The sequence below is a fragment of the Sinohyriopsis cumingii genome, chromosome 2, assembly GCF_028554795.1.
Source record: "Sinohyriopsis cumingii isolate HCF-2022 chromosome 2, ASM2855479v2, whole genome shotgun sequence".
Classification (NCBI taxonomy): domain Eukaryota; kingdom Metazoa; phylum Mollusca; class Bivalvia; order Unionida; family Unionidae; genus Sinohyriopsis; species Sinohyriopsis cumingii.
Genome location: NC_142962.1, coordinates 29,711,959 through 29,784,047, shown reverse-complemented (window position 1 = coordinate 29,784,047; position 72,089 = coordinate 29,711,959). Strand labels below are relative to the sequence as shown.

General features: G+C 34.8%; 1 protein-coding gene across 2 annotated transcripts; it reads left to right on the top strand.

The window, feature by feature from the left end:
• Positions 1–12,914: 12,914 nt before the first annotated feature.
• On the top strand, positions 12,915–50,822 carry LOC149804544 (uncharacterized). 2 transcript variants are annotated; one of them, XM_089941374.1, is made up of 11 exons: positions 12,921–12,960; positions 16,935–17,069; positions 19,605–19,760; positions 20,997–21,237; positions 23,794–24,108; positions 30,005–30,071; positions 32,308–32,360; positions 36,751–36,894; positions 40,972–41,040; positions 42,254–42,398; positions 48,352–50,822. In XM_089941374.1, the coding sequence occupies exons 3-11, from the start codon at positions 19,722–19,724 to the stop codon at positions 48,371–48,373; spliced, it is 1,095 nt and encodes a 364-aa protein (XP_089797500.1). In that variant the 5' UTR covers positions 12,921–12,960; positions 16,935–17,069; positions 19,605–19,721; the 3' UTR covers positions 48,374–50,822. The 2 variants fall into 2 exon arrangements, with proteins under 2 accessions (XP_089797506.1, XP_089797500.1); XM_089941380.1 differs by lacking the exon at positions 16,935–17,069 and having other exon boundaries at positions 12,915–12,960.
• Positions 50,823–72,089: the final 21,267 nt, after the last annotated feature.

Below are 72,089 nucleotides of genomic sequence, written 5' to 3'. Positions count from 1 at the left end.
AGCCCCAAGATCAAAAGTAATATGGATTTTTACAGAGCTTTTGGAAACCCGGTAGAACTGAACCAAGGACTTAATTTGATCTTTGTGTATTCCGATGTGGTGGAGTACAACGTGGTGGGACACAACTCTGTTCCGTTACTGCGTGTCATTCCTTTCAAAGTGGATAGTACCACAAACAATGACCAGGAAGGTGCAAACACCTATCACGTACACCGTGAATTTGTACATCCTCACTATTTGCCCGTCAGTAAGTCGTATTTAGACACTGTCAACATTGCTATAAAAGGAGATTTGGGACAAAATATTCCATTCTCCAAAGGGAAAGTTACAGTGAAACTCCATTTTCGAAAACGGTTCTCTAACGAATTGTAAGTCTAGACAGCGAGGAGGGACATTTTCACCCTATAAAATCCGGCCAGATGTGTGTGGAATTTCAGTTTGCAGAAAATCTACGCGCAGATAATACGGTGAACGTCATCCTGTATGCTGAATTGGACAATACGATATAAACCAACAGTTTGAGAGAAGTCATTCTAGACTATTAGAAGTCATGGAAGACTTTTATCAATGTTTGTATAGTAGGGATTCTTTGGACATGGAATGTGAAGATCCTGAGGAAGGAGAACCCCAAGACAAAGGCATAGAAGTCATCATGATGAAGTCTAGATGGCCAGAACAAGAATCACATTTAGTTTCCTGTTATGCTATAGTCTTGACAGAAAAAAATGAAGGAATTGATCAAGAAAGATTGCTATGGATGTCATAAAGATCATCCCAGTCAAATTCAACACGATAAATGCCTAATGCTGAGTCAAGAAGAAAAATTGGACGAATATCTGGACGAAGCTTGGAGTCTCATCTCGGAAGAAGACGTGTTACAACAGTGGTATAAAGGCTTGCGTGAACATTATTGTCCTCCATTAACCACTCAAGAGATCCATCGCATCGAAGCTCTGTTGGATCAGAGTTGGGAGAGAAGGCGAAGAAACGGTTACTTGTCAGACATTTTCAAGCAAAAAGTCAGGATCGAATTGATGACTTATCATTACCTGTGAAGAAGAAAAAAACAAAAAAATGGATACCTGAGAACTTTATTACCTTTTGAACCACAGTTCGTACACGGCTTCTTGGAATCCTGTCGTCTGTGCTAAAGATGAACTCCCTCATCGCAAACCTCAAAACCATCAAGCTTATATCATCAACACGGACGACAGTCATCTCCCAGGAACCCACTGGGTAGCCGTCTACTTTCCTCAAGAAGGATGTGTGAAATATTTTGATTCGTACGGATTGCCCCCTTTGGAAGACGATATCATCGACTTTATGAGAAGCAATGCTCAGACCACCCGATTCAATAATGTGAAATTACAAGGCACAGATTCCTTGGTGTGCGGAGAGTACTGTGTGTATTTTCTGCATCATCGTAGCCTGGGCTATTCCTTAAAACATTTAGTAACTCATTTTGATCCTCGTTCATCTTCAAGAAACGATGTGAAAGTAGATCGATGGTTTTGTGACCATTATGCTTATATTTTGTCTCAAGCTAGGAAACGTAGTGTCCATCAATGGCCTAATGACTTCCAACAGTGGAAATCACAATTTCATTCACAACGTTGTCAGCCCTGTTTAAAGTAGAGTGTGAATTGAAAAAATGTTTGGTATTTGAAAAAAAAATGTTTGATGTTATATGGTTGGATTATTGTTAAAAAAATGTTAGAGTTGTTGGTTAGTGTTAAGTGATTTTGAATAAAAAATGTTGTATTTTGAAGAAAAAAATGCCTTTGTGGTTTGTTTGGCTATAGGAATCCTGATTCATGCTCTTTGACTTCTCTCTATCCCTCCCATAACACTATTTGAACGGTTCGACTCGAAAACCGTGTAGTAATGTTTTCCTTCACGTCCGCGCTTTGACAATAAAAAGGGTCAGTCTCCAGTCTGCCCATCCATTGTTAACTTATCTTCCTACGAAGATGTGCTCAAGATTAGCCAAGTTGAACGAAGCCTATGTGAATTTGCATAGGGACATGACAAGTCTGATACCGAGACCTGAAGAGATAGACAATATCATAATGTTGAAAGTCACTGAAGACCTGAAAGAAGAACTGTTCAAGGAGGAATTCAAGAAGGAGAAAGAAGAATGGATGGAGAAGTACAGACTTCATAAACAGCAGAGAGAGCAGCAACAGCAGCAGCATGAACCTGACAAAGGCTTTGTCAACAGTTGTATCGACACCAAAGAGTTCTTCTTCTCTTTTCCGAAGAAGCAGACCTTATCCTGTGAGAAAGCCTGTCGTCAGAGGAGGCCGTCATCTTATAACCTAAGCGATCGCCATAGCTTCAAGTTCCCAAAAAAAATTTCAGGGCTACCCCATACTCTCGAAAAGAAATAACATTCCATTGCCTATGACATGTTAGTCAGTTAGAAGAAAAAATACAGAAGTGAGTGTATCAGCACATGATTTCTTTATCTTGGTTAGAAAGTGTGACTCTAAGCTGTTCGTTTCCGTCGCTTATCAAAATTTTAAAAATAGTAATGTTCTGTAAAAAGTGAGTGAGTGTTTCTTTTAGGTCTGTGCGTTTGTTTTTTTTTTTTTTGTTTTTTTTTGTTGGTGATAATATGGATAATGTAAGTTCGGGTACAACGAAATTTAAAGAATTAGGCCCAGAACTCGGTGTGGAGGGAAGAAATATACGCAACAGCAGCGGGAGCAAGAAATGCAGACCTAGCCAGTTAGCATTGAGGCATTCTGCGTTTGACAATGCCTTTGATGTCGTACACGTCGTCTTTTTTGGTGACACGAACTGATTTGAAATAAGTACGGGCTAGCGTTTTGTTGAGTACTTAACACCCATGGCTGTCTTTTTGAGCACCTTTTTCCTCCTTTACCACGCTCGGACAGAAAAAATGAGTGTGTGGTGAGACTATTCCCACTCATGTTTAAAGCCTTTCAGTCAGGTTGTTAAGGACTAGGTAGTCCTACACCTGAGTGGCTAAATTTAAAAGTAGTCTGTGAGTACATAAAAGCCTGGAAGATGAGGCTCTCTTTCCTTCCCCAGGAGTAATTAAAAATCACGCGGTGCTTTATTAAACCAGTGATATATGCTCCATTAGAGCGAAAATCACTTTAATTCAAGTAAGCAGGCAAGCAAGTTCGGGTACCGTCTCTAGCACTCTTGGTGACACCAAGTGTCTGGGTTATTTTCTTTCTTGCAAGCCCCTATGTTCCACTTCTCTTTGTGATAATAACTTGTGATACTTCACATTTTCTAAAGTGGAAATCTTTACAAGCCGTACAAAATACAAAACTTATATGACTTTGGCTTTTGACACTTGCACATACTCTTCACTTTATAAGTGTCACGAGAAAATTGTATATCCCATTTATACCATTTTCAAAAACACGCACACACTTGCAGCTTGACCAGAAATATGTACATCTTGTTTTGTGGATAAGTCACAGACAAGTCCAAACATATATAGGTGGTTATGAACGTTAGGAATATCCCCTCATTTTTTCAGAAATATCAAAGCTTGTATGTGCATTTTCCCTTTTCCACTCTATATTAGTGCTTAGATTTGTTCCAAAAAAAAAAAAGAAAAAAGAAACGAAACAATTTTGAAGAAAAAGAAACAACTGAATTTTGAATTCAGGTTTCTCTCTGTTTATAATTTTTTTCAAGTTGATGGTGCATGACAGAGTACATTTGCCTACCTTTCCAAAGTGAGAGGCATTTCTTCACATGTCATTGCCTTTGTTAAATTCGGTTTCATTGGTTAGTTATCGTTAATCTTTAATTTTTTTCATGCATTTCTTTTTGATAGAAGATTTAAGGCTTTCTATTGTTGTAACGGTATTTATGTTGTTTAGTCTGTTGATGAAATTATCTATAGCAAAGTGCTTAAGATTTTTCAGTTTTTTTTATTATTTCAAGCCCTACAAAAGGAGACCAAGTTTGTCTTCAAAGACGATTGAAACTCTAAATTACACGGGCGTGAAGGAAAACATCGTTGTGTTTAATCTAATCATGCTTGCCGTATCTCTTTGTGTTTTAGAGGTCATATTTCTTCTTAAGTAAATACACGCATCAATAGACAGACAGATTGGGTCATCATCCTTGAGTTTCACTGTACTTTCGGTTCTTTACTTCATACAAGCCCCACATTTATTAGTTTGAAGAAAGAAAAAAAAAGATAACATGCCCCTCAATACTGTAACACGTCTGTTCTGACTCTACCGATGTGAGTGTGAGTGTTTATGTCGAAATGTTTAAGTGAGATATAAAAAAATGGTCAGCTTGAAAACGCGAACCAATACTGTGACACTCAGTATTTTGATGTGGTAAGAGGAAATGGTACAACACACACAAAGAGGGCTTGTAAGTTCACATTTCAGTCTGTCTGCACTGTAATGGTAACAACGCAAGAACATAGGGATTATTATGCCACACAGTCCTAGAACAAAACAATGCATCACCCGTTGTAAGCCATTTCATTGGCTATACTTATTTTCTTACCGCGTTCGCTTCGAATTGACTTGAGTAGCTATTCAGACAGTTACGAGAATGGCCATGCTTTACTGGGTCTATCCTATAGGCGATTTATATAAAAAAGTATTTTTAAAAATTAAACTAATGCACAAACAATCGTACCATGGGCGATCCCATGGAAATTGTGTCCGTCTTATTGCAAAATACATCAACATTTAATTTAACCGTGCAGATCGCTAGAACAAACCTCTGATAATATACATTTTGAAAAGTGTTGTGTGACACGAATCGCCATTGTCGCTTGGTGTCTGCTTTCTTGTTCGAAAAGAGATCGTTTCGTCTTGACTATAAAAATTTAATTTGACTAAGTTTTACGCACTACTTGAACTCATACATTTACGTTGTAGGTGTAAGCCGTCGTTCTCAGTTTTCTGGATGTTCGTTTTTGCGTTTCTCAGATGTGATACTATTTTTTATGGACCGAACGAAATTTCTTTTGGCGTGAATCAGGACTCGTGGTTTTGTGGCATAATTGGAGAGCATTGATTAAAGCTCAGTTATGTCGTCTTCGAAATTGCTGACACGGATTTGAACTAACACTTCAGGTTTTGTGTGAGGCGATACGGTACATCATTGCTTTTTACTTCCTCAATGAAATCGTTTCATCTTATTGCAAAATTACATTTGACTAGGTTTCATACGCAGCAGGTCCCTGTATATAAGGAGAGTGTCTTAGCGTCAGAGTATTCATTCCGCTCTCAAACGATCAAGAAGATGGAAGAGTCAGCACAGATCGACCTGCTGGTCAAATATTTGCTAAAAGTCATACGAAAGCATAATTCACATGCGAAAGTGGCAACAAAACTTACTATTTTGGTCGTTGATTTGATGAGAGTCATACGAAAGTGTGTAAGTGCTAATGAAGTTTGCTATATCTGCAAAGGTAAATGGGTATTTGTCTCCAGAATACCTGCTTCGTCTAAGAAAGAGAGACAAAAGTCAAGATACCTAATATCGTTGTCAGGAGAAAGGACACTGGAATTCAGAGTGCCCTACGAGAAAAGAGAAGAAACAAAAACAAGACGAAACAGAGAAGAGGGATTCAGAAGAAGAAGAAATTGAAGATGATAAAGAACTTGTGCCAGTAAAGACATGGAAATGGAAAAATTGACAATGTGAGCCGATGCGTTGGCCCTGATGTGAAATTTCATACTACCTTCTAAAAGAGAATAGACCAGAAAGAAAACGTAAGTGTCTCTTGGTCTTGACATTGTATAATAAGGATGGCGTGTTTTGTTTTTACTCACACTTTATGAAATTGTGCTCTTTCACCTCTTTCTATCCCTCTGGATCATGTTTTAGTTAGAATTGAAATGGAAGGATGTTTTCCTTCACGCACGCTCTTTAGGCATGCAAGTCGGTAAACAATAGTCAGTCTATTCATCCATCATTTTGTGTCTTGATGTTTCCTAAATCACACACTGATGCCATAAAATAACGGGTTAAATGGGTTTTGTAGTGTTGGGAGTGGGGGTGGGGTGGGGTGTAGGTGTTTGGCAGAGTTGGTCATTGCAGGTGAGGGCTTCGGTGCTTTCAAAAAACCTTTTCTTCTTCACTCTGTGTTGATAGTATATTTGGGGTTTGTATGCGTTCGCGTACGTTTGTGTGGATAGTTTATTTGGGGTTTGTATGCGTTCGCTTACGTTTGTGTGGATAGTTTATTTGGGGTTTGTATTATCTCCCTTCTGTGTTGATAGTATATTTGGGGTTTGTATGCGTTCGCGTACGTTTGTGTGGATAGTTTATTTGGGGTTTGTATTATCTCCCTTCTTTTTTTGATAGTATATTTGGGGTTTGTATGCGTTCGCGTACGTTTGTGTGGATAGTTTATTTGGGGTTTGTATTATCTCCCTTCTGTTTTGATAGTATATTTGGGGTTTGTATGCGTTCGCGTACGTTTGTGTGGATAGTTTATTTGGGGTTTGTATTATCTCCCTTCTGTGTTGATAGTATATTTGGGGTTTGTTTTTCCTCTTCCCTCTGTGTGTGTGTGTGTGTGTGTGTGTATGTGTGCGTATGTCTGCGCGCGTACGTTGTGTGTGTGTGGGTGTGTGTGCATTGGTCTCTGTTTGTCCCTATAAAAACTCACTTTATCCCTATCAGATACACTCTACCTACCTACCTGCAGTAGCGTGTATTCAGGTCAGCCACTTGCAACACTGTTGACATTTATCCCCTAGTGTTCAGTACAGTGACGTCACTGACGTTGGAAATTTCGAGAGTATAAATATGGACTTGGGGATTTCCATAGGTTGTAGCTATACATATGTACTAGAGTTCATAAACAGGAACGTCACTCAAGCTGACGCTATAAAAAGATAGTGGGATTTTCCAAAGGAATAACCCACAAGTTGTAGTATAAATAGATAGTGGGATTTCATATGAATTTTAGCTGATTATAGCTATAAATAGAAACATGGGTGTTTATCCACGATCGTGACACATGTTGATATTGTAAGTAGTTACTAATTTTATCCATTTTAGTCTAAACCATTGTATCTTAATTTTCGGGGATATGTTTATTTTCCTTTAAATTCTGGGACAATTTCGTCATTTTAGCGTTACTTTTAGTCACATCCATTTTGTCGTCGAACATTTCCTTGATTATAGCTATTTATAGCATCATTACAAATATGCAAATTTTTGAACACCCCAGCAAGATTTCAGGTCTTGGTAATGCTTTATATATAAATCTCACGCTTGTACTAGTGTATGTATGTCTCTGTCTCTGTTGTGTTTGACCCTCTACCATCATTGTCCCTAGACAGTCCCACCATGTTCAATTCCCCTTGACGCTATACAGACTTACCATGTTCAATTTCCATATGTTAAATTCCCTTGAGGCTACATCCCCCAGGGGTTTCCGTAATGTTAAATTTCCATTGTTCGAATGCCTTTGTCCCTAGAATGGATATTTCCTTTCTCCAATGTTAAATTCCCTTGTCCCCAGAGTGGATGTCAATTTTTGCCCATGTTAAATTTCCATTGTCCCTAGAGTGTCCCAGGGTGGTTAATGTTAAATTTCCATTGTCGCTAATCTTACCCAGGGGTGTTTTTAATGCTAATTCCCATTGTCGCTAATCTCACCCCATTCACTACTTTCATTTATTTTTGGATTTATATGTCCATTTGAATAACTTTGTTCTATTTAAGATATTTTAAAATGATTTGGTTCTTCAAATTGGAATTTTGGCGAGCGGAACGTTGTACTACAGTGGAATTTATGAAAATAAGACCTATTGTTTTAAATGAGTGAGTAGTCGTTCCTCGCATTAAATCTAGATACAAAAAGAGGTAGGCTATGCTTGAGGCAGGGTCCAGACTTTCTTTACTTAAAAGCTGTATTTCTCCTGCCTCGAGTTTGGCTTCCTCTTAATTATTTATCATACGTCCTAAGAAAATTCCAAAAGGGTTTTATAACCTTGCTATTATTAGTGGAGAAGAGACTATACAGTGTGGACAGTGACGTCACTCGGGTTGGTGTCACCCAGTGCGGTAGCTCATGGTGTCACCCCCATGGTCCTCCTTCCGTAACAGACCATACTGAATCCTTAGTAATGTCATTTTGGTGTCACCCCCTCTGATGGTGTCACCCGGTGCAGTCCGCACCCCCGCATTCCCCTAGCGACGCTACTGCTGTGCCTGCTAGTCATGTATTTAACTATAATCGGTTATCCGCTTATGAAATCCGACTAGACCGAGCAGCGTGTGCTCTGTAAAATTTGCAATTTTTCATTTTGGTGTCACCCCTCTGAGATGGTGTCACCCGGTGCGGTCCGCAACCCCCGCACCCCCCTAGCGACGCCACTGAGTATGGAAGCTATATAGTTGGATAGAAAAGGCCAGAGAGGGTATCCCTATGTTCATGTGTTGTCTGTTTATGTTCTGTATGGGGTGTACTTTCCAAGACTCTTTCATAGGCCTGTTCAATTCGCGTAGCACCATGTGACATAGCCCCATGACGTCATTGCCTCGTATTTCCCCCAGATAGGGTCCCTGTCCCTTCCCTCTGTTCTTTTTTTTAGTGCTAGTTCAATGATTTTGTTTTGCCGATGGGATTCAAAAGGGGTTCCGAGCTGGGGGATGAGTTGAGGGCTCTGACCCGCGCTCTGGCGGTAACACACCCCTAGTGGGTGGCAACCAAAGCTCCCCCTCCCATCCCCATTCTCATCACCTCTCTTTCCCCCCAATGGGCGACAAAATCATTTAAGAGGAAATTTTTAATTTTATAGTAGTTATAATGTAAATAACAATTTTTTTCAAAGTTCTGTCTTCCAATAGTAATTACCTGACCACAGGCTAGCATGGTGCTTGTTATGAAGTTTGTTATTTTGTATAAAGTATGTTTTTTAAATTTCCGTCCAGGTATAGAATTTCCCCCCCCCCCCCCCGTACCTTTCTCTTTTTTTGGTAATCTCCATTATAATGTTTCCGTTCTTCTTCTTTTTTGTACACCGTATCATTCCTCTCCTGTCAACCATGCATTGTGCATGTATTTGAAACAGAGGCTTTGTATTTTTAAGGAGCCTAGACGGTACCAGTGCCCTCACGCTCTGTGCCAATTTATACTCCAATTCTCTTGTTCAACTTTGCATTTTATTTTATTTGTAGTCTCTTCCCTTATCCAGTTATAAGTATTTTTCTTGTCTAGTTCCCATAATCCCTTCATGTCTCTGTATTTGAATAGTATATAATTTATATATATAAATCTCCTAGTTTTTTTAAACAGGTTTATTATTTTTGTAGATATCCCCTCTATTTTTCATCGAAAAACCGAACCAGTATATATACAAGCCCCCCCCCCCCGTGATTTTGGTTCTGGTCTAATTAATTGAAATCTATTTAAAATATTTGAGCATTTAATTAGAATGGGATTAGGAAAAGCTATCCCCCTTCTTTCGCTCTATATATATAGTGTTTCTTTATTTATGCAGGAGTTTTACAACTCCATATATAGTTTATAATTTCGTTATTTTATATAATATGTTGTTTGTTACATCAGTACATTTCAAAATGTAATTTATATTTCAGTACATATAGATTTTGGCCGCCTGGGCCCGCTCCATTAAACATAACGGCGTAAGTGCCCAGATGTTTACGTTATTTTCTATTTGCTTCCTCGTAGCTTTACAATTTTCTTGTTCCTCCCCTTTCCCAAAAAAAGATTCCTAAAGCTTTAACCCGATCTTTACATAGGTGTGGGGGTAGTCCTGGGTGGTTACCCCTCCTATTTTAGTATTTCTGTTTTATCATGATTAATTTTGGACCCTGATGCTTTCCCAAATCTTTCAATTTCCTTTTCTAAGTGTTCGAATGAAATTGGTTCGTTTATGAAGTTTGTGCAATCATCGGCATGTCGGAGCATTTTTATTTCATCCCTTATATTTGGGATTTTTCTACCTATTATGTCTTTGTTGAGTCCTATTTTAATGCTTATAATTTCAATTGCTATTACGTATAATAACACTGATAGTGGACAGCCTTGCCTCAATGATCTTTGAATATCAAATGTTTCAGTGTTAGACCCATTTACCTGCACTTTTGCAGTTATTTTATTATACAGGATTTTGGTCCAATTTGGAAATTAGTTCCAAAACCAAATTTTTAAAATACTTTTTGTATATAGTTATGTTCTAATCTGTCGAAAGCTTTTTTCTTGATCAAAAAGTCTTAACTGGAATGTTCAGTATTGTAAAATGTCTGTATATGATAGACTATCGACGTAAATGGTTATTTTTCACACAGGCACACAATGTCATAATAAAAATGTGTTGAGTTAAAGGTAGCATTGTCTCCTACTCACCTACTTGTGATTGCAACACGTTGATACGTGTTAATGGAATACAGTAGCACTTCACTACCATATGCCGTAAATTTTGTATCAAAATTAAATAATTTCCAGTATTGTAAGTTTAAAAACGTTTCTATCCTTGTACTGAGTTAAATAGATAATAAAAAAAACAATGATCATAGACAAAGCAAACATTTTCTAATTCTGTTATATTTATTGATATAAATTTTGCATCAACACTACTCCCTTTCGAATATTGTAAGTAATTGTTATGTATTTGTCCGTCCTGATCCTGTCATTATTTTCTTCCAACACTTAACGTAATTAAATATTTTTTACAAATTGACACGAGGAGGTTTCACTGTAAAACAAAAGGAGAAAGAGTAGAATAAACAGATAATTAAACCTCCATTTGGGAATATATTTATATAAACTTACACTAACTGTAATTAAATATTTTTAGAAAGTTACAATGTTGTACAAATAATGATAAGAAGAAAATGTTTGAGAAAATGCATGATTTAATATTTAACGTAATTCACTATAGTGATATATGTCTTTGCGGTGTTTAGTAGGACCGATACGTCTTGGGGACGAACCTTATTGGGGGCGACACTGTCCGTAGTCAAAGAAACAACGCGATAATAATTAGAGCTGGTAACCGCGAAAACTTTTGTAAAGGGGTATACCAAAACAAAATATTATATCCTTGCTATTATTTGGGAAAAAAATAATTATTTTGAGAATAAGAAAAGACAATATTTCAGCTAAAAAGACGATCACGGTCCCGAGAGAGAATAATAAATTGGGCTGGATACAAAAACATGGAAATTGAAATTGCACCAAAAAACCTAGAAGAATATCGTTCGTCATAACGGTATGTCTACACTTCCCTTGGGACCTATCTAAAGTGTTTATGTAATCACTAATACAAAGTTGCAATTGCCAGTTGACACAGCAGTGTAATTGTCTTTGTTACCGGGCATACGTATGTAATGTATTTAAGGCTTTGATGATGTTGTTCTTGTATATTATACCTACTACAAGGTTCTAAAAATAGATTATTGCTAATTAAATACGAAAATATCCAAAGGCCCCTCTCTCTCTTTCTTTCTGTTGACCATCGTATCAAGATAAGGTTGAAAATCCATGAAAAGACGAGAATAGGGGATTTTCGCTTGTGAAATACCACAATGTCTCTGGACCTATGAAGGATGATGGTAACTGTTAAGTCAAACCGATCAAAGCCAGAGAGAGAGAGAGATATAATTTTATGGTCGGTAGTAATGTTAATTAAAGCAGAATATTGGCTTAGATCAACTTTAAATACAATAAAATATTTTAATTACCTATTGTTGGCTCGTCATTTCACTTATATTCTCAGTGCTAGATATCACTATAAACTGTCAAATTACAGACATCGTAGCGATATGACTGAAAAATTGTTAAAGCTACGTTAAAAATCTAAATCACACAAACACGCACACTTACATTCTATCCCACGCTAATTTCCATTCGCTTGCACGTCAATGCATTGATGAGCATTCATTATTCAAGAATCTATGTGTTTGTAGTGCTCTACTTTCTTCATAAAATCATCTTTCATGTATAAATCATAAGTGTGACATATTGATTTAATCAATGTGAATAAAATAGAAACTCAAAAATGCAAACAATCAACTTATCAATATGCAAAGGTGTTTGCAATGTCCCAATCCATGATGGGTGGCCACATTTTCATTCCATCGTTCTCGCCAGTCCACTCATTTGGTTTTAGTAGCACTGGGTCAGGTAAATTCCCATCTTCTGTCATCAAAAGTGATTTTGTATTCTTTCGTTTTTCTCTGTCAACTTCTTCCTGAGTTGGTACTAAGGGTAGCTTCTGTTCGCTCGCTATAAATACTCGAGCAACTAATTCCTTTTTTGTCCCCACTGTCAAATGCCCCCGTTTCTTCCAAAACACATTCAAGCTATCGACTTTCCATGTTTCTATCGCGTCAAAAGACAAATTCTCACCGTCAAAAGACATCGTTCACTTGTGTTAAATGGCCTGATGAAATATGACGGCACACGGTATATTATCGTGAACTCGTTTATTAATTTTACTATATGTTCTCTACATTTGTTTCTCAGTACTGACCTTTCCACTGTGTGACAATCAATACAAATCATATGTTAATCTAAAATACCTTCAAAGATGACTTCACGGTGAAGTTTTTGTCAAAAGTTGACCTGCTCTTTTTTGAAATGCTAGAATGTCAACAGAGCAGCATGTAAACAGAACACAGATTTCACTTTCGGATCATCACCAAGGCCTTATTACTCACTGTGCACTGTCGCCGAAATACACACGGACAATCACACCCTAAGCTCATATTCTCAACAATAAACAATCACATTTAAATCCATACCAAATATGCATAAATAAAACTCTTCTATCACCACCAAAATGAGAGAGGAAAAATGTTCTAAAAATAGACTAGAACTTTATTCAACTTGAAGAACCCGATTCCATCAACATGGGAAATTCCCGTAACATTCGGAGTAACCTCAGCTATTTCGGCATAGTATTGACCTCAAAGTTGACTGATTTACTTCTCATGACAGACGAAGATATGAAGGTGCGTTTAAAAAAATTCTGATGAACTTCTAATATCCTTTATTAGCTGTACCTTATTGCAGAGTTTAAATAATTATGATCTTCAAAGGTTATATTTAAGATAAGAACTCTTTAGTTGAGACTGCATGGTCCATAAAACCCACTTTCTTATCAGTTTGCCTACCCTGGGTGGTTGCATCATGCATCTATTTTTTTTGTGGTCAACATTAAGCTCGCGTCAGCGTGATATGGTGTTGGAGGGTCTAATTTTCCACCACTTAACAGATTTATCACTTAAATCTCGATTGAAATGTTTACTAAACCATCAAAATAACTTGAATATTACAAAATGTTCGTCACAGTAAAAGTGACAGTAAAAGTGGGATTGGCTGGTAAGGGACACGTGCTCGACGCGAGCTTGATGCTGAGAATAAAAAACAAAAATCTAAAGGAAAAAATCATACAGAGTGACAAAAATACCGTAGATTACCCCCATGACCCGTTCTGACATAGGACCCTCTTTATCATAATATATAAGAGAGAAGGTACTTAGTTCGACCCATGACCCTCGATTTCCTTCTGCTTTTTCCCTTGTTATAGGCACACGACCATACTATATGGATTGTTTTACTCATGATATATTTTTCTATTCATCAAGCCATCATTGACTTTTCTGCGTTGTACCAAACTGAAGTTAAGTTAATGCACCCTAATTTAAATGGAAAGAAATTTAAGAGATGACATTTTTTAAAACAATAATTGGCACATTTTTAAAGGTCAGTCACACTAATCAAAAGCATGATTCATTGATGCCTGCAATTAAAGAAGATGCAGACAGCAATGAGGTCTTTAATCCTAGGTTATTGCGGTTGATACTTGTATTGTGACATTTCGATTGGATATATTTTGGTATAATACTAACTGAGTTGTGTTAATCGTACATTAATGAGGTATGAATGACACTTAAGCCATTAAATACCTTTCTGTTTCTAGTACACTGTACATGTATACAAAAGCTAGTATATCTTTTTAACAGTTATATTTATTTGTTAAAAAGCTTAATAGTCTACATGGTTTTAGAACTGCAATGTAATTTTTTCCTTTAATTTATATAATAAAAATATACTTGTTCTTTAACCATTAACATTGTTGATGTTTAGCTCCAGTTTAAATTCTCCCAATATTCATACAGCAACACATGCTTCTGTTGTGTATAAAATTTGAATGGCTGACCCAGTCATCTTCGGTATATGACTGATCTTGTTTATCCTATTTATAGACCGTTTTGCATTATTATATGACCCACATGTAAACACGGGGCACATTAAATTAAGTTTGGGACGAATTGTCTTGGGGTTGAATTGTACCTGGGGTTGAATTGTCATGGCCAAATTGTCTTTGGGGTTGAAATGTCTTGGAGACAGCTGGTAATAAGTGTGGTTAGTCCTACAGTAAATTTAAGAAATGACACTCGATTTCCATGTCTATCCAGTATCATACAGGTGCAGAAGACAACGCTGATAACAATATAGTGTATTTCATTGGAATAGAAATACATGTAATTATAACTTATTCTAAAGTTTATTCAGTATTATTTGCCTATGAAACCAGCATGACAAAAACCTGTCACTTTAGATAATACATGTTTTTCTTTAAAGTACAAGTCATATGTAAGCATTCAGTACCAACTATTTTAGTAAAGAGTGTCAGTTTTTAGATTTTGATTACATGTACTTTTAAATGGCAATTTATTTCGATCCTCATGCAACCACATGACTTTGAAGTTCAGTATATACATACCCCAAGAATATATGTCAAAATCAGTGTTAAACTACCTGAAGAGTTTTGGCTAAGTCAACTTTAATATGTGATTCAGACCAAAGCCATATTGAATATTGTGTGCTATGTCACAATGGAGGCTGCACAGTTGAAAGGACACATACTACCCTGTTATTTGCTACGATTAAACCAGTCATCCTTTTTTCTTGACCCATTTAGTACCTGATCACCTTATAAAAGTCCACTGTGAAAAATAATTTTTATTGGGAAGTTTATCATCTCAGACTGACATTTTTAGACCACACACATGATATTTTCAGACAGTAGTGGATTTTGTTCTTTTTTTACAATTAGATGATGAGAGTGTCATTGCATATAACAGATGTAAGTTATTTTTTCTGAATGAATTAAAAGTTAAAGCCTAGTTAGTATATTTTGTTGTTGTCCCTAATATGCTGCTTATTTTTCAGGGAATTTACATTTTAATATATATCAGTACATGATTATTCACATAGTAACTTAAAATATATTGTGACCTTTTGACTTGTTAACAAGAAATGTTACTACATCCGGCTATTATTATATAATATGCTAATAGTTGAGTCTTTCTTGCAGGAGAATTGTAGGGATCTTGGGGACTTAAGCTTCCAGATGAAAGAGGTGGGAAATTATCAAATTTCTCCTTGTGATGTCACCCCACCCCCCCACCCCCACTTTTATGTTTGGCTGATAAGCAGAAGAGCTGAAAGTTAACAAGCATAAAGTCAGTGTGACTAATTAAAAGTTACTCCTAGTTGTGACTTCAAAGATTCAGATGTTCTATTGTTATGACTCAGTAGTCTTAAACTAAGTAACAGAAAAAAGCAAACACCAAAAACCAAGTTTTATTTGCCTAGAATACACAGTGAAAATTTAAAAGGAACTTAGTGTTGTGAATCAAATCCCAAATAGTCCTTTAAGTTTTATCAATTGTCTAAAAGTATAGAGTGCTCTGAAAGTGGTATTAGAAGTGAATTCCAATCTTTAATGTGCTGATGTGCCAGTAACCTTGAAAACTGCAAGCAGTCTTGATGTATCACAGTGAAATAATCCAGAATGTCTCAAATGAATTCATATTAATTAAAAATAGTGATTTTGTCAATGAGCACTTTGTAATTCCAATGGATAATTGAAATAAAGCCTCAGATTATAATGGAACACAGTAAAAGACTCATTCCACTAGACAGATGTTAAAGATAGCAATGAATAATCTTCATGTAAACAACCTCATATACCTCCTACACATGATCTATCTTGCAGCGACCATTTTCTGAAAATACTTAATGGACATTTCCTACAAATGTGTAAACAAGGTCTGGTCTGATTACTTAAATTGTAGCAGCCATCCTGTAGACCATAGAATTTCCAAGGGGAAAACCAGTGTCCTGAACTCAAATCCAAGTAAACATGTTTACGAATATAATCTTAAAATTTAGTAGGGGTGGGTATTGAATTAAAAATCATATTTTGATATATTACAATATTAATCAAAATATTGCTATTGTATTGCAATATATTGATTTAAGAATTACAGATTACTGTTAATTACTGAAATAAAATGAATGCAAACTGCGAAAAATTACTTAAAGTTATTTAATTACATAATTAAAATACAGCATAGAAAATGAATAAAATGCAGTAAAGTAGTTGCAATCTAACACAGAACTAAAGAGTTACAATTTAAGTCTTTTGTCTGAACAGTTCACAGTCTATGGTTTATTTTTGGATAAATATAAAATGTATAAAACTGAAAATTGGTCTTTTCATTGTCACTTTACCCAGTGTAGTTAAAACTGAACTGCCTTGAAAATGACATGATGGAACTTACTTCATATTTTTGTAAAAAGATAAGACCACCAACATGATTTGGTTCCAGCGTTGAACATTGTTCATTTACTATATCTCCATCAGTGGAGAACAACCTCTCAGAAGGGACACTTGTTGCATGGATGCACAATAAGGATTTAGCAAGCTTAGCTAATCTATGAAATCTCTGCTCGTGATTTTTCCACCATTGAAGAAGATTTGAATTCAAGGGAATTGACGGAAACACTCTATAGTAGTTCTTAAGCTCTTCTTCTGGTTCTTCCTTTTGTGTTTTTGAAGTCTCAGCACCAGTTATATAATCACCAAGAAGTTCTTGCATGCCATAATAACAGGTACTTTTATCTATCATAGCACTCTGACCAATGCCTGACTTGAGCTTCTTGCAGACTGGTTGAACATCCATAGCAGCAGACAAACATAACTGCTTGGTTAGCTGTGGTAATTGTGACAGTTCTGTCTGTCCACTTTCACCCACAGGACCCACAGGTGAGTGATCAGTGTTATTTTTCAACCTTCACTCTAATAATGATTTCTGATGCATTCTGCAAAATTTTGATAAAGATTTAATTCTTTGTGCATCATTGAGTGATGGTAAGGCTTTAAAACGTAGATCCATGGCAGCAGCAATAGTGAGAGTTTCTTCTTGATTAGTGTATCTATCCTGAAGATCATCAACCACAGCTGAGCTATTACTAGACAGCCATCATCGATATGTTGGAAAATGCTGTCAATAAGTATATGATGAAGCACGATAACAGAAATGGTTGGAACTTACACAGCGCAAAGAGTCGTCACCACTTTAAGAGGTTTGAGACAAACCATTACCTCATTTGCCAGGCAAATGTGATCATCTAACAATGTGTTCAGATTTTTCTCCTTTATTTTAGCAAGATCTTTGGATTCCAAAACAGCAGTTACTACTGTACATTGCATTTCAAGAAACCTTGAAATCATGTCATAAGTACTGTTCCATCTAGTGGGCACATCAGCTATAAGCTAATGATCTGGTAGACCCAGCAGTTCAGCCTGGCTTCTCAGTTCTCAGTTTAGCTGCTGCAGTTGCACTTCATTGGAAGAACCCAACTATTTGATGAATCTTGCTGAGGAGAATTTCAATGCGTCTGATCTTGAGACATGTTTGTGCAGCCAAATTAATTGTATATGCATAACACTCGATGTAAAAGTTGCATCTTACAGAGTCCCTGCCCTGTCCATGTTAGATGCATTATCTGATACAATAGGAATAAGAAAATCCAACAAATAAAACAAATTATATATATGGATTTCAAGGACCACTTCGGTGACAGCAGTTAGAGCATCTGCCTCGGATGCAGGTCATTTGTTCGAACCCTGGTCAAGTCATACCAAAAACATACAAAAATGGTACTTACAGTTGCCTTGCTTGGCGCTCAGTAATAAAAGGTTAGTGTTAGGACTGGCTGGCCTGGTGTCATGATAATGTGACTGGGTGGGACATGATGCTACATGTATGTGGCATGATGCCCCAGTGCTAGACATCACTATAAACTGCCACAATGCAGACATAGCGATATGGCTGGAAAATTGTTAAAGCTATGTTAAAATTCCAAATCACACACACACACACACACACACACACACACACACACATGGATTTCATAAGCAAATAATTAATTCCTGTTGTAGATCATTCTGTAGGAAGGATTCATTTGTTTATGATATAATTCTAATAATTGGTTACAAATGATATACTTCACATTACACTGCCTAAGATATATATTATTGCTATACATATCAGATTTGGTGGTCTTTTCATCTTTAGAAAGTATGTCAATGGTGGGGTGGTAACATTTTATATATGTTGACATACTGGTTTTATTTCTAGTAAGCAGAATACAGACAAAATAAGATACGAAAAAAATCATCTGTTTTTGTCCATGACAGAATATAAAAAGCATTTCCAAACAGACTACCTGTTAAGTGTCATTGATTTTTATTTATTTCAGGTTGCTCCAGTTGATTAGATGCAGAACTCATCTTTTGTGTGCACTGCATGAATGTTTTTAAAAGATCTTGCTACCAATATTACGTCTTCACTTCACTTTGGAAGTCAGTTCAATGTTATCTTAAAAAAACACTGAAATAATGCAGTTTCCTTATGCAAAGGAAATATTATCTACAGAAAGCCTGAGTGTGGGACGGAGATGACCAACAACCAGATCTTTAACACTACAGTACTTTCACATTGTACTTTCTACCTTTGCTACAGGCGGAGACATTCATTTCTGTCATTGAATAAAGAAATGGCTGACAACAAGCACTATGCTTCAACAAATGAACAATGTGACTATAACTCATGCAGTTTGGAATATGTCCTCTTGCCAATTCTGTGTTTTTCAAAATCCCATCAGCTTGTTTGCTTGCTGACTACATTTTTCAGCGTTAAAGGAGACATTACAAATTCCTACATACAATTTAAGTACTTTACAGATCATTTTATACCCATTTTTCTGCAAAGTTTCTATGTTGCTTTGTATCTAAATTTACCTAGTTAGAATGCCAAATACTTCCAGTGTGTCACATGGTGAATATGCCACAGATGGTTCTGATCGGTGGTTATTGTTTTACTTTGGACTTGAACAAAGTATAACCACCAATCAGAATTAGATGTGACAGTCTTCTGCATGACGTACCAAAAGTATAGCGTTCAGATTCAGTGCAAGTAAACAAGATGTGAAGCAACAGAGAAATTTTGCATATTATGGTCATTAAATGATCAGTGAAGTACTTAAACCATGTCTTCTTTATCTATAAGCTAAGCATGTTCATAGAATAAAATAATGAACATGGAATCACAGGTTACACTGCATTATGAATTTATGTTGATGCAACAAATTTGTGATGGATGGGCAGGGAAATTTTGGCAGGTAACTGCCCAGGCTTGGCCAGATATTTCTGGATAGTGCATAACCTGAGCAGCTTTTGGTGGCCAGACCAGGTACCTGACCATCCCTACTAAAATCTAATAATTTTTAATTTCAGACAAATTCAACGTTTGATAGTGACTAAATAATTACTGAAATCATCAGTGATTGTGAAGAATCAGTGAAGAGATCTGATGTATTGAATATAATGTGTACAGTACTTGGATACTGAAGAATGAAAGACCAATGGTGTTTAATTTGTATCATTGTTCTGGTAAGAATTGTGTCATCCTAAATGTAACTAAAATTGTAAAAAAAATAGCTAACTATTCTTTGTTATGTTTATGTAACTCCTGTGTTTTTTTTTTCATACTTCACAAAACAAAAAGATAACAATAAGAGCTTCTGATCTTAGGGTCAGATACCTTTAAATGAATCAGTTATAAAACAATCTATTTTTGAAATTTTGATTACAGCTACAAGATCAAACAATCACTACTGGGCATATTTTGCTTAAATTGTATTCGTTACTTTTTCTGGACTGCAATTAATTACTTTTTTATTACTTTTGTTCACATAAAATTTTTATGAAATCACAAAATATGTTTGTTTTACACGTTTTAGAAGTGGTACATATATGTTTATAATTCAGTTTAAAGAATTCAAAAATTAGATCTGAAGTTATACATTTATAGTCATTAAAATATATTCAGGTAGCAGTCAGAAAGTAATATCAGTTATGGTTATTTTTTTTACTGTAATTGATTAAATTACATTTATGTCTAAAATGTTCATCATTGTAATTGCTGTAAATCAGTAATTTCATACTGACCACTGTTAAACATTGCTTGTCATTGATCCCAATGGACCACTGACCAATTGGACTGTGAGTCATCTGACAGTTGTGCATTGGACTGCTGACCAGTCAGACTGTTGGCCATCAGGCAGTTGCACATTGGACAAGTGACTATTTACACTGTTTGCCATTAGACAGTTGTACATTAGATCACTGACCAGTCACACTGTTGGCCATCAGGCAGTTGTACATTGGACAAGTGACCATTTAGACTGTTTGCCATTAGACTGTTATGCATTGGACCACTGACCAGTTGGACTGTTGGCCATTAGACAGTTATACATTGGACCACTGACCAGTCAGACTGTTGGCCATCAGGCAGTTGTACATTGGACAAGTGACCATTTAGACTGTTGGCCATTAGACAGTTGTACATTGGACCACTGACCAGTCAGACTACTGGCCATTAGTCAGGTGTACATTGGACAAGTGACCAATTATTATGTGAACCATCAGGAGTTATAGATAGAAAAAATGAAAATTAGTACAGTTGTAACTTACAGATTGTGATAATTAAGTTTTCTGAACATCTGTATTGTGACATGTAGCATATCATATCTTTACTTGTTATACACAGGGTTACCTGGGACTTTTATTTCTAATTATTGAAAAGTCACATGAAAGTATATTAATATTGTTTTTTATTTATTACAGCTAAGGATTGAATCCTGTTCAAGTCTTGTGCAAAGTCGATCACTGCTTGACTATGAATATATTTGTAAGCACCATTTCTCTAAGGGATGTCCAATTTATGACGGTGATTCATGGAGGTGTGCTAAAGTTTTGACAAATTGTGCTGGAGATCAATTTAGTCAATATCACTGTGTCCTCAATTCAACAGGACAGCCTTTCCAGGTTATGCACATGTGTGCCCCCATTTCAAAATGTGTTAAAGGTAATTTAGCAGTTTTCTGTACTTCACAGTTTCCATTTTCATTGTAATTAAGGTATTATTATAGAGTCAACAGGTAGCAAATTTTAAGGTTTTGAAAACCCAAAAAATATTTTACTTAGCCAAAATTAGTATTTTGAAAATTTACATACAAAGTTTTTTTTTCGTTCTTCAGATTTAATAAAAAGTTGAACACTTTTGACTTATTGGCCTAATTTACCCATATTACAAACTCTGAACCTAATCAAGTATGGGCCAAATTAGATGTATAGATTTGATCTGGACCAATAAATTGTTTCTGGACTGTCATGTAACCTATTTAAGAGATTATACCAAAAATCAGAACAGGACTAGATTCTATTTTAGACAGCACATGTTAGTTTAGAGCAGTAACCCATTTCACCAATCATTAAAATGGAATTTCCTGGTATGAAGACCTTTCAAAATTACAAATTATGTTGATCTGCCATTTAAATATGGCAGCAGAGACTCTAATTAAAAAAAGGCCAGCAACTTTAAACTTCCATATTTTAGTGCATATGACTTGCACTGACATATGATGAACTTTGATTTTATAATGGTATTGTAAAAGAAACCAGTAAAAAAGCGATGTTATTGAAAGTATATTATTCTGACTTTATCCTTAGCCGCTTTAAGGATCACCTTGTTGATAGACTTCAGTCTGTTACGTCAGAACCCTCAAACTGCTCATTATCATTGGCAGTCTCAGAAAGTTGCAGGCTTAGTGTCCTCATCTGTCATTCTTCTTCTTGCAGAAGACATTCTTAGAATACCTTTCACATTGTATGAGTTTCTTACATGGCCTATGCAGATAGATTCAAGATAAAATATAAGATGTTTTGTTAAAGTTCAGATCCAGTATTCATACTTATTTGGACTATCATGACACCTGAAATATATCTCTTTGTCCAAGCTTGAATTTGCCCAGACAACACAATTATGATTGGCCCATCAGTGTTTAGTCTGTGCTCATTACCTTTATGAACATGACACTGAGTCAATGTTTAATTGATTACTTTATTGTAACAAAGAAGTTTCAGTTATATAGAGTCAGGGATAAGAAAATAAACAGCAAAGAACCAAGTTAATTTTCCAAAAGAAAAGTCTATAAATTACAAAGTTACCCCCAAAACACAAAGTAAATATGTTAAACACATCAAGGCTTTAGCCATCATGATTACCTTGAAAGGAAACGAAAACAATGAGTCATTGCTGTGGTGATAACTGTATAGTCACAAAGAATTATACAGTACTGTGATTTAAGGTAAGAAATAAAACCAGAAAGCAAGTTTATTTCTGAAAGAAAAATTATTTGCCAATTTCATACATTGCAATTATTTTGTTTCATAATACATGTATGTGTCAGTGTTACCATAATGGACAAACCATAGGCATGAAACAGATGTCCTCTAAAGATGCTTGAGATGAGAACATTAACACTGCTTGAATTCTAAATATTAAACTTCAATTCAGCCATGAATAATGAAATTAATAAATAAAGAAAAAACATGCAACAATTATTGAAAATTTACATTTATGGTAGTCATGTTTATTCCACTACAGTATGTTATTTTGCACAGCTTTAAAATAAATACTGTCTAAAAATTATGTTAATTTGCCCTACATTAGTGCTACATTTAAAAATATCTATCAAATCCTTGAGTGACTCCATACAAGAAAAGAGACTATCAATTTTAACTAGATTTAATGAGAAATATTCTAGCATTGAAAATTGATTATCCTAGATTATCCAGCCAAGTAATTTATCCATAGGCTTTTATGTAAATATTAGCCAGGTGAGCAACTTAGGTCCACTTTAACTTCTTGTTTCTCTGTCAGGGGTAATATACTACACATTGTACTATATCTTATTACAGGAACTATATCTTATTACAAGAACTATACCTATCTTATTACATGAACTATACCTATCTTATTACAGGAACTATACCTATCTTATTACAGGAATTATTCCTATCTTACTACAAGACTATACCTATCTTATTACGGGAACTATACCTATCTTATTACAGGAACTATACCTATCTTATTACAGGAACTATTCCTATCTTACTACAAGACTATACCTATCTTATTACAGGAACTATACCCATCTTATTAAAGGGACTATACCTATCTTATTGCAAGAACTATACCTATCTTATTACAAGAACTATACTTATCTTATTACAGGGACTATACCTATCTTATTACAGGGACTATACCTATCTTATTACAAGAACTATACCTATCTTATTACAAGAACGATACCTATCTTATTACTGGGACTATACCTATCTTATTACAAGAACCATACCTATCTTATTACAGGAACTATACCTATCTTATTACAGGGACTATACCTACCTTATTACAAGAACCATACCTATCTTATTACAGGAACTATACCTATCTTATTACAGGGACTATACCTACCTTATTACAAGAACTATACCTATCTTATTACAAGAACCATACCTATCTTATTACAGGAACTATACCCATCTTATTACAAAAACTTTCCCCATCTTATTACAGGAACTATCCCTATCTATGATGAAAGAAAGGATGCCATTTCTTGTGAGCCTTGCCGTGATGGTTATTATCAGCCTTATGACACATGGTCTGATGAGTCACCAGAGTGTTTAATGAAGCATACATGTGAGAAGGAGGGAAATAAAATTGAGTGCAACATGGACACAGGATTGCATAACATCCAGGATGTTTATTGTCGGTGTGATGCTAGGAACGGATTTGTTTTATCACGTTTTGAAATAAGAGGAATGTGTGTTCAATGGGCTTTTGCATCATGCGACTTCTATCCATGCCCTGGTGGTCAAGAAAGATTGTCAAGTAAGTGTTTTAGAGTGGTGAAAATTTTCCCTCTAAATTATTCATGCAAAAGTGTGTATTGTTGTTCCCTTGTCTATTGATCTGCCTTTCTGTCAATCCATATTTCCTTATATATGGGCATAGATTATGAAGGTGTTGTTTCCTTTCTATGTCTTAATTTAGATTGGATGTTGATCAGAATTTGTTCAAAGATTGATGTAATTAGGGCAAATATTGATATCTAGCTGTCAACTCAGGTTGTGTTTGAGAAAGAAACATAGTCCATTTTTACTAAATAACATTTTGTTAACCCCTTTTTTAGAGTGGGTGGTATCATGGAGCCTGATGAACTATGTCATTAGAGCTCTACTGAATTGTATTACTCTAAAATTGTATCATCATGACTGTGGTAACAAATGTGATTTCCCTTATTGGTTTATGTTGTCCTGTTCTATTAAGCAGATTTTCAAATTTGGCACAGTGATCCAAAAATGGTTTGTCTTGTCTTTGTCTAAAATGGTATCGATGAAATATACTTTTTATTATAATGATTGGCAATACCTATTAAAATGCATTTTGGCTTGTCTTAAGAAATACAGTGAGTTGTTGTCCATCTTGTAACATGTCCAATCTGGATGTAAAAAATCATTTTTGGATATAATATAAATAATATTCAAAATACAGCCAGTGAGTAAAATTTTGATGTTTTTATTATCTGAATGCTTTCTCTGGAATTTCCTCCTATCTGGTGCTAATTACAAGGCCTAATATGCAAAACTATTCTGAAGTCAGGTTTGATGTTCATATTTAGCTGCATTTATCAGATGGATTATAGAAGCAATGGTCATCGTAACCTGATTTGTATGCCTGATAATATCAGTGGTAGGGATATAGTATTATCATTGTCCATCTGTCTGTCTGTCTGTCTGTCAAACCTTGTTAAAGTTTTGAATTTAGATCAATTTTAGGCATCTTTGTTAGACATCTCTGTTCAGTGAAGACATTTTTAGCTGGATATATTTCACTGATAAACACTAAACTCTGGGTAATAAGTGTAAACACTTATTTTTTAAATTAGTGTAAGTCATATGTGCCTAATTGTTATATGGGATTATGTATAGTGAGAAGCATCATAATACAAATACAGTATAATCTCAGTCACTGAAACACCCAAGTAACCAGGTAAATTAAAGACCTTATGAAGATGGACACTATATTACATGTTTGTACCTGTTTACTTGGAATTGTCAGGTAACACACATATATATATATATATATATATATATATATATATATATATATATATATATATATATATATACATGTATATATATATAATGTTAAAGTGGGCAGCACATTTTACTTGTAGATTAATTGTCCATTTGAAATAAACACATTTATTCTTCAAATACATTACCTGATCATTATTCTTTAGTACTATAGCTCCTTGCAAATCCAGCCTTCCAAGGCTAAAATGTTAGAAGTTATCTACTCACCTAGGTGGAAGTTTGAATTATTTCCCACTGATACCAGGATTAGCACCAAATGTGAATATTTCAGTTGCTTTTTTTTGCTCATGCCAATTAGCATGCTCTCTACATAGAGACCTCGCAATCGACAGAAGTCTCACTAAGATTTTAAAACTAGGAGTCCACAACTCCTAACTTGGTGAAAATTGGAGTCCCACCAGCAAAAGTTGTAGTCCCCCTCCCAGAAACATGTTGAAATGGCTAAATGTCCATTAAAATGCCTGGAATAAACTTTGTCAGTTTTATTTATTTGTAATCATTTATTATTCTATTTAAAAAAATATTAAAATTGATATCATGTACAAATACATTCCTTAACTACAATATTATATAGTTTTGTATATGTCGCATTTCACAAAATTTTCTGATGCTTAGTTTTGGACTGTATTCCTCCACACTAGGTTCCTCTTCTTTGATTTGCATCAATTGTGTTAAGGTTTCATGTTTTATTCTGGACCTTCCCTTTCGTCTTGATTTTATTCTGCACACTGAAGCCTCTCTTGCATGCCATAGATGTCACTGGTCACACCGACACAATCGCAGCTAGGACTGCAGAGTCCGGAAATGTCCGTACTCTTGAAGTAGTGTGCAGACTTCTGTTATTATGCAGTTCAATGATTTTATGACTACCTAGCAAGTAGGTGGTCTCAAGATGTCTCATGCCTAGTAAATGTGGAACTTTGCAGATTAGAAGAACCAGTAGTTGCCATTGAGTTTAATTTTACACATTCTTTACACCACTGGCAATATAGCTCTTGTTTGTCAGTCAGAATGAGTTTTGCAAATCCAAGGAAAATATTTATTCCAAACACTAAGCCAAGCATCATACACTTTCTTACAATTGGCTGCTGTCCCATCCAAACTATCAGTTCTAGCAACTTTAGCAGAGTTCTGAATCTCATTTTGTCCAAGTCTCAAAGTGCCTTGATTTCGAGGTCACATGCAATATTTATATGGCTACATAGTAGAATCAGAAACAAACACAATAACCGGGATCCCGCTGGGCTTCACCAGTGTTGCAAATTGCGATTTTCTTCTCCTAATTAGCGACAAAATACACTGTGTGGAGATATTTTTTGTGGCAATATTTTTGGCTGATAAAAACTGTATATACAGTCTTGGCTTTGAAGTGAAGGAATTCAAAGGTACCATGACAGGTCCCCACAAAATTAGATATAAGAATGTTATATTGTTTATATAAACAAATCCTTGTTTCATATTGACAAACCATCCCAACATTGCAGTTATATCATTAACCGCTTACACTGGTGTCTGGCCTTGGTACTGTATGCTGTAATATAACCAAAATAGCCATGCAACTGACTAACTACAGTCGACCACCTCTGAACATGAGAATGGGAAATTACTACTGTGGACTAGAGGACAGCAATTTAAAACTAAAATGTAACAGAAAAATAATAGTTTTCCTGCAACTTCAAAGCAAACTGATTACCTTTAAAGCACCAAGCAAATAAAAGAAATCTGTTTCAGTGTTTTACAGTTATTTGATGTTGCTGCAGCAATAACAACAAACGGATATTTGGATATATCTTTGCTCTTTCAAAGAAAGCCTTTAGCGGGGCCTTCAACAACACATGCACCTTCATCAAAGTAAGCCAACGACCTTTGATAAAAGGAAGTCAGCAACAAAAATAAAATTATTCTTTCATTTTTCATAGGTTACTATCATAGTTGATCTCACCAATTAAGCCAAACTACTTAAGATCCATTACAACTTAAAAGCCAGGGCTCTCAAAAATCAATGTGGATAAAAACACAGATATGGGGATCATTCCACTCCAATTTCTTAACATGCCATCAGATATAGATCATGTATGGTCAGTACTGAATCCAGTATAGCTTTCAAGTATGCCTGAGGGGACTGCTTACATTGATCTAATGTCACATATTTTGCCCCCACATCTGTGCATAGACCCATACTGGGGAAAGACATCCAGTTGGTGGAGATATACTGTACAGTACCATGACAGTTCCATGCCACTCTGTGGCCAGTTAGTACCTTTGTGCCCAGTTCCTCTTATGGACCCAGGGCAGCTGATTCAATTCTTGCAAAGAACCATCTCTTGGCCTTACAGTACTTTGTTTTTGGGGTTTAATCAATTTGACAGGAGACATCACTGTTCGAGTGTGCCTATTTATGAGGCATTATAATGGTACTGTTGTCTCAGTGGCAGCCAAAACTTTGCTCCTTGAGACATACAGTGCATATGAGCTCCCATCTCCGGAATGGGAGATCAACACTTGGCTTACATTGGGTGGTTCCATGAAGGTACAACCTTTGAGTTGACAGTACCCAGACCTTTGTTTTCGTCTTTGGGAATTTTTATTCGGTGTCTTGAGTAATAAATCCATGGACATGTTCATCATATTCCAGGCCAGTTACAAGTATTAGCGGATGTTCTGTCCCAGAAGAATCCACTAATACAAGCAGACTGGTCGCTTCATCTCACGTTTTTCACTTGCATATGTGCCTGCTGGGATCGACCACTTGCAGATCTATTGGCATCATGGGGATTGCAAAACTTAACCTTGGTCTCACCATCACTGGATCTGAAGGCCATGACAGTCAATACTCTTCTTTTCTTAGATTGGAATGGTTTGGATGCATTTACTCACCCTCTATCATACATCTTTCTGAACTTGATACAGAAAGCAATACATTTGGAGTGTCACATCATTATGATTGCTCCACTCAAGTGGAAAAAAATTCATTGATCACTGACCTCATCAATATAGTAACCATAGTAACCAGGAGAAAGATATATTTTATCTGCTTGGCTTGTGTTTCATCCCAATTGAGAGTTGTTGAACTTGATTGTTATGATCATATTAAACAATCCTTCATGAACAAACAATTTTTCCATCAAGTGGTAGAGAAAATTTCTTGAGTGGCACAGCCATCCACTTGAAGTATACAAGGGAAAAGAGGAACTTTTTGCACAGTTGTGTGAGCATGAACACATTGCACCACTGATCGCATCAGTACTTTAGTAGCTAACTTCCTACTTAGGCTCTTTGATGAGAACAGTAAGCACCAGTCATGTTACGTGATCTTCAGCCTGATGAGTCATCGTGGAAGATAGAATATCAAACAAGAGCTGTCCAATCTGTTCTCAGATTTTGAGATCACATGTCCAAAGGCATTGGATTTGTTCCCAGATTGGATTGATCATGGGTGCTAACGTGGCTGAATAAGACACTGTTTGAACTGCTCTTGAAGACCTGCTTCCTACTCGTACTAGCAACAGCAGGCAGAATTAGCAAGACACATGCTTTATCAGTTTATCTGAACTACTTGCATCTGACATTGGGATAGTATAACTCATGACAATTCTGCTTTCATTGCCAAAAACTTGCTCCTGTTCACAGAAATCAGACTTTTGTCTTGAAATCCATGTCTGCACTTGAACTTCAATCTCATGGTCATTTCAGTGTCACTTAAAAAATAGCCAAGCTAGTGCATCAAGGAAGATCATGCCTCTTCCGACCCCACAAAGAGAGAAAGGATGCCATATCAGTACAGACACTTTTATTTTGGATAAAATGGGTTATTCATTCTGCATTTTGGGAAATAATCCCAGATCATATGAATTTGCTACACATTTAGGGCTCATGAAGTAATAGGACAGTCACCATAAGCATTGCATATGAGTGAAACAGTTACCTAACTGACAGTTTCCATGCTGTAGGATTGAGGTCAGAGTCCATTTTGTCCAGCTTTTATCTCAGCGACCTTTCATCCTGAAATGCTCAGATAAACCTGGTTGGACCTATAGCCATAGCTAGGTCATTTAAAAGCCTCATAAGGATGCAGCTTCTTGACTTATGCTGGATTTGCATGAAGGAAATATTTTCCCTTTCAAAGCCACTCCTCAACAAATGGAGTCTATTCTACAGTCTGGTAATCTAGAAGCTTTCTCATGTACCTTAGGGGACTGGAGATGGACTCTCCAGGGTAAGGGGATGTAACTAACTCCACTTCTTACCTATTTTCTGGAGGTATTATAATCAGGTAACAGATCTGAAGAAGAAATCAATTTTTTTCTAGCAAAATGTTTCTTCAGTGATTCTTACCTGATGATAAAACAAATATAATCTCCCAGCTTGCTGTAGTTACATCCAAATGGAAATAATGCCTCCCACTCCAGTAGTAAATGAATCCCTGTATTGAATTGAGATCACTCCAACTACAACCTAGGTTGGCAGATAACTTTTAGCTTTTTAGCTAGAACATTTTAGCCTGATAGGGCTGGATTTGTGAGTTAGTAGTAGTTCTCCAAAAGTATTATGATCAATAAGTATTATGGAAGAAACATAGTTTACTAGAAAAAATTGGTTTGATGGAAACACTAATTTTTTTTCTTCAGACTACAGCTGTGCTTCACTATGTCCACAGGGTCAAGAACGTGATGATAATGACATGTGTGTTCCCATGTAAGTTATCTTAGAACAGCCTTAAAAACAGCTCTCATCTATTATCAACAGTCTGTTCCCATCATGGTGTCAGTGTTGCTTTAGGTCTGTGCCTGTAATTTTAGTATGTAAATTGTTATAGCCTTATTTCATCTCAGCCATTCTTCATTCTCCAATCAAAAAGAAACATTAATGGGATGGTTTCCACTCTTGTTTGTTCTTGGTTGATAACATACTGTATGTATGTATGTAAGGTATTTTAGGTAGAAGCATGAAATTTGGTGTGGGGAAACATTTATATGTTAACCACAAAAGTAGGTCACTGCTACCTAGACTGTATCACATGTTTGTTTAAGGTCATTTATATGGCTTTGTTCATGGTAAATCAATGAAAAGTGGTTAAGACATACTTGTAAGTAATTCTTTCCAGATTTTTGTTGTTGTTGTTGTTCTAGGGTTTAACGCCATTTTTCAGCACAGGATAGGCTATACATGGCAGCCAGTATAACTGGTGGAGGAAGAACCATGGAAAACCCAGGGAGGAACCACTGACCCACGAGAAGCTACTGGCAGGCTTTCCCACGTACCCGTGCTAGCCGAGCCTTAGACTCGAACCAATGCAGACAGAGGTGAGATGGCAGTGATCCAGAACAGTGAGCACTTTAGACCACTCGGCCACTTGGGGCCCCCATTCTTTCCAGAAGAGTTGGATCCTATGACCTTCATTTTCAAATTTTTACAAACTAGTTAATTTTTATGTTTATGGTCAGTTTTCTTAAACTGTTCATAAATAGGTCCTGAAACATTACGATCTCATTTATTGCTACAATCTTTCTGCAAAAATATTCCCCAGTGATTTGTATTGCATGCTTCACAGACAGTTGTTCAAAACTGACTAACTCGACTTGAAATTGTGAGTGAAAATCTTTAGCAGTAGAATAAGACCACCCAAGCAATTGCATGACTGTTAATTCAAAGCTGAAAATGATTATTTACAAACCCAGAGATATTGTCTTTTAACTAGAAGTTTATCTTTTGTTCACATGAATCCAGCTGATACAAGCACTTCCTGCTCATTCTTAAATCTGATAAGCACTTGGTTGTGGTAAAGCAGACTAATTGCTGATTTGAAATCACTATTAAGTGGTATTAGAAGGTACATAAATAAGTTCTGGAAAACATGTTTACACAAGATTTGTATTTAGATCATCAATCTTGACAACTTTAGTCAGTGGAAAAGCAAATTGAATTAAAGTGTAAAGATATACTAAAATATAAATTCAAGCACTACATCAAGGAAAATTCTGTGGAACAAATATCAGTTCTAACTTAAGAAACAAATAAAAATTTGTGTAGTGTTTTAAGCAATTTTTTTAGATAGAAAATAACATCATGGCAGAGCAGTACAAATTCTTAGAAATTAAAATATTTTGGGACTTTTTCCAAAGGGTATGATTTGTGGGGAATTTTCGACCTTCTGGCTAAAATTGCCTAATTTTGAACTTAAGCTCATTTCTCCAGCACTGTAAAGTTCATAATTCCATATTAAACTGTTCTGTCATTAAACATGAGATTTCGTTTAAGTTTTTCCATTTAATTAAATCAGGCCTCTGCTGTGGGCTAAAATCTCTTGGCCCATTTCTATTAAATACACATGATAAGAATCTTGTAGTCCTTTTGACCGATGTCTGGTCAAATCCCTATATATAACTAAGTAATTGCATCCTGAGTGATACTACACCACATGTCACCAGTCTTGCTGGTATAAATAAACTTCATACTAAGGGATTATTAATTGTTAGCATCAAGAACCTTGTTGTTCTCAATCCTTCTGGTATCAGTAATACTAAGTGATTAATCATTAGCATCAAGATCCATATTGTTCTGTCTTGCTTGTATCAACAATACTAAGTGATTAATCATTTAGCATCAAGAACCTTGTTGTTCTCAGTCTTACTGGTATAAACTTGATCATGAATGGAACAACCTCCTTATCGATGACACCATAAAGATTATTTATGAACTCCTGTCTAATTTACTTAAATATATCACCTGTACTGAAGAGACAACTGGTCATCAAGGACAATACTTTGTTGTTTGTAGCATCCTTTACAAGCAGGTATTACTGTATACCAACCTTTATTTTAATTTTAAACATTGGTGAAGACTTATGAAACCATGTTGAGTATTTACATACAGAAAATCCTTGCTGAATCTGTATGAAATTTTGTTTTAAAAAAATTGCACTTTTTTGCAGAGGTTTGGTGAATTTAACTACAACACCTGGTATTGACAATGGGACAATGTCAGGTAAGATTTTATTTTCCATTAACACATTTTTAAGTGGACTTTTCTTTCTTTTGTTTGCTTTGGAACTATTGAAGGCTCTAGAAAAGACAATACTGTCCCCCCCCCTGCAATATGGAAGCATTATATATTATTTCTTGTGTCCATCCATCTGCTGTCCAGTCAAAAGTTATGTGCTTAGGTCATTTTGGACAGAAATTTTTGTTCCATGAACATATTTCTAGCTTTTAGTTCACCTGCTATAAGACCATATGTCGAGCTTGTATCATTTCTGATCTGGTTTTGCTCTGGGTTGTTATATGGGTTTATTGTACTATGCCATTCTGCATTTTGTTTGGTAACTAGACCAGATGTAAGTATTTTAGGTTGTTTGGAGTTTTTGATATAGAGATATGTTATCTATTTACCAAAATAAACCCCAGACAACAGGATGAAATAGAAAGAAAGAAACCGAAACCAACCAAAATAGTGTAACAATGGAATATCAGACCATGCACAGTGCAATAGAATTTCAGTCATTAAGTCAAGTGTAAAAAATACGGAAAGCATCTACAAAAATGAAATAGAATTCCAATCACTAAGTCAATATAGAGTATAAGGAAAACATTTATAACAGTGATTTTATTACACACCATTCATAAATCCATGAAACATTAGAATCATTACCATATAATATAGGTCAAGGATGTATCAGTTGTGCAGGACCTACTCTCGGATTCTCAGTTGTGGAATTTGTCCATACCAGTTTGCTTAAAAGCTTGAAAATTTTGTGTATAGAGTAATACTCAAATCCAAATCCATAGAAACATCACACTGAATATAAACTGTAGTGAGTGCTCCAGAATAAAGTATTTGGTTTTCCACAGATGAATCATACATCAATCACTAAATTAAATTTCCTGCTATGCAATGTAACCATAGAAACATCACACTGAATATAAACTATAGTTATGGGTTACTGTATTTGTATGGGAAAATATGAACGAGTTTTTCGGATGGAATACTGCACAACCTTGGGAATGCAGTATATCCATCCGACAAAACGAGTTCATATTTTCCCATACAAATGCAGTAACCTTTTTATTATATGTTCATTTTCTTATTCTACCTAATGCTTAATTACATTAACAAAATGCACTACAAGAAACAAAGTAACTGAATGTATGCCATATTCCAAACTAAATACACAAGCGCTGATTCATTATTACAAGACAACAACATTATTACTGTGCACATAACTGCGCCCAGATAAATTTGAACTTAGTCACATGCTATACATAACTTTTGAAAGAAAATGGTGTGTCTAGTTAAAATTGAAATTTGGAGTCATATTGTGAATGAATGCACATTGCAACAACTTTTCCATTTGATCTGGAATGAATAGATTTTGGTATTTTTGTCGATTCTACAAAATTTCGTGATTATGGACTGGATTTATATGTGACAATTCAACACGAAATACATCGGATTGAAGAAGCGAGGGTGAAGCGTGTTGACATTTGCAAATGTGTTTCTGTTTCTGTCATTGAATGTTTGAAGTCATAATGTGGGAAAAATATGAAGTCTTTCAATTGCAGTTATCAAAAGATGCTATGGAATTTAATGTTTATTTCATTTTGAGTGCAGTATGGAGGATGTAATTGCACTTGGAATATAGTCAGAATTACAATACAATTTCGAAATGTGTAATCAAGATTGAGAACCTATGACATGGCCCATGTAATTCAGATTTGCAGAACTAAAAAAGTACATTTTGAGGAAATTCAGGATGTAAAACTAAGTATATTTTTTTGCCATTCTTATTACCAGCTAAAGAAGACAGTTTATGCCTTGTCACTTGCATAGCTAGCCTAAATCTGAAACATTGTATCAAAAAAGTTAACATAGAATGTGCCAAGGCCGAGCTGGTATGTGGCAGTCCAAGAAACATCTGCTTTACTTCATTCGGAAACAAATTTAATCAGCCAAAATGTAAAGCGACTTCTATGTGAGTGTACATGATTTGTTTACAATTCAAAAGTGCTAGTGTCTGCATCCATTGTTTGTTCACAATTGAAAGTAGTTCCTTTATGAGTGCAATATGAAGTTGCGTGCGAGTTCAGTATTGTAAAATATTGAACGATTGTGACAATGCAAAGTTAACGGAGAAGAAAATGAGCATATTATCATGAGTGATCCAGGATAAAGTATTTGGTTTCCCACAGATGATTCATACATCAATCACTAAATTAAATTTCCTGCTATGCATTGTAACCATAGAAACATCACACTGAATATAAACTATAGTGAGTGATCCAGGATAAAGTATTTGGTTTTCCACAGATGAATCATACATCAATCACTAAATAAAATTTTCTGCTGTGCAATGTAACATAAATGATCTCAACTAAGCATGGCAGACAACAGTTTGGTTTTTTTTACCACAAGATCATTTTATTTCAGATAATGGATACAATTAATTCTTTTTTACTCCTTATTTGGGTTTCAAACTAAACTCTCAGTTTATCAAACATACTTTCTCACTCACTTTCTGGTTTCTAGAATAGTCTTTTTCAGTAAAAAAATTTGTCATCTTTGTCAAGTATTTGCAATGGCTAGTTTTATTATTTCTAAAACAAATTGAACAAGTTCAAAGTAAAAACTGTTGTATACACGTGTTATATGAGATTAACTCAAATGCATCAAATTATTCAGATTATTAAAGATGGTGAACTACATCACATCTGTTGCTTGAAAACAGACCTACCATGCAAATATGGCAACTGTATTACTAAAGAAACTCCCATTTGATTCAAAATGCCAACAAGTTAACAGTGTTTGGGACACCATGGCAACAATGAGGTTAGAAATTATAAGTAGATGAATGAAATGACTAAGTTTTGTGCATTTGTTACGCTCTTAATGCTTTACATTTTAAATATCATTACAAGGGTACAAATAAATGGGAGACAAATACTACAGTAAGTCCTTGATGCTATATGCTTTTGAAAGCGGTAGGGGGTGCAAACAAATAGGAAAGTATGAGAATACTATAGGGTTTTCCCAGTTTCTTCCTCAACCAGTTATAGCAGTTGCCATCATGCACTGAAAAATTGTGTTACCCCCCCCCCCCCCAAAACCTCCAAAACCCCAAAGAGAGATAAACACTGAGCTTAAGATAGAAAGAATGGCAGGACATGAAGCAAGCATGTTAGAGATGAAATGGTAGGTGTGTAGAGAGGTTGCATGTCAGGCATCTGCTATAAACAAAAATTATTTGTAGCATCGAGATAGATTGCTAAATGATTTTTTCTTCTTCCAAATTCAGCGTTGTAAATGCTTGTGATTTATGTTAGGACAAGTCCCATGTAAAAGACAAGTGATTTATGTAAGGATAAGTCCCACATAAAATACTGTTGATTTATTTAAGGATAAGTCCCATGCTAAATACAAGTGATTTATGTAAGGATAAGTCCCATGTAAAATACAAGTGATTTGTGTAAGGATTAGTCTCATGTAAAATACAAGTGATTTATGTAAGGATAAGTCCCATTTAAAATACGAGTGATTTATGTAAGGATAAGTAACATTTGAAATACGAGTGATTTATGTAAGGATAACTCCCATGTAAAATACGACTGATTTATGTAAGGATAACTCCCATGTAAAATACGACTGATTTATGTAAGGATAAGTCCTATTTGAAATATGAGTGATTTATGTAAGGATAAGTCCCATGTAAAATACAAGTGATTTATCTAAGGATAAGTCCCATTTGAAATGTGATTGATTTAGTTAAAGATAAAACCTATGTAGAATTGATTTATATGTTGATAAGTTGCATGTAAAACACAATTGATTAATGTATCATTCAGTAGCTAAAAAAGCAGAATAATTTGATGACTTCATTTGCATGGCATAGGATTATTTGTGAGCAAAAGTGCAGAAATTATGCATTTAAAAGTACTCAGTGCAGAAATTATGCATCTAAAAGTACTCAGTGCAGAAATTATGCATCTAAAAGTACTCAGTGCAGAAATTATGCATCTAAAAGTACTCAGTGCAGAAATTATGCATCTAAAAGTACTCAGTGCAGAAATTATGTTCAAAATCATGCATTTAAAATACTCAGTGCAGAAATTATGCATTTAAAAGTACTCTGTGCAGAAATTATGCATTTAAAAGTACTCAGTGCAAAAGTACGAAAGCACAGTACTAAAAATAGTGCTGTTCACAAACATACATGTACATGCATAAAATATACAAGTCATGTATGTGCAAAGTAAAACCATGCTACAGATAACTTTTCCTCTTGAATATTGCATTTTGTAAAGATACATTATTTTGATTTAAGTTCCTATTACAATATTCAGATCTTATCATTCATTAAAATTTCTTCTCCTTTTATTTACAGGAAAAACATCACCAAGGACAACAGTTACAACAACTCTAACAACTACAGCTGAACAATCAACAACAGACAGCAATATTGTATTTAATTTTGCAATTGCAGTGATTGCTGTAGTTGTAATTCTAATTATCATTCTTTTGATTATTGGTAAGTAGTAAGAAATAGGAGCATTTAGTGTATCAATGCCATATGATCACCTACCCTTAGAAAAATGTGTTACATACCAGAAGCTACACAGACTGTCAAGGGTTTCTTACTCTCCTGAATTTATAAAACTTTGTGCGTTTTACAGGACTATTTATTCCAAACTGTTAGAAATGATGATGATTGGGATGTTCTATTCAACTGTCTCTCCATCACTCTAACTCTTCATATAGTGTTAAAAAATTTACTAAATTGTGATTTGAATTTTTAATGTAGCCTTAAATTATTTTCATTCATATCATTACGACCTTTGCAGTCTGGCATGTTTATAGTGATGTCTTGCACTAACCCACACCCATCCGCATCCGAGGTGGATGCTCTAACCACTTAGGTGACCAGAGCAATCTACAAAATTGCAATGGTTCCCTAATTTTGATTATTTTGATGCTTTGAAGTTATAGTTTACACAGAGGAGATTTACTGTTGTTACATTAACTAAAACTGTGGTAAGTTCCACCAAGTTCTTATGAAAGTTAGTGACCTTCATTACCACTCCAAAATTTCAGGCTCATGTTTTTGGTATCCCTGTAAAGAAACATTCATGCCAAGTTTGATGACCAGTGTTTAAGCAGTTCTGGAGAGTCTCACAAATGTGCATAATGTATAATTGTGTTATTGTGTCAAGTCAAGAACTTCTTCAACATTTCTTACATGAAATTGTTTAACGAATTAATGAAGTCCTCAATATTTTAAGTCAGAAGGACATTATCAAGGACCTGAATTGACACGAGTCCCAAAATGATGATTATAAGAAACACATTTTCAAAAGATCATGTGCCCTATGTATTGCTGTTTTTGTTTTGTTTGGATTTTTTTTAAAGAACTCCCCAAATCCATATTCAAGTTAGTTCTGATTCTCTCTTCAGAACTTAATGCCTTCCTTTATACCAATGCCTCAGACTTGCGGGGTGGGGTGGTGGGGTGGTCACCTAGAAATTGAGGAAGAAGTCCTGTAGTGCTGGTGGGCTTGGAACGAAACTTCTCTCCACATCAACAAAATCTAGAAATGCACCCTGTTTTTCAAGGGTGTGTACCTCATGTGCCAAGGGGGCATTCATACCCCTTCTTTCTGATTGGTAGTTTGGAACCCCTGCCATTGCACAGCTTAATAGGAGATTACACTCAGAGTCTATCAGTGCAAGAGGTGTTGGACACCTTCAGTTGCATGTGGGATGGACTATAGCCTATACCTTCCAGGGCTTTGAATTTTCCTTAGATTTTATTGTCTCAAAGGTCAATTATGAAATCAGAAGATATTCATGGAGAAATTTATTTTGGGAGGGGACATTTCAGTTCAAACATGGTGATCATTAAAAGCATTGTTTGATTGGCTCAAGCTTTACTTTCAAGCATGTTGATTGGTGTTACATCTCTATGGTCTTAAACTAAAAGCATCTGAAACGGTGTCTGAGAAAAACTGAGGCAGAATTATTGGAGGAAAATGGGTGCTTTGTCAAATTGAAGGATATTGATAAGAATGTGAAAAATAAATTCTTACTCAAAAGGCTGTTGCATGTAGTTCACGACTGGTGAAAACGAAACTATGACAGTTAAAGTTGGTGATACATTTTGTGAAATGTGATTTAGCTGGACAGGCATTGTGTAATTTGTGCAAAGGAAATTATTTATGGCAGCCGCAGTTCAGTAGTGCTTGAAGATCAGAAGAAATCAGGTGCCTTGAGCTCCAGAGACCAGTCTCTTGCTCATTATTGCTGAGGTGGAAGTTTTTGTGTGTTTATTGGTTGCTATCTAATACATCTTATGAACTTTGAGTGAAGCTTCCTTTGATAATCTTACCTGTAAAACAGGCTACCTCCTCGGGCTAATGACATTCATGCTTTGTCAGTGGCAAAGAGTTGTTTGTTTCAGTGGTGACTGATCATTCTCTCATCCTTGGCAGATGGGGTTTCTGTCCAAGGATCAACTACCTTTGGTAGCTCCTGTTCCTATAGAAATCGCTAGTCTCAACTGTGTATGTGATGGGAATGATGAAGATAGCCTCCTTTGCCAGTTAGAACTTTGAAGTTCTGTCTAGCAAAAGCAAGAGGAAAGAGAAGGTTGTGACCCTCTTCTCTTTAAAAGGTACTTCTGATATTTCAGCAGCCATGATCTCAATGTGAATTGTTCCAACTATTAAAAGAACTTATCAGTCATACTGAAAGAGATCTCTATTGCATGAAAATCAAAGCCCATGACTTCAGGGCTGTTGCTGCTTCCTCTGTTGTTTTAAATCATTTCTTTATGGATTATATCTTAAAACCCCAAAATACTCTCCTCCCTCCCCACTCTCATGTCCTTCATTGTCAGTCCATGTCAACCAAGTCAAAGAAGGGAGATATTCCAATTGCTTTGAGTGGAATATGGTATCTGTCTGGGATCATTTTTTTAAAATTCTAAACCTAACTGGAAGAAGAAAACGATATTGCCGAGCTGTAATGGCAGGTAAATATTGCTTAATTAAAATAAATTTTACCTCCTACCCCCGAAAGCTGCATTTTTTTTACAATGAAAGGTTCATAAACAATCAGCTTCATCAAACTGAACAAGAATATATTAGAGACAACCATTCCATTTTTAGGGGATAGACAGGATAACATTTGACATAATATCTGCAAGTGGTGCGCTTACAAAAAATAATAGCAGAACAAGTCGTCAGAGGGGACATAGATTTTACCTAAAATTTAGATGATAATATATATCAATATTTCGGTATATATGGATCATATGGTTATTTAGTATGAAAGAGATCTTGTTTTCCCTTTTAAATATAATGGTTGCAGCCTTGCATACTGAGTGTTATGAGTCTGTTCATGTATGGCCACAGTATTAGGTTACATGCTGGATAACATATCTCATGGTATAGGAATCAATGTCAAAGTAAGTTTCACTTTACTTGTTGGAATTATGAACATGTATTTTGCTGAATTTCGCACTTTAAGGAGTTTTTACTGATAATGATTTGATTTATATGAATGGAAAGATTAGCACTGGCAACAAGGAGTTTGTACTGATAATGATTTGCTTTGCATCACTAGAAAGATTAGCACTTGCAACAAGAAGTTTTTACTGATAATAATTTGCTGTACATCACTGGAACGATTAGCACTCGCAACAAAGAGTTTTTACTGATGATTTGCTTTGCATCACTGGAAAGATTAGCACTGGCAACAAGGAGTTTGTATTGATGATTTGCTGTACATCACTGGAATGATTAGCATGGGCAACAAGGAGTTTGTACTGATAATGATTTGCTGTACATCACTGGAATGATTAGCACTTGCAACAAGATACAAATGCTTGAAATCTTGACTAAAATTTCCACAATTAACTAGCATTTTGCAAACATAAAAACATTAAATTAAAAACTGACAATTTCTAGTGTATGCCTGCTTATTATTATAATAATTATTTTTATTATTATTATTATTATTATTATTACGCTGTTTATGTATGGGAAAATAAATGATTTTGATCAACCATGTATACTGTAAAACCTTCAAGTCAAGATCGCAAGTTAGACTTGGGAAGCTGACTTGAATTAAAATGTGCTATGAGTTGAAGACAAGGTTGGCCTTTTGCAAAATGCAACTAATGTGAATCACTGAACATGGTTGTCATTAGAAATGGCTCACTTCAGGGTTTGTTGCAGTGAAAAATTATCATAAATGTATTGTTTTTGAGGGGGGGGGCCCGTACCAGTTTGATGGGGTATTTTGTGGTTGTTACATGACATTAAAGATCCAACAACAAACAGGACCTCCTCCTCACTCAGTAGCATCAGGACCTCCTCCTTACTCAGTAGCATCAGGACCTCCTCATCACTCAGTAGCATCAGGACCTTCTCATCACTCAGTAGCATATCTACAAATATGAGTATCAAGCAAAATGTATGCAGAACAGCAACAAAAATGACACAAAATTGAGTTCACAGTTTTTCCTAATAAATTACTAAGCTAGTTGAATATTTACATTAGGTTTTATATAATGTATTTTTATTTCTTTTTTTTTTTGTCATTACAGTATGCGGGAAATATAAACTTTACAAAAAATGTAAAAGGCCAGGAAGAAATAGAAGACAATCACACACAGGTACTCTGCTTTTTAAAATATCATCATCATGTGGTGTCCCACTGTATAAACTCACAAAGTATAGAATTTAAGTGTAGGATTTAAGCCACAAAATATTAACTACAGACCTGGATTTGTAAATTTACCAAATCTGAATTTTGTTTGCATTCCTCTCATGTTTGTATTTCATCTGTCACCTCATTGGTTTTCACTTAGGGTCTCAGAACTGCATTCAGATTTTGTATAACTTCCATTCATTGCATTCTTTCATCTTCACATTGTTTTGAGCAAAATGAAATGCATTTACCATGGCCAGGTTTTCTGTATTCATGTGTTAAAAGAGACAACTTAGCTTTCATATCTTGTCTTATCAAAAGTGTTGTCATAAAATGGCATATGATTAAAATGCAAAAGACATTCATAGTTATGAGCATAAATCTTATTCCTTTTTTATATTTCACAACAGTAAAATCTAATAATTTTAAACTCTTATAAGACAAAACAAGAAAAAAATGGCAAGTCTTCTTAGGAGAGGTGTCAAACTGATTACTATATAATTTTGGTTTTCTTGCTTCTACCAACAAAGCAGATTAAGATATCTAGGTGATCTCATCTGTGTGTCAGACATCAAACAAACTTTAGATTTTCAACATTGGTATAACAATTAATGCTGATGTGGCTTGGTTTCATATAAGAGTAATGACACAGAGAACAACAGGGTCTACCAGTTGGTTGTTCATGGTAACAACAGCCAATCAAATATATTTCTTAGAGTAAATCCCCACTGATTAAGTTCTGAATAATTAATAAGATCATATAAAAAGACATAGCACCACCATTTTCTGCTATGTTACCAAATTTTTAAATATACAAGGCAGGTATTAACCATTATGAGTAAGAGGAAGAGAAACAATCTTGTTGATAATTGTAACCCAAAGAAGGCAAGAAGTTAAATGGTATAAGATATTGATGCATCAGGACAGATTTAATGAAGGAACAAAATTACACATCAGCTCCTCTCATATTTAAAGCTTTTAGCATTTCATATAAAGAAAAAGTTTCAGTATTGATATCACTATCAAATCAAAATATTTTATAATATGTTGAAACTCACTGCTCTGAAAAGATCAGATTAAATGAAAGCTTATGTGATATAACACTTGCATGAAATTTTTCATGATTTTGTCCTAAATTGCATTATGCAATAGTAAAGTTTAGAATTTCACTTTTTTAGAAAGATGTCCTGTTACCAGTCGTTATTATTATCATAAGCCAAAAATTTATGAAATTAAAGCAGACTTGGTACAGTTTGGTGACAGTAGCCAGGTTACAAGTTATAAAGTTTCTGCAAATGCATCAGAGGATGAAGTTCATTGCAAGTAAGTATTCTTTGTAATAAAGAATTGTAACTTTGTTTACTTTTTCACATTTCTCAACATATTTGTTAGGTAGACCAATTTTGTAAAATCAATGTTTTCATTTAATCTGAAAGTAAGGATGATCATTACATTATGGTTTCATGCATATATCTTTTTGTACATATAGTACATGCATTGTGGATTGCAGATTGTAAACTTGATTCAGTGGACATGGAAATAGGTATGAGGGATTAATTGTCCACTATGAATAGTGGATGTCCACTATGCCTGGTGGATTTCCCAGAAGCCCGGTGGACATCCACACAATCAGTAGGACTCCACCATGGATCTTATTGCAGTCAGTGAGTGTTAGCTCTTCTTGCTGATATTACTGCATTCAGTGATCAAGTAAACACACAAAACAAACAGATGCAAGAAACCACCAGACCATGATCCAGATCATACATTTCTTGTGGTATTCATAAGTGGCTTAGCTACGAATGCATACAGACAAATGTGTGTGACATAGACGTAATATCACATTTTACGTTTCTTGAATTTTCCCTGACTCAGCCACACAGCAGAGCAGACATATTTCCTGTTTCCTGGTTATAATGTACATTCCTTTGGATTGATAAAGTGTATACCTATTATCATGTCTGCATGCAGAAATTACATTCTGCTCTGCATCAGGCAATATTTTCAATATTCTTTCTCAATGTATTATATTTCATAAAAGTGCATGTTATACTGGTCACTAATTTGTCATAGTTTCCCTATTATTTCCATACTACAATACCCACTCTAGACAAATTAATGTAATCATTAATACAAATAAAACTTGTAAAGAGATCACAAGCAAATGACTTACCAGTTATACCATAAATGCAAAATCAAGTACATGGGAAATTATAACATGTATGTTATATCTCTGTTCAGTGCTTTTTCAACAAGAATAGCATGGCATCATATCATAAAATAATAAGATAAACAAGCTTTGCTAGAAAATGTTCTTCTGTGATGTGATTTTGGATTTTTAATGTAGCTTTAACAATTTTTCAGTCATATCGCTACGATGTCTGCAGTGTGGCAGTTTATAGTGATGTCTAGCACTGGGGCATCATGCCGCAGACATGTAGCATGATGTCCCACCCAGTCACATATCCTGACACCAGACTGACCAGTCCTAACACTAACCTCTTAATGCTGAACACCCAACGAGGCAGCTGTTAGTACCATTTTTGTAAGTCTTTGGTATGACTCAGACGTGGATCGAACAAATGACCTCCCTGATCTGAAATGTTCTTCTGTAGCTGTATTCTTAAAGTAACTATTGAATGAATATACTGGCACGAAATCACACACTTTAAAATTAATAACATATCAATTTGTGAAAAACAAATCTGGACTCTCATATTACCATGTAAGACTTGTTTCTTATGGTATATAAAACAAACTGTGTAATTATGTTTTTGCCCAATTATGAACCAACCATTTAAATTTGCAACCAGAAAAAGTAAATAAGTTTTAGATGACCCTGATTCAGTTTGTTATTTTTTTTTTAAAGAAAGCTAAACAACTATTTTATTTTCAAGCCATTTCCCATCTCATCCTTTTCTTTTTCTCTACCCACCCACACATATAATAGGTGCTTATAATAGAAGTCTAAAGTGGCTTACAATTTTTATTAAGACAGTTTGTGGCAACTACTGGTCAGTTTTGTGTTTTAATGCTTAAGAAAAGTTAAAAAAAACCATGAACTGTTGGATGAAAATGTTTCTTGTTGTTGCACTGTACTGTAAAACCTAATAAGATTTTAGCTTGTGAAAGACAAATTTTGGACTTGGAGAAACACAATGAGGTCATATTGTGATATTTTCAATTAAAATTGGTTTCTAGCAAATTATATAAACACAATAAACTCTTAATACAGAAAAGAAACCAGATATCAAGAGGCACATATTTATGAGATGTTTCACAAAAGCTCAACTAGACTACAGGCCTTCTTTTTCTCAAAAAGTGAATGAGAGAGAGGGAGTGAAACAGATGTAACCATAGCATTTTCACTAACTAGAAAAATGACATCCATCATTAGAGAGCTTGCATTTTTTTTAATGTGCTGCAATTATCTTCATTTCAGAATTTGTCTATAGACACAATTTAGAAACAATGTTCTTGTTTGAAAATAAGTAAATTAGTCAATTGCTGCTTTGCATTTTGTATTTAAAGAGAATTTATGTAATTATTTGGGTTATTAGTCTAATAATAGTGTCTGTTCTTATTTTCTTCTTATCTGTAGTTTAATCTGGTCATAATTAACTAACTTAAAGCGATCATTAGCGGGTATGCATAAAATGAAATTATCTTCATTTCAGAATTTCTCTACTGACAAAATTTGAAATAAAACTTTGATACCATTCTGTATTCAGAGTATGTAAATTGCTATCTAGCAATTCTTTTTGTATTTAAAAAATAATTTGTGAAACTAATTGGAGTATTAATTACCTGCTATTATTGTGCCATTCAAGTTTTTGGCTATAAAGTCCAACTTGGTCATAAATGACATAGCAAACTTAAAACTTCAGAAAAATTTAAGAATAAAAGTCACATGGGCTAGCATTGCAGCAATAATCAAAATAAGCACATTGACAACGTATGCACTAACTCTAGAATTAATACAAAAGGTAAACAATAAATAGACAAAACTTCTTCCAAATCCAGTTTAGAGTAAATAGCAGGTATAACTGTAAAAATTATGAAGTCACCTATTATTAGCAATCAATGCAGTGTGAGGTAGATTTTGTAGTCTGGGAGAATGCATGTCTCAGCAATTTCAGGTGATATATAAATAATGCATTATTGATATATATGATGTGTTTGGCTTGTGTGTAAAACATTACAAGTTCAACCAACAAAAAAGAAAAATATTAAGAAACAGTTCCACTTATATGAAGCTAAAAATAAACCAACATTCAGACTAGAGGCTTTTTATTGCAATGTTTATACTCTATACTCTTGTATGGATACTCATTTTACGACAACATTATAGCAGACATTTTCTGTTTGAAAATATAGTGATGATGAAATAGAGTGATATATTTCTGCTGACAAGGCCTAGGCCAGTAAATTTTAGGAGACATCATAATTTAAAAGGGCTCAATGTCTTGTCTTTCCAGCCACATCAGTCATTTCTTGAGTGCAAATATGGCTTTGAAAGGGGTGTTTATGGTGGACCTTTTGGTCATTGTAAAATGTAGATCCTGCTTCCTGTTTATCAGGAATGAAACTTTCTCTCATGTAGCGTCAAGGAAGAAGTGGATAATGTCAGCATCAGTCTTACATTCAGCAGTGGGACAGTCCTTATCAATTTTAAGCCAGTACTGCACATCTTATAATGAGTTAAAATATTCCTGTAGCACAGGTTTAGCCTCTACAACATCCTCATCCATGAATCCCATAAAATCACAATCATATTCACAAAGTAATCTTTCCATTTCCTGGACGTCTCCATTGTGAGATTAAACATCTTAATTCACTTGTAAATACTGATAAGACGAAACTCACTTTTAATTTGATTTCACAGGAAAGTGAAACCTAATTGTTTGAGGAGACCTGATTTGTACTGCAGCTATATTATGCAAATGAACATTTGTCTGTTCTGAGATGCACTGCAACAGTCACAGAAAGACATGTTACCGCTAGTCCTTTCTGTGATCTGTTGCTGACCAGGTATTAGTAAACAAAGGTTGACAATAACTTGGTGTTCTGCATAATCAGTGATCTGTGTTTACAGGGATAAAGTCACTGATCTGCTGGGGTGGCTTTTGTGCTAAAGACAAATTTGACAGTCATGTGTACTTTAGTCAAATACATGTACAATATTTGAAACAGACCAATAACTATTATGGCTTTATATTAGAGACACACATAATTTCAGGTGTTAATTAACCTGTTAGGAATAAAATGCAGTAGTGGCAAATTAGAGTTAGACTGTGACTTAAAACACATCCTGTGCTCCCACTAAATGAAACAAGTATTGTTTGATGTAAAGGTTTCAGCTCATGTTGAAAATATTTAACATTTAAAAAAAAAAATCAAAATTTTATAATTCGGATTTTGTAGTTCATAGCAATGCCACATTATATCTGGAATAATGTTATAGTAAAGCATGTTATAATGGGGGAGAGCTGTATGAAGTCTCACGACAAGAGTGAAAAACATAAAAAGAATGAACTATTGACAACAGGAATGAATTGAGAATATTTTTTGCTTAAACTTAAAACTTTCTTGAGTAGGAAATGAGACTGCTGTTTGCCAGACTGAAGTAGATGAAATGACTGCATCACTACCTCAAAGCCTATTTAATTTCAGTGTCTTCTCCTAGGCCTAGTTTTTAAAAACTATTCCAGATTTGTTCTTTAAGAATGAAATACCTAATTCTGAAATTATGTGGACTGCAACAGGTTCTTTCTCCACCAGTTATACTGGCTGCCATGTATAGCCTATCTTGTGCTGAAAAATGGCATTAAACCCTAGAACAACAACATCATGTTGACTACATATACCATAATCAACATTTTTCCTAAGTGTATATGCAGTTAATTATAGTGCTTGAAAATGATGTTTTTGACCATGAAAAATCTTGTAAAATTGTCTGACTACATGTGAATGGCTGGACATATCAACATGTAATTTTCACTGAAAGACTTTTTATGATGTCTAGTTAGTCTAAAATGAAAATCATGCTGATCTGATGGAAAAACATATCACCACATCAGCTTCTTGAAAATCTTGTTAATGCTATATTTTCCTGAATGGAAAGTCATATTGAGGTGGGGTTTTCACCAGAAGATTTCTTATGAAATCCTAAATGATAATGGTGCCACTCAAACATCTCATATATCTGTCACGGCAACCATCTTAAGAATTGTATCACTACTTCTCCTGAATAAATGGTCATATCAGCATGGAGTTTTCACTGAATGACTTTTTATGAAGTCTACCGGTACTTGGCAGTAAATGAAATTGATGCCAATCTGACCTTCAATATAGCATAGACAGTGGTCATCTTGAAATATTGTTATGGCTTCTTTTCCTAGATGGTTAGTCTTATCAACTTTGTGATTTCACCAGAAGACTTTTTATGATGTCTAGTTGGTTCTAAATGGAATGGTGCCAGTCTGATATCCAATGTGGCCACTATGGCAGCCATCTTCAAAATGTTGTTATTGTTACTCTGCCATAATGGAAAGTGAGAGCGAACATGGGGTTCTTAACAGGAGATGCCTTATAATGTCTTGTTGGTTTTAAAGTGAAATGGTGTGGATGCCTTCTTGAAAAATCTTGTTATCACTACTTTTCTTATGGTGTCTACTTGGTCTGAAATGAAAATGATGCACACTGACCCTTAATATGGCCACCGTGATTTCTATCTACAGCTCCCAAATCATGGATGGCTGTATCAACATCAGCTTTTCACCTATAGACTTTTAATGATACATAGTTGGTCATAAGATGAAAATGGTGCCAGTCATTTATCTTGCTGTCATTACTCCCCCTGAACGCATATTGTAAGACTGACATGGGGTTCTCACCAAAAGACTTATAATGATGTCTGTCATCTTGGTCCTTATAAAATGTTGCCAGTCTGAAAGTAAATAATTAATTCTCAATTATGCATCATTTATTTAAATCACACACACCATTTTGGGATCAAAACACATTTTTGTGTCTCAGAAAAAGATTTAATATTGCATGGAAGGTTGGCAGGTATGTTGCGGTCTTTTTTTACAGTCATGACTATTTTTAATGAGGTGAAGTTGCATGGTTTTTTTAAGCTGAAATTACCTGGATTAAGAGACAGGAAAATTTATATTAGAAGTATTATTATGTTGGAAATCAGTTTCATTAGATGAATTACATATTATTTGTGAATAAATGTGACAAATCTCAGAATCAATATATCTCTTTGCAGGGAATATCACCACGCACATTGACACATCATTAGATATGCCTCCATCAAGTGACTGGAACATGTACAGAATTGGACATGATCCTTATCGCCTCAGGACAGTGAAGAGACTTTCAGGAAAATTCCATGATTGTACAATGGTGATATTATATTCAGATGTCAAGACATTGGAGGCAAAACCAGTTGTTGGAGGCTGAAAAAAATTATGTGGATGTGTTAATCTGATTTCATTGCCATTGTTCAATTCTATATTGATATAGACCTGAGATCCATAATACCTTGTCATGCATGTAGAATGTTTCAAAATCAAAAATCACCTTTGTTAAATACAAAATACAGCAACATAAATTAAAAGTTAAATGTATTGTTACATATTTTATATTTTTATACTGAAAGATTGATATGTTTTAATATAAGTAATAAGTAAATTATTGCTTTTTCATAGCTGGCTCCATTACAGAGAGAAAATAGCCTGACCATACGATGAGACTTCATCTTTCGAAAGGGTGAGCTGGAAGGTTCTGGAATACGAGAATGTCGCTTGTTTAGCCTGCCAATACTTTACCCATGCACACTGTCCCTCATTCTTATTCTGGTTTCAGACATAACTATTGCTTTAATATTTTATGTTAAAGGGAAAATGCCTTCACTTCATGTGTTTATATTGCAATTTGAGATTATTCTTTATATGCTATTGCTTGTAAATTTATACGTATTTTGTGTATTTTCTTGTATATCTTCATTTCACTGAAACCTGTCAATGAACTGTAATAAATGCAACAAGTTCAAGGCCCAGAAATAAACAAACAAGTTGTGACTGTACCATGCATATGGTCTGAGAGTGAATGGACTACGGTTTTGCAATAGTTGACCAATGCAAAAAAAAGAGGGTAACAGTGACACAAAGTTTTCATTCCTACAAGTAATTATGATACTATGGTGATTGCACTACCATTTTTAGACAGCCCAGGGGCACAAGGACACCTGCATGTCCGAGCATAGCCTGTTTTTTTAAAACAAATTCATCCTGTATTACTGTTTTGCTTTCCAGAGCTGTCCATGATTGTCCAACCATCTTGGCAGGCTGGCTGGCCAGTCCAGCCATCTAAATCAGGGATCTTACTGAAAGATCTGGTTATCTAGCCAGGCCATTGGCTTCATTTTTCTACAACTACATATATCTTACCGATAGATCTGTCTGTTGTACAACACTACAGTTATGGAGATCTTAATGATAGATTCTTCAATATACCAAATCAAGAGCTTCATCTCACTACAAAACTGAGATCTTAATGATAGATTCTTCCATCTCACCAAGTCAAGAGCTTCACCTCTCCACAATAACAGAGATCTTAATGATAGATTCTTCCATCTCACCAAGTCAAGAGTTTCATCTCTCTACAAAATAGATATCTTAATGTTAGATTTATCCATCTCGCCAAGTCAAGAGCTTCATCTCTCTACAATAACAGAGATCTTAATGATAGATTCTTCCATCTCACCAAGTCAAAAGCTTCATCTCTCTACAAAACAGAGATCTTAATGACAGATTTATCCATCCTAACATGCCTATGGCTACATACTATCACAATTATGGGGATCTTAGTGATAGATCACCCCCACCCCCATCTTGCCAGGTGTAAGGCTACACAAAAATATTTTGATGGGGAGTTTAGCAATAGATCTGTCTATCCAGTCATGCTCATGGCATGGCCAGTACTGGCACTTACCAGACCACCCTCTGCATGGCCAATAAATATGTCAACTATACCCCCACTGAACCAGCTATCGGTACCAGTGTGACAAAATTGTCCAGCAGAACCAGACTGTCCTATGTTTATTGCTTTCCCACAGGGTATGAGCTATGAATTATATGGAGACTATGAAATTACATCAACACTGCCAAAAGGAATGATTTGTCCTGAAATGGAAGCAGACTGTGAACAGGAGACTAAACACAGTGGGTGTGAAGATACTCCCGAGCAAAAGTCCCACTCTACTTGACCAGCATGGAGAGTTTAGTTTTAAGGCGGCTGTTGAGGAGCTTTACCAGGTGTTGCTGGCTTTGTAATGCTCTCCATCCCTTACCACCAGCTGCTTCCCATTTTAAAAAAATCAAGGAGATTAACATAGACTGTCGGAACATATCTTGGGAATGCTAAGGCTTTCTTTTCTCATTCTGAAAAGAATGGACACTGCTCATGGGCAAGGTATATTGGTTTAGACCAGGGGCTTTCCAACATCTTTCCAATTCGCCACATGGGGGGAACCTATGATAAGAATATTTTTCATCAAGTATAAATAGTAAGATGTTGTATATTACATCATAAAAAATTAGTTACCCTCCCCACAACTTTTAATTTTGTCTAGTTTCATAATGGTTTGTGATTTTTTGAGAGATATTCATATGTAGCCTTTTGTTTCCAAACAAATGAGAGTTGTGTGTATTATAAAGAACACCAATCAGGAAGACACACACACACACACACACACACATATATATATATATATATATATATATATATATATATATATATATATATATATATATATATATATATATATATATATATACATACCCTAATTAAATACTGAAATGTATCTGTGGGGAAAATGTTTTTGCCACAGTGGCAGTTCCACTTTTATTGCCAAAATGGCATTTGCCTTTTTATTGCTAAAGTGGCATTTTTCCTTTCAGAACTTTCTTTTCTCATTTAGGAAATGTACTTTATTCAAACCTGTATTTTAGTATTTAGACTGATTTCCTTTATTTCCTCTTTTGCCCTTTCCTCTCTCTCTCTCCATCAAGATGATCAATCTTAAAATATATGTCAAGACTGTAACCCTCTTTATGCAATCTTTCACAGGGTGCCATCAGGAAATGTAAAACGGCATAGGCTTCAGTTATTGTGTTTTTCTATAATTAGTTTTATATTTGAAGTATGGAAATTGTTAGTGACTTTATTTACATGACTTGTTGCTATTCAATATTCTGTGATATCCATACAGTATTATATACCTGTTGTACTCTCTGACACTATGGTATGTTTTTTTAGGAAAAACTCTTGATTAAATATAGGACTGTAATAGAATATTGTAAGTAGTGAATTTAGCTCTCATCACAATCAAAATTAATGTTTGAAGATAGTTAAATCAGGAAGAGATATGGGTTGATTAAGTGACAATCAAAATATGGGTGCAGCTTCTGTTACCGAATTAGACTATACATCTGCAAGGACCATGCAATTCGCAGTTGAATGTAGAAATAAACAAATATAAAGAACCAATAACTTTGCAAGTAAATACATAAGAATTAAAATATTTTGCTTTAAAATTTGTACACTCTGAATTCTGTAAGATAGAGTCACTCTGTGATATTTCTTCAGTGCCCCGACCCAGACTGTGTTCACTGTATCAGTCCAGCTATAGATACACTTTCAACAAAAAGTCAAGATCCAGACTATTTATGATAATCCTTAAAGGCTTAATAAACATACAGTAACTTGCCTTGTGATTCAAACATTAAAATATGCAATATCTTGGAGTTCTCTCATATTGTGTCAAATTTGGGACTTAATCCTAAACTATAGGGCTCAAAAGTTAAACATTAAAGGAAAGTTCAGGACTGGATGTTGTTAAGTTAATTGGCGATATTAATGGTTAAGTTCTGAAACTTGGACGATTTTTTCTAAACTGGTAAAAGAGATTTCATTTAAAATAATTGATTACTGTTTGCAGCCAAATTAACTTTCACTGTAGTAGTCAGTGAGTAATAGTGTAGCCTCTTCTTGCCATCTGTGATGTCATTTAGTTGATTGTGATATTCTTTACTGAATGCAACACATCAAGCAATGCATTTTATTTTATATGGCATTTTAAGCGAACAGTTCAGTAATTACTTTCTGTGATGACCTAAGGTGAGGGCTTAAGGTATAAGCTATATTTTACACTGGAACAGCAGATTGTGATATGTGCAGTGAAAATCTTTGAGGGATGGTCAAAGTATGTTTGGAATATACATTATTTGAGCTAGAAGTTCTCAGTCCCTAAGTTATGGATTTACTGTCTGCACACTGATATACCAAAAAGCCAGGAGTTGTAAATGAAGTCTATTTGATGTTAGCATTTAAAATTTAAAATCCAGCCGTGCATTTTAATAGGTTAGTAGCCTTAATAATGTAAACATTGCAGACAGTCACAGAAAACAGTTTTTATTCAATGGGGTAAAATATTACAGTATATTTATTGTGAAAAACTATACAGCATCTATACATATGTACCGTGTACATGAACAAACAGAGATTATGTACTGCTAATTAATTATAATTACAATAAATCCATTTAGCAGGCTTTTGTTGTGTGAGAATAGGATATGTTTCTATGAAAACAATTCGCACATTGTCAGTGTGACGTACAAGTTTTGCAGTCAATACAAATCAGGACTGTTGTATATCAGGGTATAGTCTATCATTTTAACTATATTAGTAAACTATGAATCTTTTCATTAAGAACTTAACTATTAGTGAGGGTTTTGACTGCTCCGGTGGCCTAGTGGTTAGAGTGTCCACCTCGGATGCGGGAGGTCGTGGGTTCGATCCCTTGCCGAGTCATACCAAAGACTTACAAAAATGGTACTAACAGCTGCCTCGCTTGGCGCTCAGCATTAAGAGGTTAGTGTTAGGACTGGTCGGCCCGGTGTCAGGATAATGTGACTGGGTGGGACATCATGCCACATGTCTGCGGCATGATGCCCCAGTGCTAGACATCACTAAAAACTGCCACACTGCAGACATCATAGCGATATGACTGAAAGATTGTTAAAGCTACATTAAAAATCCAAATCACACACACACACAGTGAGGGTTTTGTGATATAGGCCTGTGTAAATGCTAAGAAACTTGTGCCATTTAATATGAATATCACTTAGTCATTTTAATGCTAATGCTGTTACACAGAAAATTCCATTGATCTCATATTCATTATGTTACATATCAGAAGTAATACTGTGAGAAACATAACTGCCATTTTCTCTGCATGTTGTGAAGATGGTGCTTATGTTTTAACTTACCAAACGGAAAGTATTTGAATGAGAAATGTTTATTTTTATCAAATTGTGATTTGTCAGACTAGATGTATTAATATATAGTTTGTTTGTTAGTTTAAATGTTGATTTTGATTTTATAATAGTTTACTAGACTAAGCATGCATAATAAATGTTCAGTATATGCAGTTGTATGTTTAATTGTCTGTTTAATTTTTATATTTGTGTCCAAGACAAAAGATACAAGATAAAATGTATCAATTGTGTTACATGAATTGTTGTATAAATAATTGCTAGTTAAACTCACTTTATGACAGTAAAATCACCATTAACTCAAAACCTCAATACAAGGCTATTATTCACTTGCTGTGCTCATTTCAAATCAAATATTGAAAACAGCTCAAATGAAATCATTATTTTTGCTCAACAGCTCATGCAGAAGATATATTTTATTCCATTTGTTTCTTTTACAACAGGCGCACATCTTTATGATAATATATATATATATATATATATATATATATATATATATATATATATATATATATATATATATATATATATATATATATATGTATATATATATATATATATATATATATATATATATATATTCATTCACATGTTCATAACATTTTGTTCTTTTGCTAACCCTTAAAATTCTTTGTTGTGGAATATGTTCAGCTGTCTGGAGAGGTCCTATAACACTTAACTTGGCTAAAGTCATTTTTCAGTTTGGCAACTCTTGACACATATTTATACTTAATATTGGATGTAAAAGTAAATTTGATTGGTAAATTGGACCTTGGATGAAGCATTGTGTTGTAGTTTTACCATACATTAAGCAGAATAGGTTTACAGATGCTGGTTAAAACACGTGTTACATCGAAAACTAAAAATTGCAGACTCACAACACAATTCATCATCAGCCGATAATAGTAATTATGAATATGATTTTGAATGTTCTAAAGTAGATGAAATTATTTGGGAGGGGGGAATGTTCCTGGAAATAGCAATGAGTGATTTTTAGCCCGAAAAAGGAATTTGAATTGGACTCCGCTGTTCATGTTGGCTGGACAAAAACAGTCATCATGCTTGTCAACCTAAGATGAAACCAATCTTTATGCAGATCAGAAGATCAGAGTACATTGGTCAAGTTTGTCTGACAACAGACACATGCACAAGAAAATGGAAGCCTATCACAAATTGAAACTTTTAACATTGGTTATGGCTATGGGTTTGTTGCATAAATCTGATATCAGTTTTTACTGGGCAAAATATCATATCAGTTTTTACTGGGCAGAATATGTTATCAGTTTTTACTGGGCAGAATATGATATCAGTTTTTACTGGGCAGAATATGTTATCAGTTTTACTGGGCAGAATAAGATATCAGTTTTTACTGGGCAGAATATGATATCAGACCCATGGATCAGCAATAAACATAGAGTAAGGATATATTTTCTAAGCAAGTAACAGGTGAACAGGTAATGAAAATGACAAGTGACTGTCTCTGTAAGTTGATGACAGACATATACTAGAAGAAATAACAAGAACAACTGCACAGTTTTGTGAACATTTATTACAGACGTTAAGGGCATAAACTTTATTAACTGTTGCCAATTGTAAACCTGTGAATTTTATAACTTGGATTTAAAGTTGTAACAGACTTGCATCTATATGGTAGAGCCATTTAAAAGAATAGAGTATCTTTTTAAGCAAATTTGAACTTTTCACTAAAAAACGAAATAAATTTACAGCAGAAATATGAAGGTAATTTGTAATTTTGTCAGTATTTGCACCTGTAACTATAGAGATCAGAAAAGTTACTTATGTGACTTGATGTTTATAATAAAGTTGAGATTTCAACAATTGTTTTTCATAAAAGGTTTTGTGTAACAATTATGTAAAGTAATGAAAATACAGGGAATTTAAAAGCAGATTGCAATTTTCTTTTCTTTTTTCAAACAACTGACAAAGCAGGACCATGTACTACAAAATTAAATAGCATATAAAGAGTTAAGAATGAATAATGCCCTTTTCTGTAAATAATGTACTATCCCAATATAATACTGTGGGCAACTATTTATTCTTTAACATTTCATAAGGTTGTAGATGAACTTTTGCTGAAAATGGAAGTGGGGATATTTGGTATTAGTTGGTTCTCAAGAACTGAGTGAAATATTTAAAATAGCAAAATTGACAGTTTAAGGGGATCCATGATATATTGCTTTTTTTAAAAATAGCTTACATTTATGCCAAAAAATGACACTGTAATGAAAAATGCTTGTGAATTTTAAACATTCTCATGAGTAAGTATTTATATTTTTTTTTGTAATTTTTTTTGTTATTGCAATATCTCAATTGGTGGAGAGGTATTTCAAGGTAATTGCTCTGATATCTGATTTGTGATGTCAAGTTTAATGATGTTAATATGTGGTTAAAAAAGTTATAAGCAAAAGACAAAAAGTTAGGTAACTTTCTGTACTGAATTAACCTTGGGAATAACTTTTGCAATATATTCATGTACGTATGGATTTTGCCTCTGGGCAACTTTAAAACATGCAGTCACAGAAAATGTTCTAATGCATGTGTGGCTAATGATTATCTCCCTTTAATTTTATTACAGGCAATAGGAAAAAACCCATTTTTGTAGACATGGATCCATAACTAATCCTTTTAGTATGGGTTTGAAATATTATTGCCTTGATCATATGATTCTTTATGCAGTTTTTAATTATTTTCCACCAATGTGTTGTGATATTCATACTCATTTTGCATATACTGTATTATTTTGTAGATATCCTTAAAAAATTGGTACTTTATACATTTATATCCCAGAAGGTACAGTTAAGCAATTATTTATATTTATAAACTTGTTATACTTGCATATTATTTATTTTTATGATTTTATGAAAAATATTTTACACTGAACAACACTTCTAGAAGATGAGAGTAATCATGAGGAGTGCCATTTCTGTTAGCAAATTGTTGTACAAAGATAGAACTCTCTGTATTCATCCTTGTATTACTTGCTATCAATATGTATGATGGGTAGGCATGTTATTACTGTGTTCTAATTGGAATTATTTACTTTTGTAATAAAAAGTACATGTATACAATAGATGAAATGGGTGTATAATTTTGGTACATTGGTTTGATTAATCTTTTTCTTAACCATTGTCATGTCATGGCATAATCTAACCTTTCACATAAGTGGATACAGTATACCATTTTTTTATATGTCATTAAAATTCACATAAGTTTCACTTGACTCACTTGCAACGTCTGTTTTCAGCACATTCTATCTAATTTTCAGACGTTGCATGAATGATATTTATTTTTTAGGAGATCATGTCAGATTTTTACACAAATGAAACATTTCTTATGTATATGTTGGAGCTTTTTTTTTTTTTAAATTATTGTCATTTGGCATAATCTTTGAATTTGTTCATGTATTCCTATTGTTTGTTCCACAGAATATGGTCTTTTTCTTGAAAGGAAGTTGCATATGGTGTGTTATGATTTGCAATAAACCCTTAAATCATGAGGTGACTTTTCTTATATTTGGGAAATTCATCTTAAAACTACGCATAATGATAAAAAGTATACACAAGGTGATAACAATCACATTTAGAACATTTAAGAATGAGGTCTTTGCAAAATATTTTTTTTTGTAAGATATATAATTCTTAACTTTTTAACTCTACTTTCTAAGCGTGCTTGGATATACAATTTCTACTTTCTCAAGAAAGACATTTTATTATTTCTGTATCGTATGTTAGTTTCATATTTTCAGAGATTTTAAGTAAAATTACAAGGATGCAGACATTTTGGAAACACTTATAAATACTTTGAATATCACTTCTCTCTGATACATAATTATTGTTGATAATAGCTTCATGGTTGTAGGACTTCTATAAGGCATAGCATATTCTTCTATAACCTTGTAAATCTGTCTGTTACCAGTTTCATTTCAACAAAATAACTAGATCTCTTTACTGTTTACAGTTACCAGACTTCATCCATGACATGCACTTGGAGTAAGGGAGAACCAAAACAGCGTGTGGGGGGTGGGGTAAAAAGGTCATAATTTACTGACTGAAAGAAGAAAAATGGTTTCCACACAATGACATAGTTATACACCAAATACCTGAAACAAACCTTTGTGCGTGGCTTGCACATGGAGTAAACAATGACCATATTTTATTTACTTTCTTTTGGTGAATATTAACAGAGACAAAGGCCTGTAATTATTTTATCATGTAGAGAAAATTTATTAGAGAAAGCATTGCAGTTTAATTTCTTTTAGAATTGTAAAATAGTCTTGACAGCATGATCCACAGAACTTAATATTAGTAAATCACATTAAAGTCAATGACATCATGACCCTGGAAGATAAAGAATGTTTCATATCACATGACATTGTGTCATCCAACATAAAACATGGGTATCAGGTCATTTCCAGCATTGACTGAAATCTTATTCACAGTCCTCCAAAATATTTCCTTCCTTCACGCAAAATTGTATGGAAATTTTCATCAGTGATAACACTCTTCAAGTTTAAAAAAATATGTATGATGAAGGGAAATTGATACATACTATTTTTGATATAATGAAACATTTAAGGTTTTAAGACAAACCAGTTAAAATCAAACTTTGAGCAATAAATTGAGAAGTTAATAGGAAATCAACATTCCTTTGTTTCAACAAAATTATAATTCATTAAACCTCATATTTGAAAGAGATATGAACACATTGTTTGCAATTTAGAGTGCAGCAAAAACATTTTCTTAAGTGGTTCCTTTTTATTTGTTTGCCTTGTTCCAAAATACTATCAAAAGAAATATTTGTCCAAAGTTAGCTCTGTTTAGGGAAGTAGGGCTGTATGGCATAGCACAATAAAATGTGCAGATCTTATTGATTGAATGTTGTGAGTTAATCTATAATTGGCATTCTAATGTTATTGTCATATTATGACCATGTGGCAGACAATGATGGGACCGGTACTTGAACTGCCTTAATTAGTGTATAGTTTATGTCATGCAAAGTTACAAGTAGAGGTGAAGTAACATTAAGTCAATATTAATTGAAGCATGAATTTAAAAGCACTTGATCAATCTAATTTTGTATGCAATTTGGACTTGGACAAAATTATGTTTTTAACACTACAGATAATTCAGATGGATTATAAACTTCTAGAATCTCGGTTAATAGTGGACATACAACAGAATTTTGATACATTTTTGTTTTTGCTGTTGATATATTTATTTGAGCTCTTGCAACACTTACAGTGTAAGTACATATATATATATATAATCAAGTAATATATAAGTGGTATATATATATATATATATATATATGAAAAATTCTACTGTGAACAGTAACTATTGAACTGCTGGAGAAAACAGTTTGAGTTGCTTCATAAACATTGTGATGTCTATGACAAAGACTGCCAAAAGATACCACACCCCTAATGAATAGAAAGTGCTGAACATGGCTTCTGCTAGAAGGCAACATCAGGACCAAAATTTAATTGAATGGGGCTAAACTAACTATGCTTTAATGTAGGATGGAACTTAAGGTTTGATTAAACTAAGCTAGAAATACCATTTGAGTTTAAAGTTTGGGTTATTTTATTCACTTGGAATTACTACCAAAAAATCACATTACCTTCGCTGAATTTGAATATGTTCAAGTTGCTGTTTATGTAGAGTAGAATGGTCAAATGACCATTGAGAAAAGTAAAGGAGATATACTAGAAAATAATTAGAACTTCAGAAACATTAGGAAAAAATGTAATATTTGCATAAAAACATAATTTACATGTCGAATGGGTTAACTGTGAAGCATTTGCTGAAAGCTAGACAGAGCAGTCGATATCTTTATCCATTGCTTCTGGCATCAAGTATTAGAACAAGTCTAATTTCTCCAGATAAATCCTGTCTTTGCACATATTTTAATATGTTAACATAAGCCTATAAGCCTGATGGTATAATAATGTCAAGTTTGTCCATACATTCATGGCTTAAATATATTTTTGTGTAATAATTTTTGAGTTCTGCTTCACTTTGGAGGTTGGTTAAAAGTATAGAAGACAATAATCCCTTTGATTTGGGGATCAAAAAGTCTAAGATCAAGGTCATTGAGGCCAACCATGACAAACTGGATTTCATCCAATCATAATATGAATACTGTTTTACATACCTTAAACCAGTCTTTGCAAGTAGGTTGCTGTCTAGATGACTAAGAATCTTATTGATCTGTGGGCAGGTCAAAGGTTACAGTTCCTTTACCGACTTTTAGCTTAACAATTTACAGACAATGTTCTGCTTCATATTCCTGTAGCAACTTTATAAACCTGTTGAGGTTAAACGTTAAATGTCAAACTCTTTTGACTCACTTTTGCAAAATGCCAAACTCTTTTGACCCACTATAGCAAAATATCAAACTCTTATCACTCACTATTGCAAAATGCCAAACTCTTTTGACTCACTATTGCAAAATGTCAAACTCTTTTGACCCACTATAGCAAAATGCCAAACTCTTTTGACTCGCTGTAGCAAAATGCCACTCTTTTGACTCACTATAGCAAAATGACAAACTGTTTTGACCCACTATTGCAAAATGTCAAACTCTTTTGACTCACTATTGCAAAATGTCAAACTCTTGACTCACTATAGCAAAATGTCAAACTCTTTTGACCCACTATAGCAAAATGGTTTATGTTAAAATCAAACTTTTAAGATATAAAGTAGCCAATTGTTTCAGGAGACCAAAAGTAAGTGACCTGTGAAAGTAAAATAGTTTCTGCAAAATAACTTGAGTTATATTGATTCAGAATCTACCTTAAAGCCCTTGTTGATGCTAGGAAGCCTGTGGATTAATTTACATCAAAGGTCAAGGTTACCAACAGCTGACAAATTAAATAGGCTGATTTCTACAAGATAGTATACCTTCACCAGACTTCACAGGTTGGATGCCAGTGACAACATGGATAGTGACAATATATGGTAACATTTTCGGTGCTCTTAAAGTTGTAGTACATCCTCAGTCAGAGGACAAGATTACAAGGTATTTTCGGAGGTTCAATTTCCAATTGTCATGTGATAAAAGAGTTAGTTTGACTAGATCAGTTATTTTCTGTTTCCTTGCTATCAAAACCCTGGAGATTTAGTGTATAGTGTTAAATTGCCTAGAAAAAAATGTCTTCATACCATGAAGTATGGATAAGGTGAGTAAACTAGATGTTAATTGTGAAAAATTGAAATGATTCAGATGATAGCTGTCATGGAATCACCTAACAGAATGGTTATTACGGGTATGTTGTATTGTGACATTCAACCTCTATTTTCAAATGAACTGATCAGTACTTGAATTAACATGTGTTCCAACATGGCTCTTCTTTCTTACATGTACATATGGCATGCAGGTTTATTATAAACTAGGGACCCACTTCTAATGCTTCTTTATCTACCTGCTTTCTCACTTTCTCATTTTAGTCGGTTTTTATTTTATTATAGTAAGGCTTAAAAAAATGTCTTACTCTGTTTACCCATAACTGCCAATGTCAAAGATATCTGAATTATGCTGATGATCTAGACAAGATGTTTGTTTGACAAAAGAATATTTTCATTACATATAAATAACTGCTCACTGGAAACTCAAATAGAATTGCCAAAATTGATTAAAAACAAAAACATCTTGTCAGTGTAGATAAATAGAGGCAGTAGATTTTTATGCTGTAGAATCTGTGTTAGATACACCAAATGATCATGTGGATAGATTATGAAATACAGTTTAGACTGATACAGAAAATGATCTGATAAATGTCCAGCAAAATATAGGGCATTAGAAAATTTGAAAATGAATTTGATCCATCCATAAATGTGTATGAAATGCTTGCAGAGGGAAAGTCAGCAGTCATCAGAGGTACAGGCGAGAGTAACTACAGCAAACCAGTCTGAACATGTCATGTTAATCATATTTCAGTGTGGTGACAACACAAATAAAGGAACCATTACATTGGAAGACATAATTTTCTAGGTTTGCATTATCCACTGTGAAACTGGTATACAACTCAATATATTATCCTGGACAATCAAAACAATGAAATACATTCCATCAGTGCTTGCTTTGTAAAGATTATGAATAAATAGCTTGAAATGAACAAAGTACATTGAAGTATATTATGATATGTGCCATAAATTGCAAAACTAGTAGATGACAAACTGCTCTGATGTCATTAATAGTTTTTGTTCTCAGCAGACTATATTTCCCATCACCTTTTTTTTCTGAACGCCTGATAATATGATGGTGAAAGATTGTTATGACTATCATTGAAATCTTTATTTAATCCGTTCTGTTTAAAAGAAATCTGAATTTGCTTAAAGAAACTATTTGAACATGTGGCACATGAACATCCGAAACATTCTTGCAAATGAAAGTGTCATTAATATTGTGTAGGATTTCTATTTATTACAATTTTCTTTCTCTAAAGAAACTGAATATTTTTTGCATATGCATCGTGTTATGACTCTGGTCTTAAAATAAGTAAAAAAGAAAGGGCGAAACCCAACATGTTTTGTATAATTGAAAATATAAAATACAAAGTGAAAAGTAAAAATAACACTATGGTGAATGAAATCCTCAAGTCCTAAATAGTTCTATCAAACATGTTAGAATATGGTTGTGTTGTCTGGAAGTTGTACTACATCAAGGATGTTGATTGAATCGAGAAGGTCCAACACCAAGTATTTATATCTGGTGACTACAAAACCAGAGAAGCAGGATGCGTCACAAAAATGTTAACTGACTTGGGTCTACCAGAACTCCAAGTCAGGCATAGTAGGATTAGTTTCAAACATCTCTATAAAGTAGTCCAGGGGTTAGTGCCGGCTCTCTCAAAAAAATGTATTTTTAAAATCAATATGACAAAATTGCCCGATTAAAGTCAAATCATTTCCAAATTTTGAAAGTGTAAACATTGTAGAAAAACTAGTATCAAATAATAGTAGATGCTTCGTAGTTGAGCAATGTAGAACAGAACAATTTAGAAATTCTTTCTTCATAAAAGCCGTTGAGGACTAGAATCACCTGAGTGACAGTACTGTGTGCGCGCAGTCAGCGGAGAGCCTAAACTAGCTCTTGAACACTACTACTAACTTTTTAGTTGGGTTTCTCTTTTGCTGCAAATTTATACCGTAACTTGCCCTGCACTGTACACATTCTGATTTAGGTGAAAATGTATGCCCTAACTGGCCCTGCATTGTACATATTCAGATTCAGATGTCCAAGTAATCCGAATAAGTTTCATCGGTAAGTATTCCGAATGATGGTTTGTAATGTACTGATGTAACAATAGTACAGAAGAATCTACTTCTAAAACACATTGAGAGCTAAAGGGAGCTTTACATGATGCCTTAAAACAAACTGGTCGACACCCACTATAATGAGGGATCGTAGTAATGTTTCTAATAGTCACTGAAAACCCTGGTGTCAGTATTTGATTATCCTTGGAGTTTATCGTTAGCCAGAATAATCTATCATTGATCAGTCGAGAGATATTTTGATTCTCTCATTGTAAGACAAATATATACAAAAAACTTTCGTTTTGGAACCTTAACAAAAATAAACAGAATTGCATTTATTTGGTGAACAAATTTGAAATACATGGTCACCAAGAAGTAGATAGACTTGGCATATAATATTTACCTCTATGAACAGTCAGGACTCCTTATTATATAAATGATAAATACATTAATGAACAGGTTTATGTGTATGTGTGCGTGTGTTTGTGAAATCAGAAACAATCCTCTTTAAAATATTACATCATGTGTTCTATTGCGAAAAATCAAATGTAATGTTTCTAAATCTTATTGCAACCTGTCAATGCAAACTGAAAACACACCAAAAACAATACAACTTTATTTAGACCATGATAATTTCTCTCCTTTTGTCCCTTCTAAATAATATTTTCTCTATTGGTTGTCTGAATAAAATAAAAATTGAAAATTTCATTTCTAGCAAATATGTTGTTGTTGTTGTGGGGTTTAACGCCATTTTTCAGCACACGATAGGCTATGCATGGCGGCCTCTATTAATGCTGGAGGAAGAACCCGGGAAAACCCCGGGAAGAACCACCGACCCACGAGAAGCTACTGGAAGCTTTCTCAAATACCCACATTGGCCGAATCCTAGACTCAAACCCACGCAGACAGAGGTGAGATGGCAGTGATCAGTAACGTAGAGCACTTTAGATCACTCGGCCACTCGGGGCCCCTTTAGAAAATCTGACATATATAAATGCACAAACACACACACACGCACACCTGTACATCTCTCCCTAAGATATGTACGGGATTAATATCAAATTAAACCCATTGTAAATAAGAAGCATAGTCGTCATAACAACTGTCACGGAACTGTATATATCTATCGTTTATTTATTATTTGGATTAAATACATGTACTCTGGTTTCGTTTCTGTGTACAGCGTTAACCGAGGGTGGTCTATGTACATCGTATATTATGTCGAAATGGTGAGTTCGGTTCATACCATTCAGAACAAGCAAAGGGCTTACTATGGGAAAACCGACATACTTTGAGCACATAAGCAAGGTATGGTTACATGGCCAATGTATAAATTACCTCATCGTAGAGCAAAACATCACTGAAATCGTTGGTGTTTGCTGCCTTCTAAAAATATAAATTTAGCACTAGCCACTTTCTCTAAGCTGTGGTTCTGTTGATAGAAAACAAATATAAACTAATACACAGACGAATACCTTGCTAGACGCAAATAATTGTTCATACTGGTGTAAATATAACCTCTTACAGGAGGACTCTTAGTGAAACCTTTAAAATTAAAAGCCCTTTGATGTCCTGCAAAACCTTTCATATACAAAATTGTGGAAGGTGCATATTATGTTACTCCTGTCTGCCAATCAATCTATTACAATTATTCCGTGGATAAATTAGGTTTTCAGTTAGGACAAGACTAGTATCAAGTCATTTCTGTTCTTTAAACACATTTCTATCTTCATACATTTTGAGCTCTAATAGTTGTCTATACGATAAAGATACATTTGAATGACAGGTGAAGCTGAATATTCTTCACTCTCACACAGAACATCTCTCATAAATATGAAAAGTGGGGGAAACAAATTTATAAAATACACCACGCTTAAAATAAAAAAAAGGTCAACACGAGGATAATGGCGGGATTTACCGCGGAATTATAGCACATAAGCACCTGGAATATTAAGAATTGTAATGTGTTTCAAAATATATATCAAAAGTAATAAGCTGTGTCTGGTTCAGTTCAGATGAACTTATCTTTTCGAGCTGCATCCGTTCTGTTTATTGTCTTGTCTGTTGTGTATAGTTTACTGACATAAAAAAGCAATGTTTCATTTGCTGTTGTTTCCTAAAACAGTTTATTAATACTTATGATGAATCGGTATGAAGCTAAGACAACTCGTTCTGCGACACGCTTGCACGCCCCTTTGACCTCGGAATCGAATTCACGCTTGTGCAACATGCGCTAAAGGTGTGTTTTAAGTATTTTCATTTGCTTATCTTTCCTCAACACGTACACTTTGAGTAAATCTTTATGTGTCAAAGACAGTGCTTTCATTGATGATTCGCATGTTTGTCCTATCTTGGTCTCAATGTCACAGTCATATACATGTGCGATGCACTCCGCGACGTGCTCGCTCAACCTTTTGGTCCTTGGATCAAGGTTACGCGAATAGATCATAGAGCAAAGTTTCAGTTATAAACTCAACATGCAGGACAAGGACTTATTGCTGTGTTCTTCAAATGATGCCAGTATTTTGTCACAAATGCAGCTGTTCATAAATAAATAGAAGTTCTTATCGAAATCCGCTTGAGAGCATTTGAAAAAATTCTGACAAAGAACATTGTGCAATAATTTGTTTATAATTTATGCAAATTGTGCTAACCTGTCATCATATATAGCAACTGTTACTTGCACAACCGCTTTTGCATTTGTCTGCAATGTTATTTTCCGCCAGGTACTCATTCACAGGCCTCCTTGGTCCCCACCTTTAAGACGAGGACCCCAAAGTCCCCATATTTCAAGAACGAGCTTAGTCCCAGGAACTTTGTTTTCAAATAAATTTATTCCAGACCTAAAGATTATTTGTTGTGGCAAAACGGGCATGTTTATAAAGTCAGCAGCAACACAAACCGTATCACCATAAATGATCTGCAGCCAAACAGTGCACACCAGGTGCGGTCACATCCAGAAAGGCGATAGGGTTACGTCCACCAAGTAGTTCCAGTGAAATCATCTTCACTTCTGCGGAAAGTATGTCCATAAAGGTGTAAGGGTTCATTGTTAAAAACTTAGGAGCATATATAGTTTGATGGTGCTTAGATGTTCAGTCTCGGATTATAATTTGTACGACAATTTATGGTTGTCCGTGTCCGGTCTTTATTCATGACAGAATTCTCAAGATTCCCTTCCTGCAAGATCACATTATGCCAATGTCTGTGCTACCAAGAATACGTAACAGAAGTATAGTTTTTTTTTTCTATCTCATAGATGGATCGATATATCTCAGTATTTTGCTACCATAATTGTACACGACACTGACTCAGCTTATCAAAACCAATCAATAGTAGAAGGAAACATGAAACAAATGATAAAAAAGTCATACATTTTCATTTTCTGTAATCTTTCAATTGCTTTGCGTATAGCAAACAAAAAAGCTGCTTAAACCATGTATAAAAATTATATACCATTTTATCGCACTTATTGTCATATAACTGAGTAGTTATTTTCCAATAGTGATTTAAAAAGAACAGAACAAAGCAAAATGTTTGTCCAAATAATATTATATGTACATCTGATTACCTGATCACGCCGATGTATAATTGGATAGTCTAACTCTCCTTAAAGGATATTATATGCATGGGTCAAGTGGTCGATTTCAGGAAAGAAACCGTAAAATTGTCTTTACATTATCCGAACACATCTGCATCGTTCCTGATTTAGGTACACCTCGCGCCCCAGGTGACATAGAAATATTAGGCTTGACTTCTAGAAATGTGACTGTCCGCTGGCAGCATAGTTTGGGAGATGGCAATAGTCCCATCACTGCCTACATTGTTACCATCAAAGTTTGTAATTCTGTCCAACCCATTGTCATGGAATTTGCTTCTGCTGTCCATGCCAATATAAATTAACTATTTGTAAGCATACAATCGTTGCAGATTTTGCAGTATGAATCTATTGTTGATGACAACTGTCACATAACGATGTGAAATAAACATATCACAACCTTTCACAGTCTCCAATATGCCTCTAAAACTTCCACATTTTTCTATACGTCTCATAACCACCAACAGTTCTCAAACCTCCTCATGGCCAACCACACTCATCATTATTCTTCATAATACTAATTACTGTTCAGCAAGTTTTAGAAACTGATTTGTCAATATACTTATAAAATCATCACCCGTTAAGGTATGTCATCTTATTTTCCTAAATTGGTTCTAAATATGTTCAACTTATATGGTGCACGGCCAAGGGAGCTTATATTATGGCCCTGCATTTATTGCATTTGATATACTGTCCTTTGTCTTCTGCAAATGTGGACATCTTCAAAACAAAAGCTTAGAGCAATGCTGATCAACGTTTACATTGTTTCGTGAAAATAACAGTAGATAATACTCACATTTCTAAAAGTGTTTAAGCCCTTAGACCCAAAGTTGGCAAAGAAGATCCTGGCAAAAAGCCTATATGTTGAACCTTATTTAATTCAAACGCGAGACATCATTGCGACAGCGGAGGTGTCAATTGTTTCTTAAGTTTTCGATTTAATCATATACTCAGTATGCAGACCCTGGTCGTCTTATTGCTCCCACCCCCTTAGTGCCTAATTTTGTCCCTGGAGCTGTATCTTTCTGTAAATTTATTTCAGGTCCTCGTGTTTCTTCTTGGATGATGGGCAGATTTACGATATCAGCAGCAACAAGAAAATAATTAATTAAAATCATTATTACTTGAATATGAGCACTTATTTCAAGATATGTTCCTTCAAGAACAAATAAAATCTACCATCATGTTGAAATTGTAAATTCTACACCTGTGAAACAACATCCGTATCGGATGAACCTTCTCAAACAAGAATGTTTAAGAAAAGAAATTCAGTATTTGCTGTAGAATGATTTCGTAGAACCGAGTAAAAGTGACTAAGTTTTCCATGTATAATTGTTCCGAAACCTGACAATACTTTCCGCATGTGTACTGACTATAGAAAGGTGAACAGTGTGACTAAAACAGATTCATTTCCATTGCCAAAAATTGATGGCTGCATTGATAAAATTGGAAACGCAAAGTATGTCACCAAATTTGACTTTCTGAAAGGATTCTGGTAAATTCCACTGACGGGAAGGGCAAAGGAAATTTCGGCATTCGTGACTCCAGATGGACTTTATCAGTTTAAAGTAATTCTGTTTAGGATTAAAGGTAAGCCAAGCACGTTTCACTGTTAAATGAACATGATTAGATCTGCTCTATATAACTGTGGTCCATACAGCGATGGTATCATCATCTACAACGAAACCTGGAAAGATCATTTAGCGACAAAATTCTTTGACAGACTCAATGATGCAAATTTGACAATTTATTTTTTCTAAATGTGAGTTTTGCCGCACTTGTGTTACATTTCTAGGACATATCGTGGAAAATACACTAGTTAATCTTACAGACGCTGAGGTCAAGGCTATGTCTGAATTCCCTGTGTCTATCAGTAAAAAGCAACTGTTGCGAATTTCTTTGGTATGGCTAGATACTATTGGAACTTTTATTCTAAATTTTCCAGAATTGTTGAATCCCTGACAATTTTATTGAGCAAGGGAGCCAAGTTTCATTGGTCTGAGAATGTCAGGAGGCTTTTGACAAGTTAAAGGACAAACTTAAGAGTGCACCAGTTCTTTCAGCTCCAAATTTCAGTCCATCATTAAAACTGTCTGTTGATGAAAGTGATGTTTGGGTTAGAGCAGTATTGATTCAAGGAGACAAAAATGGTGATGATCATCCAGTGTGATGTTTTTATACGAAATTAAATAAGCACCATATAAATTATTCCACGATCGAGAATTAATGTTTGGCTTTGATATCACTGGTCAACAGTGAAATCATTACTGACTTGAAAAGGCCCTAATCTGTAGTATTTTGGTGTGCCGAACACGAATATAACCATGAAAAATTTGTATTGGCTCTCGTTTTGAAGATATTCATATACCTCATTTTCTATGTTTCACTGTGTAAATTTCTCCAGTAGGACTGCAGCAACATCCGGAATAATGATGTAACATTGCATAATACCATCATGCTCACATCATCCACAGTTGATTGCATCATTTTCTGATGCAATGCAATACTAATGCCATGCGGCTGCTGAAGTAAGTTGACGTCAGCATTGTACTATACATGTGTAGGCCTATTATACTAATGCCAGGCGGCTGCTGAAGCTGACGTAAGCAGTGTACTATATAAAGCCCAATCAGATAGGTTCAGCATTTAAAATATTTTAGACGTTGTGCGAGACAGTTCAAGCTACTGTTACATAAAACTTATTATTTTATCCATTTACGTACAATAAAGAACAGTAATGCCTCGAAAGTGTGTTAATACCGCGGACAATTTTTGCTATATTTGTGGGGAAGTGACATTTGCCAACCAGAAGAAAAGTATCAATTCTCAAGTGAAGAAGGCATATCATCTTTACTTCGGATGCAAGGTTGGTGACCAAGACAAGCCTTGGGCTCCGCATATATGCTGTGCTACATGTACAACACAGCTTTCACAGTGGTTGAATTGCAAAAGGTCATCAATGCCGTTTGCAGTCCCAATGGTGTGGAGAGAGCCAAGCAACCACCTAAATGACTGTTACTTCTGCTTGGTTCCTCCTCTTTCCGGCGGAATAACGAAGCGAAAGAAGTCGAGAATAGTCTACCCAAACATTCCGTCTGCATTGAGACCAGTTCCACATGGTGAGGGACTTCCTATTCCAGAACCTCCAGCAGAATATTCTCTTGATTCATCTGACGAAGACAAAGGTGAGTCGACCTGTTCTTCTCCTGGTCCATCAGCATGCAGTGATCCAGATTTTCACTGTGGTGCATCATCAACCCCACACAGAATAACACAGGAAGAACTAAATGACCCGATTCGTGATTTGGACTTATCAAAGAACAAGGCAGAATTGCTAGGATCAAGACTCCAACAATGGAATCTTCTAGAAGAAGATGTCACAATTACTGCATATCGAAAGCGCCACCAGCAATTGGAGCCTTTCTTCAGAAAGGAAAGTAATCTGATATTCTGTTCCGATATTGAGGGCCTCATGAATGCTTTAAAAATCACTCATGACCCACAAGAATGGAGACTATTTGTGGACTCTTCGAAACTGAGTCTCAAGGCTGTGCTTTTGCACAATGGAAACATTCTTCCATCTATTCCAGTAGCGTATGCTGTCCACATGAAAGAGACATACGATAACTTAAGGCAGCTACTGAATTCCATTGAGTATAACAAGTACAGCTGGCACCTCTGTGGTGATTTGAAGGTAGTTGCCCTTTTAATGGGACTGCAGCAAGGATATACAAAATACATGTGTTTCTTATGCGAGTGGGATAGCCGAGCAAGGGAAATGCACTACATGAGGAAGGAATGGACTCACAGGCAGAATGTAGCCATTGGAGAGAAGAATATCCAACACCCAGCTCTGGTTGAGGCTCAGAAAATCTTGCTACCATCCCTTCACATCAAACTAGGTTTGATGAAGAACTTCGTGAAAGCCATTGACCGGACTTTGCCAGCATTCCGATACCTGCATGAAAAATTCCCTCGACTCAGCGAAGCAAAGATTAAAGAGGGAGTTTTTGTGGGTCCTCAGATTCGAGAGCTTTTCAAATGATGACCGGTTCAACAACTTGCTGGAAGGTGACGCGAAACAAGCATGGAATGCTTTTCGCCTAGTTTCTACAAACTTCCTCGGAAATGTTAGGGCAGAAAACTATAAGGAACTAGTAGAAGACATGTTGATGAAGTATAAGAAACTTGGCTGCAATATGTCTCTAAAGATTCACTTCCTTCATTCCCATTTGGATTTCTTTCCTAGCAACTGTGGTATTGTTAGTGATGAACACGGCGAACGTTTTCATCAAGATATCGCAACAATGGAACAAAGATACCAGGGAAAATGGTCCACTACAATGCTGGCTGACTACTGCTGGACACTCCTCAGAGATGCTCCCGAACAGCTGTACAAGAGACAGGCGAAGAAATCTAAGATGTAGTCAATGACTTGATTTTTTATAGGTAGGCTATTACAGTTGACCTTTTACTATTGGAATGCATTTCGTTATGTAAACATTAATTTCTTGCAGATTACAAAAAAACTAGAGCCAATTTTGCAATTTGACTGTCATATTCGTGTTCAGCACATAAAAATTGATAAGAATTGACTAATTTTATTTCAGTAACATGACTTTTGTAAAAATTTGTTGTCCAGTGTATTGGCCTTACACCACTTTGAAGTCTATATGAGTACAGCTACCTCTCCGATTATTGTTTTTAGTGATCACAGCCCCCTTGCTTTCATCGCCAAGATGAAAAACAAAAATCAGAGATGATTAAGTGGAGTTTGATGTTACAGGAAGACATCAGGCAGATCAATGGAAAAATATTTAATAGCAGATGCTCCTTCACGTGTATAGAAATATATTGTTTCATGTATACTTTGTGTCAAGCATAATATTTCATCTTATGTAATTTTTCCATCGTATGTATATTTGACTAATAGTATAAATAAAGCTTTGAGTAAATCTCTCTTTATCTTCATGAGGGGAAGTGTTATGTATATTTAATTTACATTGTTTGTTTTTTAGTGTTTTATGATTTTTTTTTGTATTTCATTGTATGCTCATATTGGACTTGACTTTGTCCAAAATTGAGTTCGCTTCTGCTTGACCCGAATCGACCTTTTTTAGTCTGTGTAAACAACTAATACATAGTAAATTATTCTCTTTGTGTATCTGTTTAACATCAGGATCATTAGTAATGGAAGATGTAAATATGTTTATTTGAGTCTGGGTCTAGGTTTTAGGAATTTCGTTAGTGTAGTCCAGCTTATATAATAATGACTAGTATTTTTTAATTTGTAAAAATACTTAAACATAATAAAAGACAAATCACAAGGCAATCGCCATTCACATGGAACTATTTTCCTACTCTATCCGCGGATCATACGTAAAAATGCAAAGCAAACACAAGGTTAGGAACCTGTAACTGATCGTCCTGAAAGCTAGGACTGACACGACTGTGACATCGGCCCTGTAAATAGAAGGTAAGGGTTGGCTTCGTATAGTAATTTTCAGTAATTTTATACTATTTTTACGCACACACACACACACACACACACATACATACATACATACATACATACATATATATGTATATATACAGAGAGAGAGAGAGAGAGAGAGAGAGAGAGAGAGAGAGAGGCAAGTGGTTATGAAAATATAGCTTATGATGTATTATAGACCACACGTCGGAGATGACGTATTTTGAAAACCTAATAGACGACACTTATTACTAATATATCTCCACCATATTCTTTGGTGAGTGTGAGCAGTGTTATCTATATATGTCTTTGGTTCCG

What these genes read in the sequence shown, in the direction of transcription:
- LOC149804544 (XM_089941380.1), top strand. Translation starts at nt 19,722, where the DNA reads ATGAAAGACCAATGGTGTTTAATTTGTATCATTGTTCTG. An exon ending in TGGTCAAGAAAGATTGTCAA is followed by an intron (nt 24,109 to 30,004) that starts GTAAGTGTTTTA and finishes TTTTTTCTTCAG; the next exon opens with ACTACAGCTGTGCTTCACTA. An exon ending in TATCATTCTTTTGATTATTG is followed by an intron (nt 36,895 to 40,971) that starts GTAAGTAGTAAG and finishes TTGTCATTACAG; the next exon opens with TATGCGGGAAATATAAACTT.